This window comes from Hakea prostrata, chromosome 11 (assembly GCF_041222555.1).
Source record: "Hakea prostrata isolate BN-2017 chromosome 11, UWA_Hpros_2, whole genome shotgun sequence".
In the NCBI taxonomy this organism is placed as follows: domain Eukaryota; kingdom Viridiplantae; phylum Streptophyta; class Magnoliopsida; order Proteales; family Proteaceae; genus Hakea; species Hakea prostrata.
Window position 1 is genome coordinate 1366340 of NC_142610.1, and position 71725 is coordinate 1438064.

At 37.7% G+C, this 71725-nt stretch overlaps 4 protein-coding genes across 8 annotated transcripts; 3 read left to right on the forward strand and 1 right to left on the reverse strand.

Annotated features, from left to right (window-relative positions):
• The first annotated feature begins 7047 nt into the window (after positions 1 to 7047).
• Positions 7048 to 10027, forward strand: LOC148999518 (abscisic acid 8'-hydroxylase CYP707A2-like). Its single transcript, XM_089140496.1, has 7 exons — positions 7048 to 7350; positions 7452 to 7770; positions 7973 to 8359; positions 8472 to 8646; positions 8773 to 8879; positions 9017 to 9135; positions 9440 to 10027. Exons 1-7 carry the CDS (start codon positions 7157 to 7159, stop codon positions 9531 to 9533), a joined length of 1395 nt encoding a protein of 464 aa, XP_088996622.1. The 5' UTR covers positions 7048 to 7156; the 3' UTR covers positions 9534 to 10027.
• Positions 10028 to 14949: 4922 nt separating this feature from the next.
• Positions 14950 to 41707, forward strand: LOC148999519 (3-isopropylmalate dehydrogenase 2, chloroplastic-like). 2 transcript variants are annotated; one of them, XM_089139536.1, is made up of 12 exons: positions 14950 to 15117; positions 15754 to 16058; positions 16172 to 16301; positions 16384 to 16495; positions 29173 to 29248; positions 29344 to 29432; positions 35407 to 35493; positions 39192 to 39308; positions 39429 to 39536; positions 39672 to 39725; positions 39884 to 40036; positions 41179 to 41707. In XM_089139536.1, the coding sequence occupies exons 2-12, from the start codon at positions 15848 to 15850 to the stop codon at positions 41254 to 41256; spliced, it is 1215 nt and encodes a 404-aa protein (XP_088995662.1). In that variant the 5' UTR covers positions 14950 to 15117; positions 15754 to 15847; the 3' UTR covers positions 41257 to 41707. The 2 variants fall into 2 exon arrangements, with proteins under 2 accessions (XP_088995662.1, XP_088995661.1); XM_089139535.1 differs by having other exon boundaries at positions 14951 to 15117; positions 41176 to 41703.
• Positions 41708 to 48610: 6903 nt separating this feature from the next.
• LOC148999520 (glycine-rich protein A3-like) lies at positions 48611 to 51255 on the forward strand. Of its 3 annotated transcripts, none has more exons than XM_089140991.1 (3): positions 48611 to 48735; positions 49954 to 50275; positions 50730 to 51255. In XM_089140991.1, the coding sequence occupies exons 2-3, from the start codon at positions 49978 to 49980 to the stop codon at positions 50978 to 50980; spliced, it is 549 nt and encodes a 182-aa protein (XP_088997117.1). In that variant the 5' UTR covers positions 48611 to 48735; positions 49954 to 49977; the 3' UTR covers positions 50981 to 51255. The 3 variants fall into 3 exon arrangements, with proteins under 3 accessions (XP_088997117.1, XP_088997115.1, XP_088997116.1); XM_089140989.1 differs by having other exon boundaries at positions 48612 to 48735; positions 49930 to 50275; XM_089140990.1 differs by lacking the exon at positions 48611 to 48735 and adding an exon at positions 48755 to 48991 and having other exon boundaries at positions 49930 to 50275.
• A 3460-nt stretch (positions 51256 to 54715) lies between these two features.
• LOC148999521 (uncharacterized) lies at positions 54716 to 57430 on the reverse strand. 2 transcript variants are annotated; one of them, XM_089140853.1, is made up of 4 exons: positions 57271 to 57430; positions 57102 to 57157; positions 55267 to 55580; positions 54716 to 55113 (listed from the first exon to the last, which is right to left on the reverse strand). In XM_089140853.1, exons 3-4 carry the CDS (start codon positions 55562 to 55564, stop codon positions 54863 to 54865), a joined length of 549 nt encoding a protein of 182 aa, XP_088996979.1. In that variant the 5' UTR covers positions 55565 to 55580; positions 57102 to 57157; positions 57271 to 57430; the 3' UTR covers positions 54716 to 54862. The 2 variants fall into 2 exon arrangements, with proteins under 2 accessions (XP_088996979.1, XP_088996978.1); XM_089140852.1 differs by lacking the exon at positions 57102 to 57157 and having other exon boundaries at positions 57271 to 57428.
• Positions 57431 to 71725: the final 14295 nt, after the last annotated feature.

Consider the following 71725-nt stretch of genomic DNA (forward strand, 5'->3'; position numbering starts at 1 on the left):
TATATGTATGGTTTTCAAAATACATATTTATGGAAATTCAATTTCCTCCATATTGTAATACCACATGAATTGTAGAACTTAGCTTTCACTTTCTATATTACAAAAAAAGTACAATGTTGAAACCCAACTAACTCCAAAAAAGGTTTTGGACAAAATCAATTATATTTTAAGAATTTGGATCATACATGAACTATCGTTTTGTCCCTATGATCAAAAGTTGTTATTGCTTTACGTATATGTATAAAATGAATAATGTATTATACTAAAAGAAGAAAAGAAAAATTACAAATCATTTGACACATGATGATGGAGTATACATGCAGTTTGAATGCGTGAATGGCATGACATGCAGCCGTGGAGTAGCATATGGTTCATGTTGAAAAGAGTTTATGTTTCATGTGGAAAGAACCCAGCTTTCCTCGTGTTCATGGATGCATTTGTCAATCTTCTAGGGTTACTACTTTGGTATCATGATCATTCCAACCTAGTTTGGAATTTTACACTTATATGAATTTCTTTACAACCTAGTTTGTAACCATAAGCTTTCTTTTTATGTATTTGTTTAAACAAATTAAAGCAGAATCGAATCAATTATACTAGTACAATTGTCATCTTTTGATCCATATGAAAATATATTTGCATGGTTAAGAATCTCAATAACCATATCCAGCAAATCAATCAAATAGCTAACTTGCTGTTTTCCAATTAGCTAATGTGTCAAAGTGTTATCATTTATTTATATAATAATCCATCTGTTGGTTTTTTTGGATGATTTTAACTGTAACCCAATACAGAAAGTATACATAGAAGACAAATGCAAATTAAAAAGAAATAGACAGATGGGCATTTGGCTTAATAGTACAAGTTCTTACTTTATATGATAAGTACAAATTAGAACAAATAACAGCATTAAATTTGTTCTTAAATCATAGACAATTGTAGTGGAATTCCATTATCTTAGGATTGGTGAATAACTAATAGCCCAAAAGGTTGATATTGCCTTGTCACTTGTGGTTTTAAAGAAATTTTGGAAGGATTAATAAAAACTCCCATCAGTATCAGTGGGATTTTGAGTAGATCTTTTTTTGGTTAGAATATTATGAGAAAACCAGTTCCCACTTCTAAGAGACGTACAGAGTTTTAACTTTGGATAAAAAGCTAAGCACTATTGCTATAAATTAATATTATGTTTTAAGTACATTAATTTGGTTAAAAGTGTAGCATGGTGGACACTAGACAATCCAAGAAAAAGAATAATGAAATGTGCATGTCATAGTATGAGTGACAAGGTTAATTAGTAAGGTATAGATATAGTTTAGTGTAAATAATTGAGTATTATTAGTGATTAGTGGGAAGATTAGAAAGATATATGTTGACAAGAGTAAGTATTATTAGTGAGTTGGGTTGCAAAAACGTATTTATTTATTAGTAATTGGAAGTAAAAAGGAGATAAGTGTCAAATTCTTGTTCCGTTGATCTTTAATTTTGTAAGAAAAGAGGCTCGATGACTTGACAAGACAAGACAAGACAAGACATCATATATAGGTTTTTTATTCTTTTCCTTTCTCTTTAATGGAATAAGAAGTTCACTATAACAAGAAAAAAAAGTACAGGGAAGCTAGGGTTGAGGCCATACTATGGGGATCCATTGAATAGACTTAATAGTTGCCAACTTTAACTATGGATTCATGTCGTCTAGAGCACCCAAGAGAGTGGCCATCGATTAGCTAGCTACCAATGAGTGTCGCGTGTCTCTAATGAATTTAACCTAGCTCAATTAGTTTGGTCTATCGATCAAACCAAACTACGAATAATCCAATGATTAGAAACTCATAAGGGACGTGTGGCATTCATTGGTAGTTGGTTGATCAATGGTAGCTTTCTTCGGCGTTGTAGATGATTTGAACCCATTAAGTATATACATTATAGAAGAAAACTTCACAATAGTGACAACAAATACATTAGCAGTATAGCAACGTATATAAAAGTAAGATAACAAGTTCATATTACATATCTGCTTCAACTAAGGATCAAATGTCTAGACCAATCTGTCGATGATTCAGTTAGGCTGGACAACTTGATTAAGGTGTAGGCAATAAAGTTGGAACATATATCTTAGAATAAAATTGAAATAAACCCAAGAAAACGTTGGAGACAAATGTACAACTACGAAAAAGTACACAAGCAAAGCATACTCAAGGAATTTAGAGAAAAAGAAAATCTACTGGTTCTTGAAAAGCTCACTACTTCCAAACCTTACAAAGTGTTACCCTTTCTTTGCCTTGCTTTCTGAGGTGCATCCAAAACCTTAATTTTTATAGAATTGTAGGTTTACTCTATAGTATAATACGAGACATAAATCTCTTTCTTCAATATTCTATGATAGGAGCTAGGGAAGAGTTTTTTGGATAATTGTTTATCAAGAATTCAACAGAAACATTTTGAAGAAAAGACAAGAGTTTATAAAAAATGAAGAAAATGATATCGTAGAAATTAAGTGTGTTTCTATATCCCATGCAGAAGGTATGAATGCATTGGGCAGGTGGTGATAGTTAGCTTAAACTTGACTGTTGGCTTTTCTGAGTCATTAATGGCGAAAGAAGATGATAAATAGGCGAATGCCGAGCTGGGTTTGAGTTGACAACGTGTTGAGATGAGAGGCTGTCACGAAGCTCCTCTCTTAAAGAAGAAAAGGCAGAAGAGATATGGCCTTGGGCCACGTCCCATGCTATGATTCAGAACTCAGAAGAAACAGAACAAGAAGATGACGGTTAGGAGAAGATGAAATGATAGAAAAGAGAAAAACGAAACTCATCCATTTAATGCTAAAAGCTCCCCCCCATATGGCCATATCAGGCTCTATTTTGCTTCTTCCTCACTATTTTGTGTTTGTACGGCAACTTTTGTGCTTATCCTCTTGCTCATCCTCTTCCTTATCCTCTCATTCATATACTTAGGTGGCATCTCATGCTTTTCTTCTTTAACTTTCCCTCACTTCATGAATCATGTGTCCTCTTCTCCTGACACACTTTGTGACTTCCCAATGCACTTCATTAACTAGGTTTCCTTGGTTTATTTGACCTTCGTGAGGAATTTGAAGAGCTGGATTCTATGTTGAGCTGACTAGCTAGTGATTTTATTGCATTCCTTCCCTGCTGGGTTTTGGGTTTCTCTTCACTGATGTTGAGCTGTTTCTCTGAATGTAGTCCCATTATTATAGATATCATAAGTATCACTGGTCATTTTGAGCATTGCACATTTCTCTAGATATTGTGGAGTCACCAGTTAGGAAGACTCAGATCATTGTGTAGTTCCATTATTACAGATATCATAAGTATAATGGTCAGTTTTGAGTCATGCATTATTGCACATATTCCTAGATATTGTGGCAGATCACCTAGTTAGGTAGACTCACTTTCTTGTGTACACCATTGTTTAACCATCTTCCACCCACCTTGGCTTTGCCACTTAAATGAATCATCATTTTACCCAAAAAAAAACAAAGAAAAAATAATGAAGCAAATATCCACAACTACATTACGATTAAACACACACATAAGGTATACAAATTGCCTGACCATTGAGAATTGCATGCTGAGATTAGTTTGTTAGAGTAATGAGGATTATTAATTTGCAAAGGACATCATCATATCATATCCATAATTAACAATTCCATGCTACTTTGACGATGAAATGTATATATTCTGCCGTTAATGTTGTCAATGTGAAAAGTTCATCTTTGTTCGTAAATGATAGCAGCCAAGGCATATTATTAATCTTAGATAGGCATAATCTACGAAGAAAAACACTCTCGATCCAATGTTCATTGGCTCTCTAACATTAGCCGGCCATTATAAAGCTCTCAAGCAAGATATTTGTAGTCATGTCTTTATCATTCATTCACATTTTAAACTAGGTATACTATTGAATTAAAAAAAAAAAAAAATTCAAATTGTCTTCAAGACACCAATTTTTAGTTTATAGTAGCTAGTTGGTTCAGAAAGAAAGGAAAACTTATATACAGACAGATGGTTTGATTTTAAAATTTAGGAACCTGATTGACTCTTCCTAAATTTAGGTAGATATTTTGTAAATAAATTCTGAAAATTGGATAAAATACATGCAATTATTACTTATTGTTAGGATAATGAAAATAAGTTTTATCTATTAAGTGTGACAGCTTATATGTTTTGATTGAATCTTTCTTCATTTCTCAGTTCAGATTTAAATAAATAAAAATTGGATAAGATACATGCACTTATAACTCAATTTTAGGATGAAAATTAATTTTATACAATTAGTAATATAGGTTATTAGATTATACATAGTTATTATATATGACCAAAACCTAATATGTCTCTCCAAGATATCATTAATTATAAGAGAACATTTACTTAGAAATATCATTAGCATTAAAACGCGTATTGTGTTGCTAATTTTCTCCATACAGAGAGAGAGAGAGAGAGAGAGAGAGAGAGAGAGAGAGAGAGAGAGAGAGAGAGAGAGAGAGAGAGAGAGAGAGAGAGAGAGAAAGAGAGAGAGAGAGAGAGAGAGAGAGAGAGAGAGAGAGAGAGAGAGAGAGAGAGAGAGAGAGAGAGAGAGAGAGAGAGAGAGAGAGAGAGAGAGAGAGAGAGAGAGAGAGAGAGAGAGAGAGAGAGAGAGAGAGAGAGAGAGAGAGAGAGAGAGAGAGAGAGAGAGAGAGAGAGAGAGAGAAATTTGAATAGTAGAGAGTTTTGCGGCTAAGACCTTACAAGATGGCTACGAAAGCTTTTGGGGGCTTTGAGTTCATATTGTGTTTTCTCTCCAATTGCGAGAGAGAGAGAGAAAGAGCAATTTGAATAGTAGAGAGTTTTGCGGCTAAGACCTTACAAGATGGCTACGATAGCTTTTAGGGGCTTTGAGTTCATATTGTGTTTTCTCTCCAACCGCGAGAGAGAGAGAGAGAGAGAGAGAGAGAGAGAGAGAGAGAGAGAGAAAGAGCAATTTGAATAGTAGAGAGTTTTGCGACTAAGACCTTACAAGCTAGATGGCTACGAAAGCTTTTGGGGGCTTTGAGTTTCATATTATGTTTTCTCTCCAAGCACACATCATGGAGCCACCTTAAAGCCCACCAAAAGTCCTAAAGTCATTTACTTCCTTTTGTGTTTCTTTTTCTCACTAGAGGTTCTATTGTATTAATAAAAATCATAACTTTACATATCAAAAATCTTGAAATAAGGTGTCCCTTTCCTAATTCTACTTTTATTTTGGGTTGGGGGGGGGGGGGGGGTAAACCCAAATTTTACTTACTTCACCTAGCAAATCTATATCTAGATCGTAAACCCTAATTCTAAGTACATCACCTACCGAAATTTGTATCGAGGTCTTTCTTTAGCATCTAATCTTATGCTTTTCAGAATATGAGTTGGCCCTTGTTGCACTTGTGATACAAGTTGGTTCTTTGTCACTCATGTAGCGAAAAGATCTGCAATTTGGTTTGCCTCTCGATAGTAAAAATTTATCTTCTAGTCATACATCATCAAAAGCCTTTGCAAACCACTCCATCTTTGAGAGAATGCCCATAGGATTTTACAACTGTTGACCATTATCACCTTGTAGTGGTTGAATCACTTTCTACCCAACACTTTTTCAAGTTAAGTTACTTTATCCTTTCTCAAGACCAAAAAACAAAAGCCTCCCATTTTATCGAGATCATATTGTTGTTTTACTTCCCCATATCATCTTTACAGCTTACACGATAACAACATCAAACAATCAGCAAGGTTTTGTCTCAATTAGATGGGACTTCTACATAGATTCTTGTCTTCTAATCAACTATATTTGAGGGTACATTAGGTACAATACCTAACCTAAGCATATCATTTTCTCAACATTTCTCTTTAAGGTTTTCTTAGTTTTATGTGTGATTTTTCTACTTCTATCAGTCTAGATTAAATCGTTTCTCTATGTAGAGTTACTTAAAAGCTTCCAATGAAGTTACTCTCATCTTAATCGATTTTCTTATAATTCAGAATTTAACAGATCTACAATTAGCCCTAAAATACAAAATAACAAATTTTATATATATATATATATATATATATATTTTTTTCTTCTATATATTAATATTCTAAAGTAAAATTCCAATTGCAATTATAATGATTACAATTCAGTGAAGTCCAGGATTTTTGTTTTGTTAGAAAGTAAAAACATCATTTTTGACAATGCAGGGTTGGTAGAGTGGTAGAGATCCATGCTTCTCAGTTAACAAATGGGGGAAGCCCGATGAGATGGTTCCAATTGGATCCGCCGAAGCGTCATCAAGTCAAGAGATTTTATCCATATCTGTTGATCCAGAGGAAGAGGACGACTAGATTTACTTATTCTTGAAATCAAACTTGCAGCCAACAGTCAAACTGATGACTTCAACCTACCTAACCAAGGGACCAAGCGCTTGCTTGACGTAGGGCTTCCTCTTCTTGGGCTAGTTCTCCCTTACCGGCTACCAGCTCGAGAAGTTGTGAGTTCGACCCTTACAATAGTGTCTCCCATCTTGAAGATGTAATTAAGGTGCGCACAAGATTAATTAAGCTTATGAACCTCAGCTTCAAAAACAAAAACAAAAAAACATCATTTTGCTATAAGATGGACCCTAAATTGCACAGATTAATTAAACATTGAAGAGGGGGGGTTAAAGTTAATTCACAGTTTAACCCGGCCAGATGGTGATTTAATTTTATAATTTATTATTTTTATATTGAGATGAGAAGAAAAATTAAAGTAAAGCCAAGGGTGTGGTGCGTCAGCCCCCTTGCCCCCTCCCTCCTTCCTGGTGAGTAACCTTGGTCAGGGTCAAACGTCACCATTTCTCCTTTTCTTTACAACTGACACGTTCTCCCTCTCTCTCTCTCCTCTTTCTCTCTCCTCTCTCTCTCTTACTTTGAGCTGGAGAGAGATTCCCTGGGTGGGAATCGAGCTGTAAGCTGGACTGCTGCGGGAGCCGAGTTTTTTTTTGACTATAAATATATCTCCACTTCAACTTTGTTGCTCACACAATTTCATTCATATTCCAATCCTCTAACTAAATCTCTCTTCTCTCTCTCTCTCTCTCTCTCTCTCTCTCTCTGTTACTACTACTGCCACCACCACCAGCTAACTAATCTTCAAAACAAGAGCCATGGCTATTCTGTTCTGTTTCTTTGTTGTTCTTCCCTTATTGCTTCTTGTGTCTCTGTTCCGAATGATGCTATCCCACGGCCGTCGCCAGAAATTGCCGCTACCCCCCGGCACATTGGGTTGGCCATATGTTGGAGAAACCTTCCAACTCTATTCTCAAAACCCAAATGTCTTCTTTGCTTCAAAGCAGAAGAGGTCGGTCTGGTTTGATTCTTGTGTTTTTTTTTCGAAATTTCTCTGTTTTTTAGTTTCAAATTCGTAGGGAGCTTAATTTAATTGGGTTACTACGAACACAGGTATGGGTCTATATTCAAGAGCCACATTTTGGGTTGTCCTTGTGTGATGATTTCGAGCCCTGAAGCTGCGAAATTCGTGTTGTCGACGAGGGCTGATCTCTTTAAGCCTACATTTCCTGCAAGCAAAGAAAGGATGTTGGGCAGGCAAGCCATCTTCTTCCACCAGGGAGACTATCACTTGAAATTGAGGAAGCTTGTTCTCAGGGCATTCACGCCTGAAGCCATCAAGACCAAAATCTCCAACATCGAGACAACTGCTCTTGAATCTCTTCGATCATGGGAAGGACAGGCCATCAACACTTTCCAAGAGATGAAGACGGTGAGCTTCTTCATCTATCATACCTCCCCTGTTCTTCCCCTGCTTCTCTACTTTCTTCACAACCGCCCCCAAAGAAAACACAACAATTTAGGGGGAAGCAGTTCAATCTCAATGAAAACCCACTTCAGTTTGTCAATTGGATGGATAATTGGGATATGGGTTGTGGCTGATTATTAATCTGGTTCTTTTTTCTTGTTTGCAGTACTCATTCAATGTGGCCCTACAATCTATCTTCGGAAAGGATGAAATCCACTACAGAGAGAAGCTGAAGGCTTGCTATTATGTTCTCGAGAAGGGTTACAATTCAATGCCCATAAATCTTCCAGGAACTCTCTTCCACAAATCAATGAAGGCAAGGAAAGAACTTGCTCAGATCCTCGCTGAGATCCTCCACACCAGGAGACAGAGGAAGGAAGAAAGCAACGATTTGCTGGGTTCCTTCATGGGTGAGAAAGCAGGTCTCACCGACGAACAGATTGCCGACAATGTCATCGGTGTTATCTTCGCCGCTCGAGACACCACAGCTAGCGTACTGACGTGGATCGTTAAGTACCTTGGAGAGAACCCAAGCGTCTTACAAGCCGTCACTGTAAGGATGGATCTTGATTTTAATCCACAGCCCCACCATCAATTTCACTCTGAAAATAAATTAATCAATCAGATTTTGGAAAGATACTAATGGCTCTTTGGTGACCTTTCAGGACGAGCAAGAGGCGATAATTAAGTCTAAAGAGGAGAGTTGCCAAGACCAGATTTTAAATTGGGCAGATACCAAGAACATGCCAATAACTTCAAGAGTTATTCAGGAGACACTGAGGGTTGCTTCTATCCTTTCTTTCACTTTCAGAGAAGCTGTTGAAGATGTCGAATATGAAGGTTGGTTAATAATGGTTACCCAAAAGAAAAATTAGAATGAATTACAACCATATCTTCTTGATTGATATTTCAACCAAAATATATCTTGTTAATTTATTTTCTGTTTTATTTTTTAACTTCTTTCAGGTTACCTTATACCAAAAGGGTGGAAAGTTTTACCATTGTTCAGGAACATTCACCATAGTCCAGATAACTTTACAGAGCCTGAGAAATTTGATCCATCAAGATTTGAGGTAAACACTAGAGAGAGAAAGAGAGAGACAGCTAGAGCCAGACAATTTGGATTACTTCTGATCTTGACTTTTTCTGAACATTTTCATGTCTGCTTTTAAGTGGCCTAAAAAGTCGAATCTCTGTATGTAATCATCAGGTTGCTCCAAAACCCAACACATTCATGCCATTTGGAAATGGGATCCACTCCTGCCCTGGGAATGAACTAGCTAAGCTGGAGATGTTGATCCTCCTACATCATCTAACCACCAAGTACAGGTAACAAATTCATCAAAATTCCAACAAAAAAACTTCAGTTTTCTGCAAAATTTTGGACCCTCAGATCCAGATTCTTGGTTGGATCTGAATCTGACGATTCAAAATGTTTTACTAGATGGTCCTACACGCATTTAATGTATAGAAATGGAACAAGTCTCTTTATCTCATAAGTCTTTTCAGTGGACAGAAGAGAAACCCCAGTTACCAGAAATAGAAATATCTTATAAATTTACTTTTCTGTTTCATTCTTATTCATGGAAGAGTGAGTTTGTTCTAATCATTTTTCTATAATTGAAAATTACAGGTGGTCAGTGGTAGGTCCACAGAATGGAATTCAGTATGGCCCATTTGCTCTACCCCAGAATGGGTTGCCCATCAGATTATCTCTCAAGACCTGAACAGAGGAGTTCTGATCATGGCTGTCAGGAAAGACTTGAAGACTCTTCACAAGAAGATAAGAAAACCCAGCAGAGAGACTGAACTGGGTGTTGCCTTGCGATTATATTCTCAACACATATTATATATAAAATCAGGCCAGGCCCTTTCAAAGAGAGGGCTATGGCTTTTGAGGGACTTTCTTCATAAGGAAAGAGAGGAATTAGTCCTTCCAAAATTTTGGCAGAGAGACAGAGAGAGAATTAGTGAGAGAGGGAGACACATGGAAAGATGGAAGAAGAGAAATTTCTTGAGAAACACAGGAAGGGAAGCCCAAGCTGTACAAAAAGAGCCCTTTTCATTCCAAAGAAAGAAAGAAAATTAAAAACAGAAAACCTTCAAAGGTTACAATGTTTCATAGATATGATGCATTTGCAAAGCAAGTGGCGTTTGTATAATTGTATTGCACGTTTGGCAGTAGTGAAATGAAGTGATCCATATTATTTTCATTTAAAAATATTTGTCTGTTTTTCGTCTTCTTGTATATATATATATATTTTTTTCTTTATGGGGTATTACATATATCGCAAAAGAGTTAAACCCGTAACTTATTCACTAAGAGGTGTCAGTTATTATCAACTAAGCATTCCTGCAATGGCCCTTTACCTATTATCCAAAGGACACTCATTGGATTTCATCCTAGCCGCTAGATGAGAATATTATAGGTGCTGAGTCTTATAACCCATTGAAAAAACCCTTCCAAGAAAAGGATTTGTGATAACTATATAAGGGTTGCAATTTAATTGGGGGCTGAATTTAGGCTCAATTTGAACTAAGATGGGCTGAGCTGTGTTAGGCCCACTTCACCTTGGTCTATAGTCCATTAGATTCCCATTGTATGCAAGGCCCAGCCCATTGCTCCCTCATATCAGTCCACTCCCTTCCTATCTTTTTTCTCAAGCAAAACTCATTTGCATTCCTCATTTCATACACAACATGAAAGGGTAGACATGCCTGTTCCTTGTTTACATATGTTTGTTGTACATTAGGTATATGAAAGGCAATTACAACCAAGAACCCTAATGGGCTCACACACAATAGGAAAAATCTTGCTTTCAGAGCAAGGGTGCAAGGGAGGATAGTGAGATGGAAGGGGTTTATGAGCAATGGATGAGGGTGGTCTAGCTCAAGAGATCTTCAATGTCAATAGGGGTGGACTCAAGATTCAATACTGGGGAAAAAGGGCATAATGATATTTCTAATCACTGTCCTTACCATAAAATTTTTTTACCAATAAGGGGGCAAATCCTAACATTTTTTTTGTAGAGAATTTAAAAAAAAATTTGGTGGGTAGGTGGATGGGGGGTGCCGATGGCTGTTGATTGTTGGGACCATTTTGTCAAGTTTTTGCTCTCTCGATAGAATATGTCTTCTATGTTATCCAAAAGCTATTCTTGAAACCATTTATCTCATTGATTTTTTTATTAAAGAATAAAAAAAACGAATTATTTTAATAAAAACCTAGGCTACTATTTTTCATGTACCCATCAAATCAGATCTGACTTGGACCATCATTATGGAATGCTCCAAAGTCGCAACTAAGCCACAATGGATGCCTATGAGTTCCATGCAAGTAATGCTCAACTCACGATGACTGCCCAATAATATGAATACCACATCACCACCCTCGTTCCTAGCAACAGAACCATAACCACCCAATCTGTCACACCCCACCCAACTGGATTCGGACACACCCGAATACCTGTGAGGATGATAATACTACAAGATCAGGTTTATAGTCAATCCATAACGACATAATATACAATATAGCATAATCCAAGAGCAAAAAGGGAAATAAAGTATCAAAAGTTATTAAGGTTATCCTCAAATCATATCTCAAAGTTAGTTAAATCATAACTAGAGTTTAAAGAAGGAAGTTTGTTTAACAGAAGAAGTTTAAATGTTTTCGAAGAGGATTAAGAGTTTAAACAGCACCCATGCCTAATAAACAAATAAAGAACATAAGTGATAGCAACTACAGCCACTACTTTCTCCCATGATATCTCCGCAGTCTCAGAAAGGCTCAACTCCATAGGCACAGTCTGAGCAGGAACACGACTCTCCATATATCTCTGTGTCATCTCCCATTGATCCCTCATAGGGCTCAATCGGTGGCGGACCCTCCAAATAAAAGGAGTCCTCATAACTTGCAGTAGCATCTAAGAGAAAATACATTTAAAAGAATCAGTTCCACAGAACTCAGTAAGGCCAACATAATCACACATCACACAACCATCACATGCATTTATATACAATATAATTATAATGAATGATGATGATGCAAGTATGATCCTAGATTCTAATGAATGTAGTCTCTATGGTAGACACGCATTAAGTTACAACACCAGCCTCCTTTGGGTGGTCTCGTCACTCTCCCTCACGGCACACTCAAGCATGTCTTTTGGGTTCCATGCTACAATTGGGTCAGGTCACATCATTTCGTGGCTGGGGTTTAGGTCACCACTCTCACACCAACCATTGGTTTGAGAACTGGCACATGTCATGGATAAGTCTATCCCAAATGCAAAGTCAATTACATCTTGTGCTACATGTGATCCAGATACCTTCCCTCATGCCTAGTGCCATTTTGGTCCAAGTATCCTTCTCCCCTAGGAATGATATTCCTCATGCCACTCAAGCTATCTTTTGGACTACCATTCCTTGACCCTATGGTCATGCACATGTGTTGGTGTGGATGCCTTTCATGTCCCCTTGTAGTACTCAAGCCGTCTTTTGAACGCCCTATGAATCTGACCCTAACATATGCAACCTGACCACTACTTGATGATATTGGGCCTGCATGATGCTCACAGGACCCAACCACTACCATCACGGGTCATTCGACTTCAATACCCCTGCCAAAAGGGTAATAGCACTTAATTAAGTTTACTAGCCAAACACTTCTAGACACTTAGCCACAATGCACCTAGTGAATCTTATAGATGCATTGGCACCAAGGTTAATGGGTGAACCCACAACCCCGGGTTGGTATAGGTACATAAATAGGTAGCAATCTACCACCAAATTCCAACACATCACATTCGAAACATCATTTGAATGAATCAAAATAATAACATGAACATAGATTCCAATGAATGATAGCATAAACATAAACATCGAATTACCTTTCATTTGTGCAAAGTCTCATGTAGTCAATAAGAGAATAGACATTTGTAATAATGAAAAGTAGAATTAAATTAAACACATGTTGTATGATAATGTCTCCCTAGACGATTTAATAACAAGTAATAAAACTCAAATTAACTACAAGATATATGAAAAATGCAACCCTCACCTGTCGATGATATTAGAGACCTCAAAATGTCCAAGAAATCCACTAATTCAAGAGTGCAAACCACCCACACTTAACCTAGAAAATATAAGAGTTAATTTAGGTATTAATCGAGAATCATTTGGGCATTAAATGAGTCAATTTACACACTTGGACAAGGGGAAGCAAGAAAAGCCTGCCAGGGCCGGTCTACCGCCCCCTAGGGCTGTGATCAAAATGCTTCAAATCAAAATCTGTTTGAAACCAATTCAAATGGGGGATTTTGGGATTTCAATGGGACAACAATATTGTCCCCAAAACACTTCCCAATCATCCCAATTAGTTCCAAATAAAAGAGCCCAAATTTGGTTTTCTAAGAGTCGCCCGTGGGCATCTCAGAGAGGTTTGATCGATCTCAAATGGGTGAAATTAGACCAACCAACACTCAAAAAGACTAGGAGATAGAAAAGAAAGCTTCACCTAACACTCAACAACAAACATTTACTCTCCTACCAACATTCTCCAACATAAGTGCTAACCACCAACTTGATAACTCAAGAACATGGAGATCTTAGCACCATTGTGGATAATACATGTGACATAAAGAAAGACCCAAAACATCCCCCCCCCCCCCCCCCCCCCGGGGGAAAAAAAGGGGTGTGGGGGGGCCCCCCCCCCCCCCACTTGCCACACATTTCGATGTATCCTTAATAGATCAATCTTCAAACTTAACCCCAATGGTATTAATCGAGAATCATTTGGGCATAAATGAGTCAATTTACACACTTGGACAAGGGGCAAAGATCCCCCCCAACGCTTCTGGTGATCAAAATGCTTCAAATTATATGTGAAGATCTTTGGGATTTCGATCCCCAATGCTTTTCCCTACATCGCTTCAAAGTAAATTATGGATGGTCTTCCTAGATATGCCCTATCTCGCAAGACTATCGCCCTGCGAAACCACGCTTAGTTCGCTGAGCTATAGAACATCTTTGGCCAAACTCAAACACAAACAACTAGAAGAGAAAGAACAAACAAATTAATGAGATAATAAAAGCTCATCTACATCCCAAAGAAAAGGAACTAGCTACTGATTGTCCAAAGTTCATAAGAAAATAAAGGTAAAACATAGGGAGAGAGAGAGAGAGAGAGAGAGTAAGTGTGGCCTCTTCTTCAGCAATGAGAGATGAGACCTCTCGGCTTTCTTTTATCTCCCCCAAGACCCCCTCTACCCGCTTGACCTTCCCCCGGAAAAAAAAATGCTAATATTAGCGTAGCTAGTGGGTGCGCCATCGGTAAGGTGTCAATATGGTACTGTACAGACGGTACTGCATTTCAAATTGTCATACCAAAACGTTCCGTGTTGAATTTATTCGATACAGTATGAAAACGATATTTTAAAAATGGTTCGGTATGGTTTCAGTATAAAATTTGTACGAAAAAAACGGCACGGTTCAATATAGGGTACGATATGATTTCGGTATAGAACACCCATTCTTCTAATTTGTAATATTGCCACAATAAACCAAAGTATTGATTTCATGAATGTACTTAAACAAGTAATGCTTGTGTTAATATATGGTTTATCACAGTAATTGGGCATTGGAAAACAATTTTAGATGTGTTGGGAAATGCCATATGTAGTACAGATTTTGTATTCTATGTTGCAGACGGACGTCCGTCTAAGCTAGACGATCGTTCGTCTAGTCACAAAGAGCCAAATGAAAATCCATCTGCTATAGCAAGCCAGACAGACATCCGTCTACAACACATAATACAGAATCTTGGGACTGTGTTATATATGTTTATAAAATTACAAAAAAAACCTTCAATACGGTACAAAAATGGTATTCGGTATGATGTTAATATATGGTAAATCGGTATGGTATATGATATATACCAACGGTACAGAGTTTCAAACCGAAATCGTACTGTGCTGAATTTCAGAATTTGTACATACCATACCGAATTTGAAATGATGCGGTTTTAAGCGGCGCGGTTAAACGGTTTTGGTACCTGTATTGATACCTTTAGCCATCGGTGGCTTCAACAATGAAACAAACGGTATCGAGCGCGAAGAAAAAAAAAAAAAAAAAAAAAAAAAAAAAAAGGAAAAAAAAAGAGGAAAGGAAAGGAGGAGTAGGAGAAAAACGAATTGGAGAAAACCCAAACCCGCTTTAGATTCGCATCTTCTCCCTCTTCTTCTTTCTCATTTCAAGCCCGCTCTTAAACCAGGAAGTGTAAACTGTTATCAAAAGAGAATCGTGGAAACGAAGGTCGGTTTAATCTTCTTCATTCCTTGTTCGTTTTCCCAATAGCGTGTCTAACCGTTCCTTTGTCTTCTATCTTTATCAAAAGAAACAGATTTTTGAGTTTTTCTGACTAATGCCAACAGTCGACCTGAACTAAAACCCTGCGAATGAATGGGTTTATTGGAACATAGGCAGTGCGTTTTTATCGATGGAAAGGCCAACAAAACAACTGACTGTAATTTGTTCAGGCCGTGGGTTCCAATACGAAATCTGGGTTTGTCCCATTTATTGGATGGTGAAAGAAAAATAACAGATTCCAAGAGTTTTAAGAGATTTCGCCATTCTTTACAATTTTCTTCATTCAAAGTAAGAACCAGAAAAGACGGCTAAAAAACGAATTTGTTGATGAGAAACAAGCTTTCAGCTCTGGGTTTTTCTGACTAACGTCAGCGATTGACCTGAGCAGCTGAAATTTCTTCCACTTTTGGAGTTATTATCATTTTCTTCTTTTGTTTTTCTCTGCCTCTGTTTTTATTTTCTTTGGGAAAATGGGAACCAAATCGGGTTTGGGTTTTACTTGGATCCTGTGATTCACTTTAAGGTGAAAAGAGGAATATAATTCTAATTCTAACCCTTGGATTGGTATACTCCACATTGCAGACGCTCTCAACTCACTGGGTTAACCTTGCCCTTCCGCGCTGCCGCCGCTCGCTCGCTCGCTCGCTCGCTCTCCGGTTGTTTGGCTCTCCCAGCAATGGCTTGTGTGGAACGAAATGTGACGCTCTTGAAAGCAACTGCTTTTCCCTCCAGAAGAATTCATACAACACGGCGTGCGTGTAGCATTCGCTGTGCAGCTTCTTCAGTTACCAAGCAATACAAGATCACCTTGCTTCCCGGTGATGGCATTGGTCCTGAGATCATGGCCGTTGCCAAGGACATTCTTAGCCTTGCAGGCTCTCAAGAAGGCACCAGAATGAGAACCCTTCTTCCTTCTCTCAATTCATTTATCTACACCACTCGGTGTTTTGTGGTTTGGTGTATTACTGTTGTTAGACATTTCAGGGGTTTTGCTTTTCAGGAATTGAATTTCAGTTCAAAGAGATGCCTATTGGAGGAACTGCACTGGACTTGCTTGGAGTTCCTTTGCCGGAGGAAACCCTTTCGATAGCCAAGAAATCGGATGCCGTTCTCCTTGCATCAATTGGGGGGTTATTGTCTTTCTCAGCTATTTGTGCTTTTTAGTTGTTCGTGGTTTTGTCTACTTGCATTCGTTGATATCCATCATCGCAGGTACAAATGGGACAAAAATGAGAAGCACTTAAAACCGGAAACGGGGTTACTTCAGCTTCGAGCGGGTCTTGGAGCATTTGCCAATTTGAGGCCGGCGTCTGTATTCCCACAAGTAATTTTGCTACTTTACTATTCCAAAAAGTTTCTCATTTCTTTTGAATTTCATCGATTCTACTTTTTATAATGTATTGTGTTAATGCAATGGTAATTCAAAACTTCAGCGAAATTTGTTGCTTCTGTATCAACTAACATGTTCTTAAATGGGGGCCAATGATGAAATAGAAATGGTCTAGTTAACCTTACTCTATTTAGTTGACAAAGGTTTAGCTGAATTTCTCTGAATTTGAAATTTGTATATAAATAATGACACAGGTATAACCATAAGAGGAAAAAAAAATTGTTGGCTTCAAGCCCTTAGTTAGCTACTATCTTGGATGATTTAACTAGGGACATTCCAGATGAGGTGTATGCTTTTTGGTAATGTATTATTTTGGTGGGTGAGAACAAGCAAGAATTGATACTAAATTGGAGTTATGGAGGTCAATCTTGGAATCAAAAGTTCTTAAGATAAGTAGAACAAAGACAATGTATATGATGGAGTACTTCATTACACGTGGATGGATATATGAAATGATGGAAATCGAGAAAGAGAGATTCTGTTGGGTTATTGTTTCAGGTATCTAGGCTTTATATGCATATGAGTGATATGGAGGATGATGTTTAACTGAGAATTAAAATATGATGGATTAAGTGGAGATGTTTGTCTAGGGTCTTGATTGATCTATCCCTTTAAAGCTTAAAGTTTTGTAGGACAATCGTTTGACAGGATATGATGTACAGGCAGAATGTTGAGCACTTAAGAAGCATCCTGTAGATATAAGTAAAACTCTGAAGATGTTCGAAATTGATGCATGGCAAAGCTAAGAAGGATAAAAGTAAGGAATGAACATATTTTAATGGATTTGGGAGTAGCTCTTATAGATGAGAACCTATGAGAGTCGTTTAAGATGACATGTCCATGTTCTGTGGTAGCCTTATGACTTGATTGAGATTATTGAAGCTAAGGGTGCACTTGGTTGTGTAAAGTTGTTGGGTGCTTGTTTTGATTCTGGACATAATTTTCTTTTTTTTTTTCGTCCAACCTGGACATAATTTTCATAGAGAGACATTTGTGCCAACATAATTCCAAAAGAGTAAAAGTTTACTTACCCTAATCCTGTGACCTGAATCTTCATGAAAAACTGTTTTGCCACCCTGATTGCAGTGGATTCACTGCTATTTAAACTTTGTTTTGTACGTACACCTTGTAGGGTCATAAAGTGTGTATTCATTACTCAGCTTTTCTTTTTTTTCCAACTTGATAATCATTTTTTCTTTGCTAACCACTAATCCATATAATATTTACCCCATAGAAAGGGAGGTCCCTAACTAACACAACATATAATAACTAGTAATTTGAATGAGGCGGCAGCTTAGAGGGATGTACAAGTACAAACTGAATGGAATAATAGCATCATGCCATAGTGATGTAAACCAAGTAGGATGGGATGTATGATGTTTTTGATCTTTCCAGTCTTGGGTACTTTTAGGGTTTTGGGCTTGGGTTGGATGGTTTTGATAGGCCATGGGAATCTCCAATTGGTTAAATTTTGGTGGGCTAATGGATCAAGGAAGATTAGGGATCTTTCCAAAATCTAAATGGGTGAGAAGGAAATAGTTCCAGGGGTGGTCAAATTGGGAATTCTTGGATTGATATTTTCCCAAATCTCTTTCTTTTCTTCTTCTTCGTCTTCTTTTTTTTTTTGGGAGGGGGGGGGGTTCTTCTTTTCTGATTTGCTGCAAGAAAGAAAGAGGCCGAGAGGTAGGGGGACGGTTATTGTGCTATTGAAGGAGCTGGGGGTTGGGAGATAGGTCCAAAGTGTCGTGGGGGGAGTGGGGAAGGGGTTTATAGGCCTGCGCTGGGTAGGGGAGGGAATCTAGGGAGTTTGCGATAGCAGGGGGTGGCAATTCTGGGTTGTGCAAGAGTAGAAAAGGGGGTGGGGAAGCTGCGATGGGGTTGGGAAGGGGCTGGGCTTACCTGGGAGAGATCTGGAGCTGTTATTTGCTGGTTGAAGGCTAAAGAAGCTTGCTGGAATCGCAGAACAGAACTTAGAAGCTTGAAGAATGAAGACTTAGACAACCGCAGGGTCCCCTCAAAAACCCTGCCAATACTTCCTTGGCTGCAATAGTCTCAATAATTTTATTCATCAAAACTGATTTCTTCTGTAGGCATGAGAAAATATAGCCTTTACAAGACTCCAAATAAAACCAACTTTGAAGGGACCTAACATAGACTTAGATTCAGACTCCTAACTAGACTAGACAATTCCTACTGAAATAAGAAACTAATTGGGATTCTGTAATCAGATTAGAAACCCAACTAAAACACACAACTGAATAAAGAAAAAAGACCCAAAGAGACAAAGTTACCCTCAAGAGGGTGGGTCACTAGGCCCTCTTGTGGCTTCTGCTGGAGCCCCTTTTGTTGTTCACATAACATAGTAACTAAGCAGCAACACTATTTTAAAGTATTCACTCAAAAAAAGGGGTAAAATTTCAGGGACACCCTAAGATAATTGGTGAAAAGCACAGATCCCCCAAAACTATGCCAAATTAGCAATGACCCTGCAAATTGTCTCTTTTAAGTTTGCATAATAATACACTCTGCTAACAAATTCCATCAAAGTCATGGTTAGAGAATTTCATAATTCCTATATTGCCCTTAATCTCTTGTGACTTTACAATGTTACCCATAGTAAAATAGAATCCTAAATTTCATCTTCTTTCTTCCTCCATGAGTTCCTTCTTCTTCCTCCATTCATCATTCTATATTATAAGATATAGAATAATACAACTAAGGGTATATTCGTCATTTTTCTCTAACTAATTAACAGTTCTAATGGAAAAGGGGGCGACTGCCAGTTTGGTGTAGTTTTGGGATTGTCTATGCTTTTTCCCCAATTATCTTGGGGTATCTCAGAAATTTTCCCCAAAAAATTTGAATAAAGTAAAGTACCAACCTCTTTGTAATATACATTTTCAATAAGATGGAGTTATGATTTCAATACCAAGCAAAATACCTAGGAAAAAGCAGCAGTCATTCAGGATGCAACCACTCCTTTTGGAGGTGTTTACATTTTGCATAGATCACATCATCACAATGCTTTACATATTTCTTGATATTTAGTGTTTACAACTCATTTCAGAGCTAGACTAGTCCTTAACCCAACTAAATGTGATTGGCTACAGAATTCTTTACCACTACTCAATGCTTCTTATAGTCAGAATATTGAACATTGCTGTTGACCCCCCTTTTTTAGTTTTTTTTTTTTTTTTTTTTTGGGGGGGGGGGGGGAGGGGATGAGCTTTGTAAGAGAAGGGAGCCTACATGATTAGAAAGACTAAAATGAAGCAATCTATTTTATGTCAATGAGTAAATGATCTGAGCTGACTTAGGATGTTTATAGGGAATGGGCTACTGGGAATTTCTAGTTCTGCTAGCATGAATTTGAGCCTAGAATCTTGTATCTGGAGCAGCTAAACCTTAAAAGTAACATTATATAGGGTACAGTAAATAGTTCTGTATGGTCATTAAACATGACACCGTTGTTCCAAGTTGGAAGTTTCCAGTGATTTAACTCATGGGATTTGCGTCTAAGTATCAGGGACTCTGCTATTTTCAATTTTATTTCTTTTGATAGCTCAATCAATTGGAAATCAGTGACCCCTAGAAGAATATTTGCAATAGGATGAAAAATGGCTACTTAATTTGCACGTGTTCTGGATCGTATAATTACATTCTCTCTCTATTTTGCTTGTTTAGAGGAGCATTTGTTTCACATCCCTCAGGCAAATCTGGAAAACATGAAATTCCCCAACACTACGAATAGGTTACAACAACAGAAACTTCGAATCCTTCAGTAGACTCAATGGTTTTCTGCTCTCTCTAGTAAAGTTAATAGGTTTTAACTCACATTTTGGTTCGATCCAAGCTTACTCATTAATCTAACATGGGATTCCAATAATTTTAGTAAAATTTGAATTGGAAACTGTAACCAGACCAGAAGAAAGAGAGAAAAAGAGAAGAAGCTCATCAAAACCAAATGCCCTAGGGCCAGCAAACGAAGTGGAATTTGGTATTGCCTGGAAAGAAACCACTAAAAGAAATTAAGTCATATGAGGAACCCTAAATCTGAGAGAGATGCCGTACCTTGTTTATGCTGGCTTAAGGGAGGAATTAGGTGTACTTGATTATACCCAGGATCAACTAAAATTGCAACCACATGGTTGAAAAATTCAGGCTTGTACTTCCATAGAGACACTTTCTGTTGAATTAATAACCAAACTCATGCTAAAAGGGCCAAGGGCAGACCTAAAAAAAATGACTATAGAAAAAGTGAGGAGAAAGATGTCCATATTAGGTCTTGTATCATCTGTGACTTCAAACAGAGTGGACTGGAGGGTAGGGACCATGTAGCTAACAAATTTAGTTGGGTAAGGCTGAGGAGTTGTTGTTGCAATGGTTCTATCACTTTGAATCTATGACCTTCAAATTGTGATACAAGATTGAAACCCTAGGCAGCTGATAAGCATGCCTTTATCATTATTTATTTGATTTAATTTTTCATATTTATTTAATTAAAAGAGAGCTAATTGAGTACTTTTTCTGTATTTTTCAGGAATAAGGTGATTTTGGTTATTAGAGATAATATGGAGTAAAGTTGGCAAATATATTAGATATTGGTGGATTTTAAATCATGGGATTCAATCTTGCTACCCAAGATAGCATCTCTTAGCCAAATTGGAAACAGGTGGAGGTCTAAGGAACAAAATTGGTAATAAATCTGAAAATTGTGTAAACAAATCCACCTTCAGTATTTTGAGCATATCTCTCTCGTATGAGCTCGGATTGCGGTGATTCAAGATGCTATGGAACGATATTAAAAATATCTACAACTTTCTAGTTTTGAGTTTTTTCCAAAATCTGAACGAATAAAGGTCGAATTGACTGGTAAAGAGGAGGGAATTCATTGTGTGTGGGATACATAAAAGAGAAGCCAGCCACAGAAAATAGGAGAAGATGGCGAACACGGATCTTGGCTCTCATCTCTCTTATTGCTCAAGAAGAAGACCACATCTCTCTCTATGTTTCATCTTTACTTGTCTTATGAACGTTGTGATAACGAGTAGCTAGTTCCTTTTCTTTGGGATGTAGATGAACCATGCTTATTTCATTAATTTGATTGTTCTATATCTTCTAGTTGATTGTGTTTGTTTTTTGGGATGTAGATGAACCATGTTTATTTCATTAATTTGATTGTTCTATATCTTCTAGTTGATTGTGTTTGAGTCTGGCCAAAGATGTTCTATAGCTTAGCAAATTAAGGATGGTCTTCCTAGATATGCCCCATCTTCGTAAGACTATCGTCCTTCGCGAAAGCTTGGCATGCTTAGTTTGTTGAGCTATAGAACATCTTTGGCTAGACTCAAACACAATCAACTAGAAGGTACAAAACAATCAAATTAATGAAATAAGCATGGTTCATCTACATCCCAAAGAAAATGAACTAGCTACTCATTATCACAACGTTCATAAGACAAGTAAAGATGAAACATAGAGAGAGATGTGATCTTCTTCTTGAGCAATGAGAGAGATGAGAGCCAAGATCCGTGTTCGCCATCTTCTCCTGTTTTCTGTGGCTGACTTATCTTTTATGTATCCCACACACAATGAATTCCCTCTCTTTACCAGTCAATTCGACCTTTATTCGTTCATATTTTGGAAAAACTCAAAACTAGAAAGTTGTAGATATTTTCGATATCGTTCCATAGCATCTTGAATCACCGCAATCCGAGCTCATACGAGAGAGATATGCTCAAAATACTGAAGGTGGGTTTGTTTACACAATTTTCAGATTTATTACCAATTTTGTTCCTTAGACCTCCACCTGTTTCCAATTTGGCTAAGAGATGCTATCTTGGGTAGGAAGATTGAATCCCATGATTTAAAATCCACCAATATCTAATATATTTGCCAACTTTACTCCATATTATCTCTAATAACCAAAATCACCTTATTCCTGAAAAATACACAAAAATACTCAATTACCTCTCTTTTAATTAAATAAGTATGGGAAAATAAATCAAATAAATAATGATAAATGCATGCTTATCAAATACCCCCACACTTAAGTGTTTGCTAGTCCTCGAGCAAAATGAAACAATAAAAGCAATATTGGAAATAAATAAATAAAAACCTAACTCACTTTCGTAGGAATCACGGTTGCACTTAGCATGTGCAACAAGCCTTTAAACCCCTAGGTTACCCTAGTGGACGAGTTGTGTCTCGTGAGTGTTTGCAGAGAATATACACACAAAATTCTTAAGTGTTCTTCTAATTATTCTGGCAATAGTAAGAGTAAAAATATAGATTCTAGGACAAAGGCACTCCATTAAAGATTGAAGGGAATATAGGCAACCCCACACTTAAGCTCTTTACACCCTCTCTTGAGTCTAGCTCTAGGCAAACAATTCAATCGAGAAGTCTCCTCTTATCTTCAACCTACCAGTTCACCCTTAGATAAGACTAATCTAGGTACCAAATAATACCAATAATTCAAGATTTAAGCAATATTGACCTTCTTAGACATTTTACCTTTATAAACACATTAATTCACTTATTTCTTTAATGCTCACAGTTCTAGTCCGTGCAATGTCTTGCCTCTTAAGCTTTCTAGATGGCCTATGTAACGAGTGTTGGGTCAGCCGGCTCTCAAGCCAGATGGCCTTAAGGGACTAGGTGTAGATACACCTCGAACTTAGTTACTCACGCCAACCAGGCAACAGGCCAAGATTGGACCAAAGACACTCCAACTGTTTGACGCGAGGCACAATGTTGGTGACATCGAGACGTGGTTACTAAGAAAGGGGTCTAAACTTTAAACTTCAACATATTTTTTTCTTTTCTTCTTCTTCTTCTTTTTCTTTTCACATTATACTTCAATTCAATTCACATTTAAACAGTCTAAAATTGGTCTCAACTTGTCACCATAAGCACAAGGTAATATAAGACCACTGGATGGTCAGATCTTTCAGACTACCTGGAGTTCTTATTTTTTGATTCAACCTCAGTCTCAAAATGTAAAACTCATTACTATTCTCTTAAGAGGGTGCTCATCACATCAGATGGAATTTCCAAAACCCTTAAACTCTCATTTTGCATCCAAGCAATGAATTAAAACATTTATCTTACCAAAGCTAGAAAAAAAATTGGGCACTTTTTATCTATGTGACTATGCTGTACCAATTATCAACAAGTCTTACTCGAGTTGACACCCCCCCCCACACTTAAATTATGCAAATGACCTCAATGCATGCAAGATATATAAAAAAAAAACATGATAGAAGCAAATAGAGGAAAGAGTGTACCCGATGTTTGAAATGGTGATAGAGCACGCAACAATAAAACTTAATAACAAACAAAGAAAAGAAAAGAAAAGAAAAAGAACAAGAAAATAGCTGTAGCAAAAAGAGAGAGTTTAGGACATACTAGAAGCGCAATCCACGTGATCTTTTGAACAAAAATTACACATGTGGGATCAGAGGGATGGGGATTTTTAAAAATTAACCTAAACAACCCAATCAATGCAAATATTACAATTGAAATGTCTTAAATACAATTATATCTAAGAAATAAAAGATAACAACCTAAACTAATTATCAAATCGCTACTCTTGCAATTTACCTACAAAACAAAAGAAAAAGAGATTAATTAAATAATCAAAGAAAAAAAATAGAAATTAAAAACTCTAACATTACTCTAAAAATTATGTCTAATTGAAAAAAATCAATCTTAGCAACCGTGCTTTGGTTCCCTGGCAACGGCGCCAAAATTTGTTCGTGTCCCTAACCAATCAAAAATAAAATCCTATACTAATCTAGCTCGCAGAAAGTACGAGGTCGAGCTATGGGGAACTAAAAAGCTAAGTTACTAAGATTGAATTCAACAAAATTAAATTTAAATTAAATCTATTAATAAATGCAAAAACTTCTATGAATATGTGAAGATTTTGGGATTCGAATCCCCAATGATTTTCACTAACCGATATAAACTTTACACTTCAAAGCAAATTAAGGATGGTCTTCTTAGATATGCCCTATCTTCACAAGACTATCATCCTTTGCCAAAGCTTGGCACGCTTAGTTTGCTGAGCTATAGAACATTTTTGGCCAGACTCAAACACAATCAACTAGAAGATATAGAACAATCAAATTAATGAAATAAACATGGTTCATCTACATCCCAAAGAAAAGGAACTAGCTACTAATTATCACAAAGTTCATAAGGCAAATAAAGATGAAACATAGAGAGAGAGAGAGAGAGAGAGAGAGACATGGTCTTCTTCTTGAGCAATGCGAGAGATGAGAGCTAAGATCCGTGTTCGCCGTCTTCTCCTGTTCTTTGTGGCTGGCTTCTCTTTAATGTATCCCGCACACAATGAATTCCCTCTATTTACCCTTCAATTCAACCTTTATTCGTTCGTTTTGGAAAAACTCAAAACTAGAAAGTTGTAGATATTTTCGATATCGTTTCATAGCATCTTGAATCACCACAATCCGAGCTCATACAAGAGAGATATGCCCAAAATACTGAAGTGGCAATATGCATTCTTTTGTCAACTTTAGGTTTTATTGAGAGTTGAGACAGGAGTATAATAGAAAATGGCTTGTCCTGAACATGAGCTGAAAATTAAAGTTGTCATATGGGTCAACCCTACCATGTAAAGGAGAACATGGTGACCCAAACATAGCATGGCATGACTCAAGAAGATATGGATTATGTCTGGTTCAACATGAAATGATATAAAATGTGTTATGTTGTGACCCGAAGTCTTGTACCTTACTTTGAAGATGGACCCACACCAACATTTTTTGGTGGGCGACCTGAATGAGATTGTGATGGAAGTAAAGGGCTACAATCCTCCTTGATGGATCAAGCTATTCACCCAATTAAAATCTATAAGTATGTACCCTATGTTTGCCTCTAAGGTCATTGAGGGATTTGGGATTTCCGCACCTTAGGGTTTTGAGTGAGAGTTCTTATAATGCTTTTGGCAAATGGTTGAGAGATTTCCATTCTTTTCTTCTTCTATATAGTGGAAAGTTCTTCTTTGTGTTCGACCACATTAATCCTTTGTGTTCTTTTTGTTTTGTTTTTGCTCCTATTCATGATTTGTTGTTGTTCATTCTAACAAAATGATCAATCAAGGATAAAGTTTATTAATAAAGTGTTTGTAGGGATTATTTTGGCTGCTGGGTTTATGGACAAAATAATCCTTTCTTTTGTTTCATTTTTATGTCTACCTAAAAATGACCTTAACCCACAACCCATCCAACCGGAACATGGGTCTTATAGCTTATGTTAGCCCGAACCTATGTAGGTTTCTACGTCTCCCTAGTGTGAAGCCGGGACAAAAAAACAAAAAAAAAAAAAAACTAAATCTTCTCGAAATCGCACCCAAGTTTTGATCTAGTCTCTGTTCTTCTTTTTCCTTTAAATACATTGTTAGGGCCCTAGGATGATGCCGTGGAGGAGAGAGAGAGAGAGAGAAAGGGGAGATGAGGAGAGATAAAGAAGGGAGATTGAGAGAGAAGGGGGATATAGAGAGTTTTGGGCAGAACGAGGGAGGAGATGGGGAGGAGAGAGAGAGAGAGAGAGAGAGAGAGAGAGAGAGAGAGTATTAGGGTTAGTTGAGGAGTGATAAATAGAAGGGAAATTGATGAGAGAAGGGGGGAATATTTTATGAGAGTTCTTGGGCAGCCGTAGGCTGAGGAACACCTTTGGGTGTGGGGGTGACTAGCACCATTAAAACTAGCTCTATCTTGGTAATTTCTTGCATTTTAGTATTGATTTTCTAAGGTATTAGAAGGGTCTTATCATACATATCCTGCTTTTTGTTTTTCTTCTTTGTTCTTCCTTCCCACTCTTGATTATGTTCATTTTTTTTCAACCCTTTGGGCTTCTTTTTTGCTCTGTTGTCTAGCTGCCTACTTTCTTTATTTCTTTAATTTCACTAGCTCATCCTTCCTCTTTTGTTCATGCTAACTACAATGCTTCTTGGGTTAGGTGAGGTAGGCATCAATGCAGACTAGAGAATAGTTTTTGGGTGTTTGTGTATGTTAGGACCCTAGGATGAGGCTAGGTGGAGTAGAGAGAGAGAGAGAATTAGGGTTAGTTGAGGGTTATAAATAGAGGGACAAGTGAGTGGGGAGGGTATCGAATATTTTATGAGAGCTTTCTTAGGCAGCCGTAGGCTAAGGGACACCGCTGTGAGGTGTGGGGGTGACTAGCACCATAGAAACCAGAGTCTATCTTGTTAATTCTTGCAACTTTGTATTAATTTTCTAAGATTTTATACGGATCTTATCAACTGGCATCAGAGCATTCACGATCCAGGGAGGTGATGGCATTGCCTTCGTTTTTTGGTGAAGGAGGAGTTCTGAGATGGATTCTAGAGGTTATTCTCTTCTGCTGGGAGAACTAGATCGAGGAAGAGCAGTGATTGGGGGTGGCGATCCAACGTCTGGAAGAAGAGGCACTCGACTGGATTTATCGCAAGAATTGGACGGCATTTACTTGGACGGGATTCAAAGAAGCCCTAAGGTGTGAGTTTAGCGACGGGAGACAACCGAGATCAAATTTGGAGATAGACACCAACTAGGTTGGATCAGAGTATAGTATCAATGTGAATGAATCGCCAAATCGGGCTGTAAAGAAGGTTGAAAAGAAGTATCGAACGGAGGATGAAGTACTACCGGCTACGGAAGTCACGCCTCACCAAACGAGGAGCAGAAAGACGAAGATAGGACTGAGTGAGGATACCTACTGGATCAGAGTGGAGGAGCAAAATTCTGCGGTAACTTCGAGATGCGGTGAAGTGAAGAAGCATAGAAGAAGGCCAGGTTTAGTCGGCGGCAAGAATTTCTGTTGTAGGAAAGGGAGAAAGACGTTGGTTGAGGATTTTTAGGGTTGGTTTGAACCAACTCAAACCGGTTTATGGGTTCGGTTCGCTCATTAAGAGTCCAAGTACTTCTAAATTGGGCCCAACTTGGGTACACTTATCCTCCCACATAGGGCCCAAACAAACCAAATTTAAAGATTGGGCCACTTGGTTCCCAAAGAAACCTCCTTGGGCCCAACCTATTTCATTAACCCCAAGCCCATCTCATTTCATTAACCCAAATTTCTTAACCCATTCAAACGAATTATCTTGGGCCCATTCCACTTTTATGACCCAAAGCCCACTTCTTCTAATTATTAATTTGGGCCCAATTAAGGCTCACCCCAAGACTTAGTTCGAACCAATGAACCAGCAGTCCGACCGAGCCAAGAAGGGGACACGCCATCGTCTTCAATCTCTCGAAACTGAGATGGAAAGAGACGCCGCGAGAATGGGGCAGCAGATGGAGATCCGGACTTGCAACACCCTAAGGCGGAGATGCAGCGCTCGCTTCCTATGAGTTTGTGGGGGTGTGACCTATTTTTGGAAGAGGTTCTGGAGACGTTACGAAATTTAGTACACCATCTTCAAAACAAACTCTGCGTGGGACTGCCAATTGAAAATCATTCAAAGAAGAAAATTTATGAGTTGCAAAAGCAGAGCATTTCCTCAAATGATTTGCTCAGGAATAGGATATCAGATTTGTGTAAGTGCCATATTGTTGCTAGAGAATGCTCGTCAGGGGATCAATCGGCGAAGTCTTTTGGCTGATCGTGGTGATATTCTTGCTGCTCTAGATAACGATGGGAAATCGGGAAGAAAAAAAAAATGTGGCAAGCATGTGAAGAGCTAAACTTCTTCAAAATTTCCATCACCTTGAGGACAAGGTGATTTTTGAGGGGCCGGTAGTTTAGGACCCTAGGATGAGGCCAGGTGGAGGAGAGAGAGAGAGAGAGAATTAGGGTTAGTTGAGGGTTATAAATAGAGGGACAAGTGAGTGGGGAGGGTATCAAATATTTTATAAGAGCTTTCTTAGGCAGCCGTAGGTTGAGGGACGCCGTTGTGAGGTGTGGGGGTGATTGGCACCATAGAAACCAAAGTCTATCTAGTTAATTCTTGCAACTTTGTATTAATTTTCTAAGATATTATAAGGATCTTATCAGTGTATTACTCCATGGTGTATGTTCTGCTGGTTCAAGAATTGAGTTTATCATTGATGAAGCACCTCTTATATTGCTTAAAAAATGCATTTTTTTTTTGGATGAATATAGAAATATATTAAAAAACAACATGCCAAGAATACAAGAGGAGAAAAAAGGGGATAGGGGAAATAAGCCTCTCAAGTGGGAGGCCTAAAAGAAGAGGTGAGATTCCAAGAACTAACAATTAGCCTATTCCTCTCTCAAATGCAAATTTTATTTTGGCTTCAAACTGTTTTAGTTGGGAATCGGAAAAAATACAGTACAGACTTGTTTTTCCTCACTAGGAACAGGAAAGAAAGACCTTTGAAATTGGCTTACCGTTTAGAGATTATCTATTTACTATTTTCCCTCTCCATCTCTATATTACTGAAATCATGACTTTATTTAGAGCAAATGAAAGTATTTAGTATTAAGAATCAAGACTGATTGATACTTTCTATTGCACTGTGTCCCCACCCTGCCCTATCCTTATGTTACTGCCATCTCTATCACTTATGATATTACATGCCTTTGAGATTGGGTACTAATCTTTTCAATTAACATCACAGTTGGTTGACTCTTCAACTTTGAAGAGAGATGTTGCTGAAGGGGTTGACCTTATGGTTGTGAGAGAGCTAACTGGCGGTTGAGTTTCTATATCTCACATCAGTACTTCTGTAAGTTGATCTTTTCAGTTGCTTAATTAATAATTGTGATTTCCCTTTTAATTGTGACACCAGGGATTTATTTTGGAATGCCAAGGGGGTTTGGTACGAATGAGAAAGGTGAGGAGATTGGTTTTAACACTGAGGTGTATGCTACTTCTGAGGTATGATAAAGCCTGACACATTTTCAGTCATTCATTTAAGTGGAACGCTGAAACCTTTGTATTTGTGTATAATTTGGATTTGTATGTTGAAGGGTTTATGTTAGGTCAAAACATACTAGCTTAAGGGTGTCTTTTTTTTGTTGTTGTTGTTGTTGTTGAATGAAAAATCTATTACCAAAGCCCTGTAGAGGGAAAGAGGGGATACTGAGGAGAGGATGAGGGGCCTAAGGAAGGGCAACCATGAGAGTCAAGGCGAGAAACATATAGACTTTAGGTAACAGCAATTAGTGATTCAGATCCATCACATAAGTGGGCTACTTTTCCTTAGGAGTCTATTTGGTGAACCTTTTTTATATATTTTTTTATTTTTTTAAAATTTTTGGTCAGCAGTTATGCTCAGCCAACTTAATTACCTAAAACAGGGTAATCAAGTTGGTTCGCTTTAGGTCAATTAGTTTGGTTTATTTTAAGTTGTGCTCACTTAAAAAGTCGCAAGATTTAATTAGCACCTAGTTAGGGCTCCCACAGATCTGTTAGGAGGCTGAGTCATATTTTTATTTTCTTTCTTCAATTAGGAGTTGTAATTGGCTGATTATAGCCCTATTAACACTCCATCTGTTGGAAGAGTAAAGCAGACTGAAAAAACTGAAAAAATCTTGTTTTGCAAACTTCCTAGCTGCTGCCTCCTTCTCCAGGTGAGCGTGCTCTTGGTTAGAGTTTCAAGTCCAAGCTGTTGCTTGCTTAGTGTTTTGTGTCTAAGCTGTTGATTGTTTGATGTTCTAAAGTCTAAGCTGATGTTGTGATTGTTCAGAGCAATTGACTGCTTGTTGCTTAGAAGTTTGGGAGATTCTACTCAGGCTCCCCTTCAACAAGGTTGAAAACCCATCTCTACACCAGGGTGTTCTTCTAGTTTCAGGCTGATTCAAGCTGCTGCAATTGAATAACTGCAACTAAAGTGAGTTAAATTTGATCCTATAATTAAACCCTAACCCTAAGGAATCGTTTAAGTCCCCCAGCCTTATCCCTCCATTAGTAGACCATCATATTCCCATGGAATGACCCCTACCCTGCTGTTTATCTGAACCAGCAAGTTCCCCCATGGAAAGTGAGTTAAATCCTAACCCTAACCAATTCTATATTGGTCCCCCAGCCTTATCTCTCCATTATTAGACCCATCATTTTCCATGGAATGACCACTACCCTGCTGTTTATCTGATCCAGCAAGTCCCCCATCAGCCTCCATCAAACGCCAGAAAATTCCCCTTTTGTTGAATTCTGATTTTCCCCAATGTGAGAATTTAAAACCCAAATTCCAGAATCATTAACTATCAGTTTGATCTGTAATGTCAGCAAAGGATTCTCCCTACGGTGTGCAGCACCCGATCCCCCCTGGCTGTGTCACTATTGCATCAAAACACTAATTTCTGTTCAAAACCCTAAAAACTGCCAACTCAAAATTTCAGCCATTCTAATCACTGCCCGGAAAAGAAACACACATATGCTTGTACATTTGGTTTATACTATTCTTAGAAAATATGATCTTATCCGTAAGTAATTAAATTGTGCTCAATTTGGAGAACTTGTCCTCTAAAATGTTTGACCTTTCAAATGATCTTGTTTTAGCATTAGTATGTTTTTTCTCTGGTAGAATAAAACCAGCTTCCCAACCAAACCAAGATTGGTTAAATGTTATTTATATTTTGGAATGCTGTTCTGTTCAAACTTTATGTGCATGATGTCAAAATCACTCTAAATGAAACAAATGACTATTTTGCTGCTCTTATTGTTTTTATTAATGTTGTTCCATATGAAGATATTTGGGATCTTTCAAGTTGAGCAAAAACCTAAATGATAGATAGTTGAAAATTTCACATAACATTGAAAATCTAGTCTTGTTCTTGAAATAGTGGGTTGACTTCTTATCCTTTTAGAATATTATTTTTATTGGATTCAAACATGGGGTTCTTGCTTATTATGAATAATCTTGAGTAAATGAAATACAAAATATAAAGAGTAATTACGTGTGCCCCCTCAGAACTTTATGATAATTACATGCATGCCCAATGTACATGCACCTCTTTCTAATGGGTGATTAGTTACAAATTAGGTCCAAAAACATTAACATCATTAGAGAGCTGTTAGTTTTGTTGGGCAAATGACCCTTACCCGTTGGATAATCTGCTACTATTTCCTTAAAAAAAGCACCTAACTCAGAACTTCTTTTGAAATACCAAATTACCCTTTTCTTCTACTCTCCCCTCCTGTTCTTCCCTACTTCATTTTCATCCCTAACCTAACCCTGAAGACCTTCAAATTAAAAGAATTGTGAATTCATTTTAGGTCTTTTTGGATTTTCTGTGGATGTTTCCAAGCTTGACGCCTTGACCTATAAGTTTTGTCTCACCAGAAAGCCAATTGTGATGGGACCACATGTGTTTTCAAAATCTTGAGCTCTGTGGTAGCGGGCATGTCAACGAGGTCAAGACTGTCATACAGTGGAACCAACTCCATATCCGTAGTATACACACTGAAAGGTATCTGAATATCTGTTCTTTTGTTTGGTCTCTCCGATTGAAGATCAAACAAACCTTCATTCCCATGAAAATCTTGTCATGTAGCTCTGCAGGAGCCCCCATCATACCTCACCATAAATAACCCGTACACTTCACCTGCTTCTCTCACTTACCCACACAATTCCTTCCATTCTTCACTCTCTTGTTTCCATTGCTACAAATCCATTGCAAGATCAAAGTATGGAATCTCAGTCTCTTTTTAACAACAACCAACATCCTTCTCGCACTCTGATTTGTTAGCCATCCCTGTAACATAAATGGGAGGCAACAATTGCTAGTTCCTTTTTATATAGAAGAAGAGAGAAGCTGGTGGAGAAGATTTTGGTCAAAAAAAGCTAACCCTATGTTTTCTTGAATTTCCAAACATAGAGCTCAGCTGCTCAGGATAGCTATTTTCATCCCCCAACACCCCAAACAGATAAATTTTAGTTCCCATTGGATTTTTATGGATGTATCCGAGCTTGACCTATAACTTTTGAAGCTTTCACTCTACCTTTGTCTTTTCCAAGGATTTGCTACCACAACTCCGTAATGGATTTTGTTTTTGGTGATTTAACAATCACTTTTTGGTGATCAATTGCTCTAAAAGCATGGCTGAAGAGTAGCGCACATGATAGAGGATAATGACACTAATAACTCACCATGTGAGTGAGAGACATTAGAACAACAAAATCCAGCATCACTTGATGCAATCCAGTACTGGTTTGGCCTATTCCCCTTTGGAACCAACTTAAGGTTGATATTTATAGGTATTGGGCTGTTGTTTGATATGTTTGTGTGGTCATGGGCTTATTCTGTTGGCCCAAAAATTTAGTATCTACCCAAGTACGAAAATAAGTTAGGTTATTGGTTTCATTGGTCTAATTATGTAAATTCTGCCCAACTTAAATTATAAGGGCAGAATAGGGTTTTTCTTATGTTTTTAAAGAGTCTAAGTAAGTTTGTTTCTATTTTCCTAGTTTATGTCTGTTTCTGAGTCCTAATTTACTACGACTTCTTATTTAAGGCTGTAAATAGCACCCCATTGATTAGAATAGATGGTAGTTGATTAATAGATTATTTTCCATTCAAGCCTTGATTGCTTTTGTGTGTGTTGCTGCTGCAAGTATTGGTTTATGCCAACTTTGGTCAGAGAAGGCCCGGGAGTTGAGTATTCTGTTTAGGTTCGCGCTGAACTCAAGCCAAATCCTGCCATGGCTGAATAGACAACTTTCAATTAGCCATTCCATCCTTCTATAGTTCTACTAGGCTCCTTGTCCAGTTATCTGGTAGCTTCCACTCCATTTCCCTTTTAATATAACTTTTTCTTTTTTTTTTCCTTGAATTTTCTTGAATTTTTGAACTTTCCAGGAGACCCAAATTCAAGGTCAATCTATGCCTATCTAGCTGTGAGATCTTTCCTACACTTTAGATATGTCATCCCCCAACCGTAGTGACCTTAGTTCCTTATTTTACCCCATTCTGACGATCCAATTTCATGAACTAGTGGTCTTCTTCATAGAAAGGATTATTAGATTACTATAGGTATCATCAGCCCCTTCCTGAAATTTTAATGTCTTTATACAAACACAAGGATATGCATGAAGAGGGGAGGGATTTCCTCAGTGATTTGGTGGCTTGGAAGGTTTCCATGTGTTTCACATTCACCTTCGACATGTGGAATATTTTATTCCTAAACCGAAAATCCTTTATCAGGGAGGGGTTTCACAAAGACCCTCTCTACAATAGGATCGATGATTGGTTGGAGAAAAACATGAAAATAAAAACTAATATCAGGCTTGGAAACTGTTGGTGAGCAGGGATTGAACCAATCAGCAGATTCAATTGAAGGGGGTTTGAGGGGATTTTTTGCTCCAAATATTAGCCAAAGCTGATGGCTGGTTGCACAGTTATGATCTTCACAATTGCAGCTGCAACCTGGACTGCAGGAGCTGTGGCTGCCTTCCATTAATGCTATGCAACCACAGAAAACCTTGGAATAAATTGGAGGATTGAATCTAGTCATCAAAGGGTAGTGTCACAGTAGATTATTGCAGTCACATAGTAGTAAAAGTACTGGAGATTGATTGAGAGTAAGGTGACAAAGAAGAAGAAAGATAGAAGAGAGGGGGAATGGGTTTTTGGCTGAGATTCTTGCATAAAAGCAATAATCTCATCATCATTAAGTCTTGTTCTCTGGAGCTGATTACAATGTTTATATAGCCTAATTTCCGAGTTTGCCAAAAATATAGAAACTAGACTTACTAGGTTCCTCAACTAGGATTATGAACTTAAGTAGGAAACTAAATAAAAGTCTAATTAAGTAAAAATCCTATTCCTATTCTAGAAATGACTCAAATATTGAACCTCTAAGTCCCCACACAAGCTGTCATTTGGGCCTACCAAATCTGAGTAAGTAAATGAAAAGATTTTCCAACCCAAGTTGCATCAAATAATTGAATAATATCTCAATTAAGAATCCTATCTAAAAAAGCGTAGTAGTTCTCTGTGCTGGTAATTGAATCTTCAAACTGGAGTCATCCAGCTGGCTATGGGACCCACCAGATCTACGAAAAAGTATCTCCAAAAGTGTGCAGATATAGGCTGACACTGTTCATGAAACAATTATTTGTTGTTTTTATTTTCGCCTACCTCAGTAGTTTTTTGCAGTAAAATTTTAAAATGTGAAGCAACTGGTATTGTGGAGTTAAAATTCCAAAGTAACCAAATGTTCTCTATATCTGCACTTGGCTTTTCTGTACTTACTCTTTTATCCTAGAACACCCTACCTTTCGCTTCTGCCTCGAGAGATGGCATAAGGAGTTAGTGGCAGGCTGAATCCTTTCGAAAGAATTGGATTGAGCAAGATTTCTTAAGATATAACTAACCCTTTTTTAGAAGAATTTGAGATGGCAGGTTACCATAATTTCCTAACCCACCGCCCCACTCCCCTCCACTCCACAGGAATTTCAATTGTGTTTATATTCATTACTGTAGGAATTGGGTTCAAGCTTCCCCCAGCCCCTTCTCATCATACCATGGAGTGCGTCCCCTTCTCATCATACCATGGAGTGTTCACTCCCCCCCCCCCCCCCCCCCCCCCAAAAAAAAAAAAAAAAAAAAAAAAAAGAAGAGAAGAAAGGACCTCCCTTTGTATCTGGTACTGCTGGCACTGGATTTCCTGTGTTTCATTTGAAAGAGCATGTCTTTCATCTCAATTTTTATTTATGCATGTATTTTATTTATTTATTTTAAAATTTTTTTTGGGAGATATGCAAGTGGGAGTGAGATCCTCTCACAATTTCATAATGTTCTCAATTTCAAGCTCAACACTCTTGTTATGATGCACCTATTTGCTATTCCCCCTCTTTCTCTCTCTCAGCTGTCTAATTGGTTAAGCTCTATTGGATAATGTAATTCAGATAGATCGGATTGCCCGTGTTGGGTTTGAGACTGCTCGTAGGAGGCGGGGAAAACTATGTTCCGTTGACAAAGCAAATGTTTTGGAGGTACCTTATTTCATGCTAATTGGCAGATTTTAAGTCAAATATCTGGTATCTGAATTGCTGTTGAAATTCTGATATTGTTACATATAGGACATGAATAACAAAAGGCTAAAAATCTGTTCTGTTGAATCATATTATATGGTGTACTTTTACGGCTGATTTGGTATTAACTTAATTTTTAATTTTTGGATTAATTGTGTGAAATAGGCAATAAATAGATTTTTGGTCTAGAAACTAAAGTTCTTTTGATTGCATCAATTTGAAATATTTCATAATTAGAAATCCATTTGGTCATTGAATGATTGAGAACATAAAGAATGAAGTTGGTGAAGAGGTACACTGCATCACCCATCTTCTTCCTCTTGTCCAATCTCAGGTTCATAATTTTTAAGGGATGAAATAGAAAATGAAAATTTTAGAAAGAAAATCTAGATGGTAACCATGTCCCTCTTCTCTGTTTTAAAGCCCTACCTTTTATTCCAGTCTGTCAACAAAATTTATATCCACATTTTCCCACAAAAAGAATGCCCAAACCTTTGACATTGTTGCTGCCAACATTCCTAAGCAAATCCAGAATAAACTTCTCTCATTTCATTGCCAAAATCCTTTTGACCTTTTGACTGGTGGTTCTTGGTCTGAACATTTGTGATCCATTTTGTCATTGTGACAAAATCTTGTGAATTATTAAAGGACCAGGACACCCAAGTATCTTTTTCCCCTGGCTGAAGGCAACTTTTGGGCGGCATTGGTGGTCAGATTTGAGCCCCCAGCCTTGCAGCACTTAGATTTTAAGGCTTGGTTGCTGGCACTGCCTGGCACTAAATTTCCTTTTCTCTTGTATGCCACTTTTCATAAAGCATCAGGCCTTTTTCAGCGCCTCTCTCTTTGTGTCGGGAGTAAGTAAACCACACTAGCGTTTAAAAGTGTCAAGAACGAATAATATAATGTATTTATTATAGATGTTTGCCCACCGCATCTTCTGTTGGGGCAGTTTTTGTCTTGTTCTTCTATTGAAAAGGCGAATGGATGGATGGTTGCCCTCTTGCCCAGGTGGGTGGGTTAGGTGTATCCCATAGGTTGGTGCTTTTCTGAGTGTGAAAAGAATCAAGAGAAGTAAAAGAACAGAAACAGAAAACCATGTCACCATCACTGTTCTGCCCATTATTGCCAATCATTTCCCCTCTCTAAATCAAAGTCCTGCTCATCTCCCTTTCTTTTAGCGTATTGTTATCACAAGTGCTTTACACTGTTTACCTAGAATCAGGTCATTCAAACATGTGCTTATTTAAGAGTCCCGAAAAATAGAACCTCTGCAATTTCAATTTTGAAACGAAAGAACTTCTGATATATTTCAGTGTTTATCTTTCATTTGATTTCGATTTCAGTGAAATAATTTTAAAAATCAGACAAGCAATTTCTGAATCACAATAACCCCATAAAAATGAAATAGAAATCAAACCAAAACAGCGTTTGTCTGTAGATTGAAGATGTAAAGTAAAGTAATTCAGCTTCTTAATATTCGATCACTACACCATATTTCTAGTTTCTTAATCATATTTTTATGGGAAAATAATTTATATTTTGTTTCTAAGCCATCTGTCCCCAATCCCCCACCCATCCCCCACACCAGCCCCCTTTTTCTTTTCTTTTTTCCGCTTTCAGTTTTTCAGGAAAGCAGAAAGGCATCTATCATGTGATCCTTGTAATTGTTATGAGTAAGAGTTTTATCTTTCAAGAGTGAATTATAATTTTCCTGTCTCTTCATGTTGCACATTGTTGCAATCCAAGAGGCTCCAAAAGTGGTCTAGATGTAGTTCAATGCAATTCTCACCAACATCTCTGGAGACATTTTGTTTGATGAGACTTCAGTGCTTACTGGAAGTATCACCATGCATCCCTCAGCTAGCCTTAGTAAAAATCAGTATTGGAAAATCATGCACTTCTGTTGGTTAGTTTTTGTTGATCCCAAATGCTTAGGCTCATAGAACTTGAATAGTCTTTTTTTTTTTTTTTTTTGGGTCAACAAGAGAAAAACTTGAAAGAGTCAGATGACTTAGAAAATAGAAACAGAGGCTGAAGATGAACGGGATGTAGACTCTCTTCCTGTATGCAGCTGTCTGCAGTCTTGCCAAATACACTATTGCTGGTAGATGAGAGAGAGGGAGGGAGCACAGCCAGGTTCTACTTATACTAAGAGAAGTAAAGTAATTACAAGTAGGCCCCTATAATTGATGTGTCCAATCACCAATGAGCTTGAAAGCTCTCATTACAACATTTCCCTTTCTATTGGTGCAGATGTCAGATAATGCCAAGTTGCACAAGATAGAATGAAAAACCATACTACTAAGCCTGTTGGTGAAAACATCAGCCAACTAATAACCAGACTCAACATGTGGAATACAGATGAGTCCTTGGTCAAGCTTGTCATTAATGAAATGATGATCTATTTCCACATCCTTTGTCCTATCATATGCTGAAGTGGGGGTGGTGGGCAATACAATGCTGCATAGAGAGCATTGTGGGAGAACTAGAGCTGACAGAAGATAAGAGAAGAAAGAATTACAAGAGGCCCCATAATTGATGTGTCCAATCACCAATGAGCTTGAAAGCCTCATTACAACATTTCCTTTCTATTGGTGCAGATGTCAGATAATGCCAAGTTGCACAAGATAGAATGAAAACCATACTACTAAGCCTGTTGGTGAAAACATCAGCCAACTAATAACCAGACTCAACATGTGGAATACAGATGAGTCCTTGGTCAAGCTTGTCATTAATGAAATGATGATCTATTTCCACATCCTTTGTCCTATCATATGCTGAAGTGGGGGTGGTGGGCAATACTAATGCTGCATTAGAGAGCATTGTGGGAGAACTAGAGCTGACATGAAGATCTTGTAGAAGACCCTGGAACCATAATGGCTCGCATATCCCTTGTGCCATGACTCACCTCCTCTACACTGAAGCAAGCAACCACAACTTGTTTCTTGCTGCACCAGGTTGCAAGATTTCCTATGACAAAGGAGCAGTAGCAAGATCAAGTGCTGATGTCCGGAAATTGGAAGCCACAAATTGACGATGGAGGCCCCATCAAACTAATAGTATGGTAAAGATATAAGCCCAACAGCAATTTTGTAGTCAGTTCATGCGATCCCAAAGGGATGCAGTAACCTAGTCAAAATACCCAACTTGGTTTAGTATCAAGCACCCAAGTGCACCTGGCAATAATAAAGGTTAATATTTAATAGTGGAATCCTAGTAAATCAGAATGTCCAAGGGGTAGATTTCATTTATATATAATTGTTGACGTTCAAGTGTGTGTTAGCTTGTAATAGGGTGCAACTAGGTAAATATGCCAATTCTTTAAGTCTATCAAGGGTCCAAGGGAGAACGTCGATTTGGTCATTAAAGAACAAATGGATATGAAAGGAATTACAAATTATTAACAAGGGTTAGACATGGTAATGAGAGACTGAAAAGCAGAAAAGACTGGTGATAAAACAATGGGGGCAATCATGGGAAACCAAATTAGAAGAAAAAGGCAATGTTGTGGATGGTTTTAGATGTTAAGGAAAATCTATATGTTGCAGAGAACACGCCAGGTATAAACTCAATTAAAGCGGTGCCTTGCATTTAACATTATATATTAAGAAGAATGAAGCAAATGTGCTAAATAAACAATGTTCATTGGAACTGGGCAGGCATCAATGCTGTGGAGGAAAAGAGTGACAGCAATTGGCTTGGAATACCCTGATGTTGAGCTTTCACACATGTATGTTGACAATGCAGCAATGCAACTTATTCGTGATCCAAAGCAGGTATTTCTTTGCCATCTGCACCATTTAAGCTTGGAGGTTTATATTGGAACACTTATGCTCTTGGAATTTGATGTAAGATGATACTTCTTGGCTGGGTAACTGTTGCTATTAAAATTGCAGTTTGATACAATTGTCACCAACAACATCTTCGGAGACATTTTGTCTGATGAGGCTTCAATGCTTACAGGAAGTATTGGCATGCTTCCCTCGGCTAGCCTTGCTGAATCGGTATTGGACATTATGCACTTATTTGAGATGTTAGATGTAGGATCTTTTTAGGAGTGTCCTTTTTATACCTTACAATTTCATCATCCAAACCAAAGACCATGGCTTCTGTATATTACTGCTGATTTCCTTTTGCAGGGTCCTGGACTTTTTGAACCCATACATGGCTCTGCTCCTGATATTGCTGGGCAGGTAATATTTTCCGTGCTTTGCTAGTTACTTTGTGAGGGAGGATAGCTTTATATTCTAGTTTCCTGTATATCCGTTGCACTCGTTGGTTGAGAACATGTAGAGCAGTTTTTGAATGGGAAGTGAAACACGATTATTTAGTCTATTCAGTTTCCATGCAGGATAAGGCAAACCCATTAGCAATGGTGCTCAGTGCTGCAATGCTTTTGAGGCATGGCCTTGGAGAGAAAAATGCTGCAGAGAGAATAGAGAATGCAGTGTTAGAGACTCTGAATAGAGGATTTCGAACTGGTGACATATTCTCTTCTGGAAAGGTATCCTCTATTTTAGTTTCTTTGCCTAGCAGAGTAGTTTCAAATTATATGTGTAGCCTTTGTGATGATCTGAATACTTGCCTTCTGTTTATACAGTTATTATATCACCCATTTTCTTGGTATACTGTTGGTAAGGTAGCAAAATAAATCCAGAACTCTGGAAATGGGGAGAATCATCTAATATTATTAGGAGGAAAGATTTTCAGACTTGATTTGTAAGACGATACTGTGCCTTGTTGTTCAGTGCCCTTCAAAAGACATTTTTTTCTTGGGTTTTATTAGTTCTGATTTTATTCCTATATGTGGCCATTATTTCAGTGATGGAATCAGATCTGGTAAAATCACTCAATTTGGAAAGTATTTGGCTGAGCCCACTTCCAGGTGGGTTCACCCATTATTCATGTTTGATCTTCTTTCTTTGTCGATTTTTCCAGTCAAGTATCTGTAAATCAAGGAAACAGGCCTCCTGTAGGTGAGATCCCAAGGTTTTGTATTTAGAAACTCCAAAATATCACATATTTAGGACAGTCTCTGTTCCCTCTTCCCAATTTTAATCTATAGGGTATAACTGAAGGTTAACCCCCTGCGGAGTTTGTACTCTTTAACCTTTGGTCTAGCCTTTCAAATGCAGTTGAGAATGAACCATATGCTTGCTGTCACATTGACATGAGGTAGGCCATTCAGATGTTAACGTTTGTCTATGCTGTTGAATTATGCATTTTAGCTGATCTTTGTGTAAAGATCACATTGTGGGTGAGCCTTGGCACAACAGTTAATTGTGTTAATGCAACCATCGGGTTGCGGGCTTGAAACATGAAAACAGATGAAGCAGGGGTAGGGTCATGTACATCTGCCCCTCCAACATTGCATTAGTGGGAGCCTTGTGCACTGGGATGCCCTTTATCACATTGTAAATGACATCTTGATTTCTGTACATGGTGCATGGTTTGCTGATAATTTTTGCTGACTGTTATCTGGAATATGAAAAGCCATATATCATCTAAGTTGCACTTTGCTTGCAAAATATATCCTGTTATTCGGGCATGAATTATTTTACCATCCTGATGATGCAATAAGAAAATTATTTATTTATTTGTTAATTAATAAATTTTTTGATTTTCCAAAACTTTTGTCCTCAGAAGTTGGTGGGTTGCAAGGAGATGGGTGAAGAGGTGCTCAGGTCGGTCGATTCTGAAAGACCAATTGCCGTTATGAGTTGAAACATATGATCGTCATTGCCTTAAATTAACAGCCATGGGTCTTATTCATTACTCATCTTGCTCGTCAACAACCTTGGAGCTCGGCAGGAAGATATGTCCTTTAACTTCCAAGTATCACATGAGCTTTTGTGTGTGTGTGCACGTGCGTGTGTGCGTGAGCTCCCAGGGCGGGGCTGGGGTATACCCTACTATTTTCTCCTGTTATCAGCAAAGTTTATAACGGTCACCTAATTTTGTTGTTGTATCTCAACTACACTATCACTAGGAGTGAAGGATGAGCTTGATCATTCCTTTCCGAACCCTTGCAATTTTTATGATAAGAGTAAGTTGGTAATAAAGTTAGTCTCTTCTAGTACCCCAGCTTTGCATAAATAGGTATAATGGAGCATGAATGATAAAAAACCACTCATAGAATAAATTGGACATATTATTAATATATTAAGTAGATAAACTTTTTTTTTGATAAGTCGGCAAAGTTGGGAATTGCTTATTGATTGAACCTGATCTGATCTTCAACCAGAAGAACTATTTGTTTTCTTGTGGTCTTTTAACTTCTTCTAGTGTCTTTTTGTATGTCCACCAAGCATGCTAGAACATTTAGGTTAAGCTATAGATATGGTTACATATTTCTGTACCTTTTTTAAATGATTTAGACTCACAGAAATGTCTTTGCAAGCCATAGCTAACAGCCATTCTGGGGGTAGAGGCGGTAGAATTTTCACACCAAGCAATTTGATTGTAATAAGTTGTTCTTATCTATTTGGTAAGACTCTTCTGCAGTTCTTTACCCAACTCAACTGATAAAGCCAAGAAGATAAAGCTATTTACCCCAAATTCAACCATGCCACATTAACTTCATAATTCATCCAAAGGAATTGAGAGTGAAGTGGCCTCCTTACATCATTAACAAGACTGTAACCATAACATCATAGTTGTTGGTATGTTATCCTCCAACCACAACTAACATTCCTGTACTGTAATGGTTGCTATGCCATTTACTTTCTGGGTTGGTGGCTTGGAGGGGTTAGAACTTAATTTGCCTATGATAATGAAATGTTTGCTTTTTGTCTTCAAGCAAACTCAAATATATAGATATTGTTACAACCATCTTTTATGATGAAAACATGCTACAATGCAGAAACACTTCACACTAGACATGAACATGGTACAGCATCATCTTCTATAAGCACTCTCTTGAGAGTGAACAACATCATGGGATTCATCCCCAGAAGTTTACATATTTCAGTGCAAACTGCAATTAGAAAGAATTTGAATCTAGGAGAAATGAAAGTTCCCCATTTGTGTCTATTTTCGTAAGAATCCCTGAACTGAATCTTGCCATGAGAGCACAAGCAACAGCAATACCAACACCCCAGCAAGGCCCCAAGAAGAACTTCCAAATTTAACCACAGACGAAGAGTCCAAGGAAGGAAAAATGGGTGCGTGAGCCACCCGTCTTCTCGGCGATGAAGAAGAAGAAGAAGCTGCTTTGATAGAGATGATGAGCCCTCCAAGAACCAGGGGAAGAAGGATGCCCGAATTACACCACCACCAGCACCACCTTGTTTCATAGTAACGCAAGTCATTCTTTGGCTGCTTCACATGATACAGAGGTGAGATTACTATGGCTAGAACTACTGCTAGAGCCATTGCAACTGCCCTGTGAGATGAGTAATCACTGAGCGTTGTTGCCATGACATGTATGGTGTAAGTGAGTAATGGAGAGATTCCAGTGAAGATTTATACAGACCATAGAACAAAGATCAAAAGCCAATTAATGTGGGAACCCTGTGAGTGTGAGTGGGGATAATAAGTAAAGCAAAGCTAGAGCCGTCCATAAAGTGAGAAAAGGCAAAAAAAGAAGCGTTGCCTGTTTACTTTCCCTTCCAAAAGCACTTGTGGAAGAGGAGGTAAAGCAGAAGTTGATGATCCTTTGGAAGTAAGGTATCTTCATTCCTCAACCCACCACCTCCCACACCTATTGTGGACCCATTGGTTCTTTAATTGCGCCAGACATAACGTTGGATTGGATAAGATTTTGGGCAAATTTTTGTCTGATGCTGCGCAGGTAGTTTTCTCACAGCTGTCTCTGGAGAGTTAACAACATCAGGAAGAAACGAAAAAAAAGGAAAGGAAGTAGATTGAAGATGGACCACGCATAAACATAACTATCAAAGGTTGGGACAAGGAAAAAAGAAATCCTCTGTTGTGCACAGCGGTGTATTTTTGTCCTAAATGATTGGCTGAGATTAAAAGCTTAATTTTAAATTTTAAAAATCCTCAATAGTCTTGTATTCACTTTGTTTTCTTAGCCTATCATTTGGTATATATGTGCACAGCAGAGACTTGTGCACAACAGAAGATGTTTTCCCGCTGGAACAATGGGCTTTGGGCACGTGTTGGTTTATTTGAGCTCTTTTCATTCTAGGTTTTCGAATTGATTTGGGATAAAATCCTTTAACTAAATCAATCCATTAAAAGACTCTTTCTGTGTTTTTTTTTTTTTTGCCAAACAAAGAAACTACATTCAGTCGTTCCAAAGAAATAAGTCGGGGGATATCCTTCCAACAAGAACAGATATGGAACGTACAATACATCTAGGTGATGTAACCACCAGACTTTTGACATGCCCAAACATCGGGCGCCTTAGCTAACAAAATCAGCCAAACGATTAGAAAATCTATTTGTGTGAAGGTGTCAAACAAAACAGAAGAATCCTTAAGAAGTTGAATTAATTTAAGACACATCCAGTCTAGACTAGTAGAAACCTCATTCAAACCTAGAATTGCTGCCGTACAATCTGAGAAGAGCTTAATATTTTTAATTCCAATGGTGCTAGCAATTTTGAAGAATATCATAGATCGCTTCCAACTCAAAATGAGCAGTCGATGAATCCGATCCAAATTTCATATGGGAAGCTATAAAAATCTCCGTTCGGGCTCCAGATAATCCCTGATCTACCACTTTTAGATGACAGCCTCCCATGAACCATTAGTGAAGATATGAAAACAATGGCATAGGAACTGTTGAAGAGTAGTTCAAAGGGAAGGCAAGTGATATAGAATGTGTGGAACTGGAAAATTCATCGAAGGATGTTGTCATCGGACTCACAAACCCTGAAAAGCAACCATGCATATCATTTGAAAGGGAGTACAAAAATTTTTGAAACCGATGTAAACATGGATCGATTGCCTTCAGACATATAAAGATTCCTAGCCTTCCATATTAACCAAGTCACTAAACTCCAAATGGTATGTACCCAAAGTAAATTTCTAGAAATCTTTATAAGATTTTGAGTCAATAAAATGCCACCAATCAATGATGTCATGACCTTGAAAAACATCAGAATCATGTCTAAGAGGAGAAGCTCTCGAATACTGTCTAGCAAAGGAACATTTAAATAAGGTATGAACAATAGATTCATGAGAGCTTTTACAAAGAAGACATAGAGAGTTAGACTAACACCTTTTTGAAATAAATTCAAATTCGTCAAGAGAGCATTATGACCAGCTTTCCATAGGAAATTTTTTACCTTGGGTAAAGTTTTGAATTTCCAAATATTTGACCAAAAAGCTAAAACTGCAGATGAAGCTCCTAAAGAGACTTGGCTATCAATATAATTCAATTCCATGTAATAAGTTGATTTAACTGAAAATTTTACTTTTAAAGTGTTTTTCCACACCCAACAATTACTATTATCTCTGATAAAATAGGAATCTTGATAATAGCTGCTATTTCATAGGCTGAAAACCGAGATCTTAATTTTGAAAAGTTCCATGACTGAGAAGGCCAATGAATTAATTCATTAATCCAAACAGGACTACCCAACGAAGGAATATGAAAGATACAATGCATAGGTAGACGGATTTTTCTTGGGAGCAGTGGCTATTTGGCATTGCTTCAAACAACGAACGGCTTGATTTTAAAATTGAAGCTTGAATTTAATATTGACCGTTGTTTTTTTGCATGTGCAACACATGCTCTTTAAGTGGCATTGACTCGGTTTGCTCTGGCTTTAAGTCGGACTGCAGAATTGGTTCATTTTGAACCAAATGAACCATAATCATATGAAACGGTATGGTGTTGTTTTGTGCACCTGCAAAATTGCATCATGTCGTTTCACTTCTATGTCACAGTTATGAAATGGCATGGTGCCTTTTTCACGCACCTGCAAAACAGCACCATGATGTTTCACTTCTTTAGTCATAATGATGAAACGGCATGATGCCTTTTCACGCACCTGGTGCCATCCTTGTTTCACTTCGTAGTCACAATGATGAAACGGCATGATGCCTTTTCACGCACCTGCAAAATGGCACCATGCCGTTTCAATTTTTTCATTTTGGTTCACACGGTTCGAAACAAACCGTTTACGTTTCGAGTTTAAGCCAATAAACCGGTATTGCTCCTAACTTAAAATCTGAATTTTTGCACATGCACGAAATCCATGGCCAGAATTTAACACCCAACTTAAATCTTGGCCATTTGTTGCTTGAAGTAGTGCCATGTATGCCTGCTCCCAAGCAAAATCCTAGCTAGACTAGGGACCCAAGGATCATGAAATACCTTGGTATGGTGACCATTACCAAGCCCTCTAATCAAGCCTTTTTGTCCACCCCCATGAGCTAGTGAGTTACCATCGCTGGTGGTTGCATCAAGAAAATCACCATTAGGTTACCAAGAATGGAAATAGTGGAATTACGAATGCTTGGAGAGGTCCCTTTACTAAAAAGCACTGAAGATTGAGCAGAATTCATATGTTGTTCAGAGATTCAAATATTTCTGAAGAACAAAGTTAATGTGATGTGAATCAAAATGAAGAACCAGAGTAAATATCATACAACCATCTGCCACAAAAAAAAAAAAAAAAAAAAAAAAAAAAAAATAATGATCAATTTCAACACCACTTCGAAAAATCTTAATTCCTGGCAACCTAGGGATGACAAGATTTAAAGTCAATCTTCGGATAAAGCCCTATGACACAAAATAAAAATATAGGGGCTTAAAGACACCCCTGCCATTAAAAGACTTGGATTATGTTTTGATTGGTTTTTAAATGTGGCTTAATCGAATCAGTTTTATCGTAGGAAATAGAGTTTTTTTGTTGGGCGTCTAATTCTTGACTACTCACTTAAGTGGGCTAAATTGCATGGCGCCCACCTTGATCAAGTTGGAAAATTGCAAGTTACATACCTTAGCGGTCAAAGCTTCTACCGTTAAAGTTTGTTGTTCAACTGACTCATATACTCTTCTACGTGTAAAAAGACCTAATTACTTTCTTACTCAAAGAGAACTAACTCCTAGGTCTCCCTTCAGCAATCTTCTTCCCATACTTTGTCGGAAGCCAACCATCACTGCCCTTCCCCTGCCGGCGAACACATTGAGGCTGCAACACAAGAGCAGCGTATAACATTGCTTGATTCTTCTGCATCAACCATGATTGAAGTCCATGTTAGGGAAGAAATTAACAACTTTGCTTGTGGCTTCATCAGCTGACGAATTGATTTGTCTCTTCTTATATTGCAACTTTCAGCGTCAATTCTGTAATCAATCCTCCAGCGATAGAAAGTGAAATTGTTGTCGTTGAGTGGTCCGGATTTCTTTATGGAAAAACATTTCCAGATGCTTAGGCTGCGTTTGTTTGCTAGAATAAAGGTGGGGTGGGAAAATTCTTGAAAAGAATGCAGATTTCTTATTTTTCCCTTAAATCCCAAAATGGTAAATTGTTTGGTTGTTTGGGGTGGGAAAGTGAGAGATAAGTTCAAGGAAACTTGTCTGCTGATGTGGCAGTTCAATTTTTCCACCCCAATGTCACGGCCTTAGTTATTGACTAAGCCAACCGTGCCGGCACTTAGCACTTTCTTGCACTAAGTCAGCCTAAAACCCAGCTAGAGAGAGTAGAAGAAAGCTTAGAGCTCAAAGAGAACCTTGAGAGAACTTGTATTGCTCACTTGTTTTATGCTTTGTACAAATGAATCCCTCCCCTATTTATAGGTGAGGTAGGATACAATGAATGGTTGTGATTTGTACAAGTGTCTAGAATCTAATGGTTAGGAATATTCTAGTGGGTCTAGATATTTCTAGGGATATTTCTAGAGACAAGATTCTTTATAGATGTAGATTCCTCTAGAATCTCCCTCCCTTCTAGAATGTGGGCTAAGTGTAGCCCATTAGTGTTATTTCTAAGTTGGGCCAGCCCATGTGTGGCCCATGAATATTATACCATTGGGCCTATGATAAATTGGGCTGTGTCACCAAGCTATTTTAAAACCCCACATATTTAGTGGGATTTTGTGAAAAAGTTGGAAAAAGTAAAAAGTGGGACCCACTATTATCACTTTTCTACAAAACTCTTTCTTTTCCTTTCCTTCTCCCTCACCCCACTACATATGGGATCCATATGTTTTTTTTTTTTCCACCACTTTTTTCCACCCCACCTTTGCAAACAAACGCAGCCTTATTGATATGAATTTTAAGTTGATCGTGTTGCTCGAAACCAAAAACCTACTCATAAATCGATCTCTTCCGTCGTGTTTCCGTTTGGATAAGAGCTGAACCATATCCCATGAGCTTCTAACATGTTTCCGTATGGTGTTTGATTTATGATTTGATTGCTGCATGCATTTTTTGTAGAGTGACAATAGATAATGAGAGGGAAAATATGTATTTTATTGGACGATTCAGATTTAGTTTAACAAATCTGATAGTAGATATTTAGAGTAGTTCATCTAACCTATTCACACGTCCGTTCAACTTTACAAAGACGTAAAAGTGAGTGATGATGTCAATATGTTTTGCAATCCCAGTGGCCCAGCTGCCCAGGAAATAAAAACATGCATGCACATTGTTTCTCTTCCCTAGTTTTTTTTTTTTTTTTTTGGGTAATCTTCTCTTCCCTAGTTACACAATAGATATTTTGTGTCCATTAGAATAAGGTATTTCGAAGCGGTAAACCTGCATGTTGAATAAAGAAATAATTTAAATTTCGGATGGATGGATTGGTACGTGTTTACCACGGCGAGGTGAAAAAAAAAATCTTTGTAAGGCTAATGGTAATCCGTATTATCTATATTCCAAATGGTCAACCCATGCGAAGCTTCAAAGAAAAGGACAAGCGTTTAAAGTTCACAAGAACACCGATATATTTATGAGGTAAGCAACCAACCGCTTTGGAGCCGCGATTTGCTTGAAGCTTAAGATTCCGAGTTCGACCGACGACGACGCGCTGACGAGGGTCCTCACTCCTCATTAAATATGATATCGCAAAATGCTGCGTTGAAATTACGCGTTAGTTACGCGGGTAGGCGGTGGTGGGCCCACCCAATTACCTTAAAGTCTAAACATAACGTATATACACAAATCTTGGCAATCAAACTCCTCACCTTTTTTTTTTTCTTTCTGTTATCGTCTTTTTACGATTTCACTGCACACAACTCATCCGCTTCTCCGCATAGGTGTCTCCGCTTCTGCAACAATTCGGTGAGTTTTCTTCTTTTCTTTTTCAATTATCGATCGATTTCAGGTTTCTCTGTTGGTTAAATTTTTACTCTTCTTTGTCATCTCTTTTTTTATGGATCTTTTGAATTGAATGACTCTCTACTTGCATGTAAATATCTGTCGATTTCTGGAAATTGTGAACATCGTCTGTGACGGCGATTATGTTCTGCTAGCAATTTATTCGCCTGAGGGCAAATAGTTCTCTGTTTCGTGTTTATTGTTCTTAAAGATTTTTAAGGTTTGCTCTCTCCATCCCCGCCTCCAAATAGATTGGTTTCTTAAGCCAACTTGCAATTGATCCCCCGTTGAATCTTGGTTTATTTCTCCATGTTTTATCTCGTTTATGTGGTTCTGCTGAATCTGTCAATAATAAATTATATGAATTTTCTTTTCTTTAGAATTCTGTTTGAGCCTGTGATGTTGTTAAAGGATGCATGCTTATTTGGTGACAGCTTGTTGATAGGTGGGGAAGCATGTAGAAATTTCTTGTTTTTTTTATAGTCCATGTATTGTCATAGTTTAGGTCTTCCGAATACTCCAAAATGCAATTATTTTATTTGAGAAAATAGCCTACTAATTGATTCTTTAAGGATGAAGAGGAATCATGGGTTTCGAATCACAAATTTGCCTACTGTGCCTCTGGATTCATCAGAATCTATGTAATGCTCAATCTGCAATTGGATGAGCATGGCCATATTAAAACCTGTCAGCAGAAACACCATATAATGCTCTAAAATTTCTTTAATCAAGCATCAATTTCCTAAGATAAACATCTTATCCAAGATATTTTTATGCATTTTTTTTGGTGGGTAATAAGTTTATCCAAGATTTATTAGATACCCTTTGCACGGTTGAGGTAAAATTGGTCTCTGCTTCTTTATGTGCTGTATTGTCTCCTTGGTGATTTTGCTTGCCAATGTAATTCATAGTGTATCTGGAGAATACTTACTCTTGTACTTGAACAGAAAATAAGGTAAAGTGTCTTGATGGTTGGGTTATTAATTTTCTCAGTGCCAATATCAGTGTTAGGGTGACAAGAGTAGAAAAATAAGTAGACAGTTTTTCATTCATTGGAGATAGAATTATTTTTCTCTGAATTATATTTTAGCTCTGCTATGCTACAACTGGATCTTGCTTTTTAGCCCAAACTTATATGTTGCAAATTGTCTCTAACAGGTCATTGGCTATTGGTTCTTGTAGCATCTGTGACAAGTCAAGGAAAACATGGGTGGTGGGAAGGACAAGCAAGATGAAGACAAGGGGCTCTTTTCAAGCCTAGCTCATGGTTTTTCTGGATATGGACATTACCCCCCACAATCTGGGGGATACCCTCCCCAAGGTTACCCACCGCAGGGATACCCTCCTCAAGGTTACCCACCGCAGGCTTACCCACCACAGGGTTACCCACCACAAGGTTACCCACCAGCAGGATATCCTCCACAAGGCTACCCATCAGCAGGATATCCTCCTCCTGGTGCATACCCACCAGCAGGATATCCTCCATCTGCTCCACATTATCCAGGTACGTAGTAGAAAAATCGCAAACAGTCGGTATTCTTTCACAATAGTAAATGCCTGAAATGTAGCATTGTATTTTGTAGAGAGTTTGTTAGTGACTTTGAAGAGCATTGTTTTTTTTTTTTTTTTTTTTTTTTTTTAATTTCTTTTCTCCCCTCTTAATATGCCCTTCTCTATCCTGTTCTATGGGGAAAGGGAGGTGCGAACCATCTATAAGCCAAGTTCTTATGGTAGCAATGGGCTTCCATGCATCACATGCTACCACAATTTTAGTGGTTCTCTTGTTACCGGTGCTTGATTATTTATTTTGGTTCTCAGAATCTTGGGCAGTCCAGTAAATCTCATATCTTACTAGTCTAGGATCTCAATAAGCCTTTGGTACTGTGGTAGTCACTTGGATTGTTGATAAATAATGAACCAGAATAACTCAAATTATTCCTCTTTTCTTCCATTGGCAGGCCATGGATCTGGACCTGGAATGGGGACATTGCTAGCTGGGGGTGCTGCCGCTGCTGCTGCTGCTTATGGAGCACACAGTTTGTCGCACGGTGCTCATCATTATGGTCATGGAGGCTATGGTCATGGAGGCTTTCTCGGCGGGCATGGGCATGGAAAATTCAAGCACGGAAAGTTCAAGCATGGAAAGCATGGGAGGTTCGGCCATGGGAAGCATGGAATGTTTGGTGGGAAGTTCAAGAAGTGGAAGTAAATCTTGTTTTTCACAAGCCCAACTTGACCATTATTCTGGAATAATGATTGCACTTTATGCATTCTATCTCCATCCGGTCCTCTTGTATGAGGGTTTGGTTACTGACATTTATCTATATATATAGATCCTTGCTGCTTACTGTGGTGTTGATATTTTTTTGTTTTTTGGGTCTGGGGTGGTAGAAGTTGTATATGAAATTGCGTTCACAGAAAACATCTTTGTTTTGTTACCTGCTCAACTATGACCAATTCTATGAACTGGATACATTTTGAAAATACCAATTGTTCTTCCTGGTTGGACACATAATGAAAAATTAGTTGCAATTTAGATAGATGCCTTTGATCTCTGTTAATTGGATATTTTAGTGGAATGCTGTTTGCATCTCAAGATGGTGGCAGGGGACTGCAAATTGTAAATTATTGTTCATGAGATTAATCTTGAACGGCCCCAGGGCACAGAGAGCTGAAGTTCATTTGTGAATGAACGCCTGGGTCGTCATGGACACCTTGAACGGTGCCCTGGGGCTGTGATGATAAAGAAACCCCATACATAGTGTTTCAGCAATGGTTTTTGAGCTCACCCAAGTTTAGGCTCTTTTTGGTATCAATTATCATTGTCAATTATGAGAAATTTTCATTATTTTAAATTGTTTGGCATCTATTCTAAATTTTATTTTTATTTAAAATAATAGAAAAAGCTCCAAAATTCATAATGAACTTTTTGTCCATTATGGATTATGATGAGAATTTCATTATCTTCGTTTGTGTAAGTTTACTTGAAGTTTTATAAATAAGATGAGGGTAAAATAGTCAATACACATTTTTTTTTATAACAACTATACTTTTTCCTTCTTTTCTCACTTGTTTTCTATCATTTTTTAACAATTTTTTATCTTGACACCAAACTTATTTTCATTTCATAATTTATTTTTGATAAAATTCACCAAACCATTTTTCATTCTTGACCAATAATGAATTTTTGTATTTATTTATTTTAAATAGGCATAATAGAGAATGAAAATTGATACCAAAAAGAGCCTTAACTAGGTTCACTTACATGTACATGGCAGGGAAACTAAAAGAAAAATTGATTAGTTGTCTTGGGTAAGTAATAGATTCAGGTCATAGGAAGTCTTTCTCTCAAGTGGACGGGACGTAGATAGTTTTGTTGAATCACAATAAATTCTTTTATTTTTCTTTGGTAGAAAGAACAGGGTCACGTAGGACCAAGGAACGAAATTTCACTAAATTTCAGTGATATTATGGGGGTGTTTCGGCCAGATTTTGGCCCCATTTTGGGAGTATTTTTGGTTATTTTGGACCCAAACTATCCTAATTTAATTTAAATTATTTTCTATAAATTCTTCCATTCAAATTCTCCTTCTTAGCCACATTTAACATATTACCTTACGAGGCCTAAATCATTGGGATATAATTGGAAAGATAATTGGTTGAACTTGAATATACCATTACAGAATTTGATATGTTGTCTTTTGAGGCTTAAATCACTGGGATATAATTGATAAGATTGTTGATTAACTTTGAAGATTTTGTTACAAAATATCTTCTTAATTTGAATTATTTTCAGGAATTATTTTATGTAGATTCTTCTCCTTAACCACATTTGATACATTGCCTTTTGAAGCTTGAATGATTGCAATAGAATTGGTAAAATTATCCATTGATATTGAAGATTCTGCTATAGAATTGTGAGAAAATTTTACAAAATATCGAGATTTTGATAATATATCGCAAAATTCAGCAACATATCAGCCAACAAAAAAAGAAAATAAAGAGTAAACTAATTTGGCTCAGCCAACATATTAGCCTGAAGAAGTTCTTTTAATTCGGGAGATGGCTTTTGTAGGATTTTCAGGATTTCCATTTTATCATAGAACATCCTTGAACACCAATCAGCTACTTGGTTTCCTTCTTGTCTAATGTGGGTGAAACGAACATGCCCATTTGATATTGAATCTTTGATAGATGTTATTAATAATGTTTCCAAACTTTGTTTGGATCTTTGAATAAGGATGAAAAAACACGATAGCCTGGCGAGAGTTGGATTCCATTTCAATAGGCCACGCCCCCATATTGAGAATAATGTTGAATCCTTCCTTCAATGCCCAGAGTTCAGCTTCTAGAACTTCATTGCATTGCACTTTTTTGTGAATCTGCCTCAAAAAGCTCTACTATGGTTTCTAATAACTCCTCCTACTTGAGCAATTTGACATTGTTTGATAATAGATACGTCAGTATTGCATTTAAACCAACCCTTTTGTGGTTTAGACCAATTACATTTCTTTGTAATACTTCGTGGTTTACACCAATTACACGTAGTATTGTAATACTTGAATCACAAGCTGATATCTAATATGAAAAAAATGAGGATAAAAATAAGCTTATCTCTTGTCAACCAACTGTACCAGTATTCAAAAATAACACCAATATTTCTACTCGAACCTTGCATTACATGTGGAACTTTACTCGTATATAAAAGTATGATTTCTGTACATGGCATAAACATTTAACTGATCCAATGGCATAAACATGAAACTCATATGGTTTTTACCAGCTGGTTCACCTGGTTAGCATGGAATGATATGTTGTTAGACAGATCCGAACTCCCTTTGACATCAAGAATTGGACCCCAATTGAAGTTGCAATCAGAGCAGCAAAAGCTCATTGGAGTACTTAAGCGAGTTAGTCTATGCCATTGTTGAACCAACACCATATCCAGAGGAAGCCCACAACATATTGGTTTGTGGTTTTGTATGGAGACCACAAATGGAGATTGAATCGGATTGTGGCGAGTTGGAACGGATATTTGATGCAGCAAATGAAAGCTCCAGCGCTCGATTTGGAACCCATTATTGCAGATACTCAACATCCCAAGACCTATTTTGAAGAAAGTAGTTTTTGTTGTATTTCTAGAATTAGCAATGACATTGCTCATGTCTTAACCCCAAAGGCACAATCAGATGTGGGCTCAATTGCTTGACTAAATTTCACTCTTTGGTCGGTTGAGCTTTGCTCCTCTTCGGTTTAGCCCCTAATGAAATTGATCTTTTCTATCTTTATGGGTTTGACCCAGACGACAAAGTTCCCTCCTGAAGATGTAATCGAGGTATGCACAAACTGATATGAATAAACCTAATAAAAAATTAAAAAAATCTGTGGATAAGTGGACCTAAACCCCCTGGTTCACACTTCACTTTCAATCCAAAAAAGAAATAATCCCAGTAGCAACATGAAGCTTTGAATGTGGACAAAAAGGTACCTGATAAAGAGATTGGATTATCGGATAGGGAAGAATCTATCCTTCTGGTTAGGCCATTGTGGCAATGGAATCTACATTATTAACAAAACTGACAACCCACTTTCCCCTTTTTTGTCTTTCGGTAAAAAGACAATCATTTAAAGCCTAAGGATGAGTAAAGCACTACATTCGATGAATTAGTGGGTCTCCTTAACAGTGACATCTTTAAGCTAATTTATTTATTCACTCCGAAGGTTAAACCAGAAAAACAAATAGTGAATCAAAATCAGAGAGTTGTTCATCCTCTCATCAGTTGCAGAGTTCTTCAATGCATGTTTTCTATGCACCACACTCAGGCCCCTGACTTGGCATCTGGATTCCAGGCACCTTCCCAATGGTGTCTAGACAATATTATCGTTGAGAACAGTGATGCAGTTCTTTTTGTTTTTGTTTTTGTTTTTTGGTAGAGTAATGCAGTTGAGAACACTATGTATATTAAATATCCAGCAAATATAGCCTTCAAAGAGGACTTAGGCATTCATGGGAAATGTACTTTAAAATCCAGAATCAGAAAATGCAGGACAGAAAGGGACCACCAAGGCCGTTTCTTGCTATTAACAAGATTTACTTCCACTTCTTGAACTTTCCTCCATGCTTGAACTTCCCACCATGGCCACCAAAGTGCCCATGCTTCCCATGTTTAAACTTGCCATGTTTGCCATGCTTGCCATGCTGACCATGACCATACTGGCCTCCATGTGATCCATGTGATCCATAAGCCATATGACCAGAACCATGTGGCATATGTTGAACTCCGTAAGCAGCAGCGGCAGCAGCAGCACCACCTGCAAGTAATGCTCCCATTCCTCCATGCCCTATCATCAAAAGCAGAGTAACATGTGAATCAATTTCATCTTTTAAATTCACTTGAAAAGCTCTATAGTCTGTAAGAACACTTCTCATGGTTCTGTATAAAGCACTTGAAATTGTTGTACTAGAAACGAACTACCAGCATTTGAGTTTCATACCTGAATGATGTGCACCCGGTGCGCCAGGATAACCAGCGGGAGGGTAAGCACCAGGAGCGGGATACCCTGCTGGTGGATAACCTTGTGGAGGATATCCCTGAGGGTTTCCCTGTGGAGGATACCCTTGAGGAGGGTAAGGACCCTGTGGAGGATAACCTTGAGGAGGGTAACCCTGTGGAGGATAACCTTGAGGAGGGTAACCCTGTTGGGGGTAACCCCCAGGTTGTGGGGGGTAATGTCCACCAAGATGTCCAAACCCTTTGTCAGATTCGTCATGCTTGTCCTTTCCACCTCCCATGTCTGTTGCCTTAAGACTGATGCCAAAGAAAACAATTGACAGTGAAATTGTTAGAGACAATCCCCGGAGTGCAAACTTTATTCAAGCAACATACACTTACTAGCCATAAAATCCTAACAAGCATGCTACATATGTATGTATGTAATTGGTACATCCTTCTACCAAAAACAAGTAATTGGTGCTTCCTATGTGCCAAATAAAAAACAAAAATGACGAATCCTGAGCTTAGCTACTCCCTCTGGACACCCATTGTTTTCCCAATGAGATGAAGCACGAAAATTTTTCCCGACAAAATGAATCTGAGAGCAGGCCAATGGCTATAAACATGTGACATGTAAATAAAATCAAGCACCTGCGATTTTCTTCTGTAATTGACAAAAAAAACAGGGTAGGAAACTGCACAAGTGCAACTACTGCTTTATTTTTTTTATTTTTTATCTATTTTTAACATGATTTTCCTGGTAGTCCTTATTCCTCAAATGGGTGCCCTCATTCATTTCCCACGATCATCACCAGAGAAAAACTATAAACAGACCTTTATTTTTCTGAAACCAGAGTATAATGCAGTTTATTTTTTGAGACACCTCGAACTGAAAGTGTGAACAAAGTGCATACTATGCATGGTATAACCAGAACAGTGCTTCCACCAGATACTATGGCTATGTATGTCTGAACTTGGGAACTAATAAAAGAAAAAAGTAAGCCTAATTGTTATGGCTTTCAAACATATCCACCACCAGAATGTGTGTTGCTGTCATTTTAGATGATTGTCATCCTAAAGACACTACTAATATATCATTTTTCAAAGGACCACTTCCCATTTTGCTAATGCCTCCAGCCTTCAGATGAATCAGTACAATTCTAACTTTTTTCTTTAATTGTCTTCTATCATCCTTGGATACAATAGTTGAAATTGGTCTCAACTTTCTATTACCAAAAGATTTTCTCCACAGCCTCACAGAGTAATCACTTACGAAAATTGAAAGTTCTTCCAATACAAACTGCTAACTGGAACTAGAATTCTCCAGCTACCTATATCAACTATCTCATCTGAATTACTAACATGATAAGTTCATTATCTCAGCAATGAGTCCTAAAATTATATATGTTTGCCATGTCAGAATTCCTATCTGATGCCCTACCAAATTTTAGTATCAATTTCTCAGGGGGAAAAAAAACTCTCATCGGCATTGTTTGGACAATTTTTTGAATATAACTGCAAAGCTTCTATCAGTTACCTATCACCGACCGAACAACGATCAAGCGAAATACATCAGGAGTCTGCAACGAAAAGTACAGTTTACACGTAATGAAATTCTAGATGGCGCCACGAGTCGGTGAAAATTTCTATCTACCTGATTGATTATCCCAAAGGAAGGCTGATCTAATTTTCACCAAAAAGGCGATCTAGAAAATGAAAACTAGGGATCATTGAGAAGGATTAGAGTTATAAGCGAAGAAATGAGTGATGCCATTGTCAATCACTACCTAAACGTCAAAATTGAAATCTAAATAACGATAAACAACTGCAACTCACAGAGCAAGAATGAATTAAAAGTTAAATTTCTTCTTTCCTCCTCGAATATTTTGGATCTGGGAAGAGGCAATTGATCATCTTAAGAGAAGTTTACTACATATACCATGATTCTAAAGTAGCCATTCGCAATGAAAAGAAAAGAAGAAGAAGAAGAAGATAGCGAATTCACCTGCTTGCCTGAAAGGAGAAGTGGTCGCCGGGCGTAACAATTACAACGTAAAATCCCTCCTGGGAAATTCAACCTAAATCTGGAAGACAGGGAGAGAAGAGCGAGAGAGGAGATCGGTTAATAGTCGAAAAGAATTGTAAATATAGGTTGGTTCTCTGAATTGAGATTTTTTGTTTTTGTGTGAAACGAATCGAGACTTGGGAAGCACGCACGCACGCACGTACCGCACGACTTAGTCGCCCGCGTTGTCGACCTCGAGTTTCAATTTTTCAAACGCGTCGCTGACTTTTTCAACGCGTTATGGTTTCTAGCTTTCTTTCCTGTTTTGGAATATTTTGTTTTCCAAGTCGTTCTGACGATTTCTATCTATATTCGATCTTATCGTATCTTTCCCGCGAGATTCTGGTTGGTTGGTCAAGATTCAACGTTCCACGTTTGATGAGAGGATTTGGTTGTCTCGTATATAGAGGAAGCCCATGTCATCGTTTTTATCCTCGCTCGTTCTATTTCTGTTTTATTCTTTTATTTCTTTAAAAAATAAAAAATTTTCATTTCCCTCTAATGGAATATTTGACTACTCGAAGTAGTTATTTATAAAATAAAGAGCAAATTGCACTGGCACCCCAAAATGGAGGACTTAAAGCATTGATACCCCACTTTATGTTTAAAAAACATTGACACCCCAATTCAATAAACACATTAGTCCATTCTGTTAGTGAAACTGTTAAGGGTAACACCGGACCCCGAGGTTGATCTATGTCATTTTTAGTCCAAATAAATGGACACTTTGCATCTGCCTCCCCTGAGGTATCCAATAAGATTAATTAAGGACAAATTATAATTTTATGACCAAAACACCCTCCTACCTATCTCCACCACGTCCTACTCCGTGATCAATTCGAAAAATCCGAAACCCTGGTCCGAATTCTAATCCAAACCTTGATTGAAGAACTCGACAACCCAACACTTCTCACCGTTTGCTCTTCATTTCCATCTCTGCTATAAACCGTCGCTCTAGAGGAAATGAAGAAGGTTTTCACCTCCGCTAAAACCCGCGTAGATAATCACCTAAATCTCCGCCCCACTTACCTAAAATCACGAGAGTGCTTATTTGGAAGCAGACGATATTATAGTTTGGACGATACACAATACCAAGGGGTTACTACCTTGAAATTGTAGGACAATATTGGAAACTGGTCTTCCTCGAAACGATGGTAGCGAGTTTCACTATTCACCGATACCCTTCGGTCGGATTTTTCAGAGAGAATGAAGCTGTGAGCGATCCAAGCCCCACAAATCGAGCTGCAATCTTGAAATGGGCCCCGTAATTTTAGGTAATTATCTACGATCTCTCTCTTCTTCTCCTCTTGAAGGACAATTCTATTTCAGTTCATTTGTGAAACCTAAGAAATCTCCGATTAAAGTTTAGTAAAAATAGCGAGATAAATTTGGAAAGAATTCACCAATTATCCAAATTTTAAAAATGGGTCAATCAAAGCTAATTGCCCTACCACCAAACTCCTCCAACATCGTTCTTCAGTCTCATCTATCTAATTCTCTTTACTCCATCTCAATAGCTAAAGCCACATTAACTCTCTTCTTCACTCCAGGTTTTAGCTTTCATTTGTTCCAGTCCGACCCTTCTTCATTCTTTCGCTGATTTGGTGAGAGATGAAGCAATCGGTATTGCAACAGTCGCCGGAATAATAGCTTCAAAGGAAATTAAGAAGGGTTGGGTTGTCCAGTAAAAATGTTATGCTCCTTAGTATTGAACCTAGCTTGGATTAGGATTTGGACCGAAGGGTCTCGAAGGAACTTTTCTAATTGATCGCCGGAGTAGAACAACGTGGAAGAATAGGCATGAGGGTATTTTGGTCATAAAAATTATAATTTGTCCTTAATTAATCTTATTAGATACCACAGGGGAGGCAGATGCAAAGTGTCCATTTATTTGGACTAAAAATGACATAGATCAAATCTCAGGGGGTCCAGATGAAAATTACCCTTAATTTTTTTGTAATTTCAAAAATGACCTTACTAAAATCTGAAAGAAAAAATAAAAAGGGAAAAAAAAAAAGAAAAATCAATCGCTCTTCACAATCGATCTTCATTGTAGGCGGAAGAACCTATTCGAACTTCTGGTTCATTCGAAGGAAAAGGATTGAAAACTAAAAATAAATCCCTGTTGTCACCCAGAATCAACCAGATGATAAACTAAACTTGTCATAGCCAATGCTCCTTACAAATAATCTGCAAACACTTCAGAAGAAAACATTATAGTTTCTTATCAAGCATTAACAAAAGGAAAATAGAAATGAGACCCACCGTATATTCCGCAGATGACATTGTGGCCTCTAGGAGCTTGGCCACCAGAAAGTACGACACCGACTTTCAGAGTTCGATTCGATTGCGAATCCGCTGAATCACTAGGAACCAACATTGAAGAGGGTTGTCCAAAGAGATTTGGAAACAATTTCACGATTTCATCTGCAAACATCAAACACACACTTCCGAAGTTGAGAGACCTATTTTCAAAACACAAAAGGATTGAGGAATTTGTAAGAATCAACAAACAGAAATAACTTCATAGTTGACATTTGATTGAGTTCAAATTGAACTTGTCTATTATTGTTACGATACTCAAACGTCTTCTTTGTGTTTACTTCAATTACTTGATAACAATGTTAAAACCTTATGACGAATAGTAACATGGAGATCTAGTGAGGGGAGATTCCAATTCTTTAACATATTATCAGTATACTCTGTTGAAGAAGCACAAGCAGCACATCAAGGTTTTAATGAATGAGGGAAACAGCAATAGATTTTCTATGTTGAGGCTACAACTCATAACCAGCACAATTAAAGTCTTTTGGATCATCTAGTGTCTTCACTCTTCAAATGTGCATAGGGAGAAACGAAAACCAATCCTGTGCAACGACAAAACGGCTATCGTCAAACGCAGCGAGAAAACGGTTGAACGAGAGAAATAACCCTAAACTCCCGATTGTATGCAAGGAGAAAATGGTTGAATGGAGGGAGAAAACCTTCAACGTGCACACAAGGAGAAATGAGAAGTGAAACGGTTGAACGATTAGGAGAAATGAGAAATGAAAAGTGAGAAATGAGAAGTGAAACGGTTGAACTCCCAATTGTGCATAAAGTTAGTCTCTTTTTTTTTCAATAAATGAGAATAGATTTCTTGAATAATAAGTCAAGGGTATAATAGTCTTTGCAAAAATATGATTAACCAAGTAATAACCCTTCTAACAGAATAGGACCAATGTGTTTTTTAAACATAAAGTGGGGTGTCAGTGCTTTAAGGCCTCCATTTTGGGGTGCCAGTGCAATTTGCTATAAAATAAATGTTTTGTTTTTTTTCTCCCTTTTGTCATCATCTATTTCATCACAAAAACTTGTAGATCATAGCTCAAGGGATGGGGAAAATAAATGGGCCGCCCGAGGAGTCCGGATCAGCGATCCCAAAGTACTTCCCGACAGCTTACCACCACAAAATACAGGGGGCCAGGGGTGGTGATGGGAGTTTTTTTTTTTTTCTTTTTTTTTTTTTTTTTTCCGATGTGGGGCCCATCGTTTTTGTGGTGGAAAAACCGTCGGGAGCACGTCGGGAGTGATGATCTGGACTCCCGCCAGAGGGGGTGTGGTGAAAAAGACTTTATAATAAATGGTTGGATATGTAATATAAAATATAAAACAAAAGAAGTGTTGTGGAGAATAAAGGTCCTGAGTGACCCCCTCGAGAGAGATACACACCCCTCTCGGGATGATGTATCTCTCCCTCCATAAAGGTCCCGAGTGACCCCCCTTGGGAGAGATACACACCGCTCTCAGGCTTATGTATCTCTCCCTCCATTAAGGTCCCGAGTGACCCCCCTCGGGAGAGAAACACACCCCTCTTGGGCTGGTGTATCTCTTCCTTGGCAAGCCACGATTGAAGCAGGTCTCAGAAGACCCTCTTGACTAAGTCAAAGAGAGTTAGTTACGGATAACGACTCAGCTTATCCATTCGAAGAGTTGGGGAGATGAGTCGACAGATAACGACTCTATCTGGTGCGACAAAGAAGGAGCCGTTATTCTAAGGATACTCCACTCACTCTCCAACCGTCGATCCGAAACTCAAGGAAGTGCCGCCTCCATGTAACCTCTATATAAACCCACCTCCTACATGGAGAAAGGTACGAGAACTTCATCTGATCAATTACTCATTACGTTCTTGAGAACTCTCTCAAAAACTCTTATTGTTGCCTAGGCTGACTTGGGCGTCGGAGGCGGTTCCCCGGCCAAAACTTGGCCGGACAGTTCTTGCTTTCTTTGTGTGCAAGCATCCCATTTATTCCAACTTGGCTGGAGAGCTCTTAAGGTGGTCATCTCAATATCCGGCCCTCGAAGAAGTTCTAGACGCAACAAGAAGTATACACTCTTTTGATTTGGATTTTTTTTTTTTTTTTTTTTTTTGATAAGAACTGAAAAACTTAATTAAAAGCAATAACAACCTATAGGTTGTGATTCCAACCTATTAGTTGAACAGTTTGTTGCATACATAGCCTATGCAGGGCGGAGCCAGGATTCAATATTAGAGGGGCCAAATAATGAAAGTCCAAATTAGGGAAACACTAATGCTTTTTCAACACACATATTGTGTGGGGCCTTATAAGACCCATTGGGGGTCCCATCTATGAATTATTTTATTATATTAAGGATTAGGATCCACATATATTTTGTAGGGCCCACACATATTTGACAAAAATAAGTAAATTATTGATAATGGTATCTTTTTTAAATAAGATATAGGTAAATTAAAGCATCAATACAAAAATAAATACACATGACTTCAACCCTAAAAAATTAGATGCAAACCAATTTTTTTTTTTTTAAAATAAGCGATGCAAACCAATGGTAGTTAGTTACCTTACTAACTATTGCCATTTTATTCACAATATAAAATCAAATAACAAAAAATTTCAGAAGAAATAAAAAAAAAAAAACAAAAAATATAAAATCAAATAAAGAATAACAAACAAATGAGAAAAAAAGAACCAACTGGGGTTTGGTCCAAGTGGTAAGCAGCTTGGTTTGCTTAAGCGCAAGGTTCCGGTATTGATTATAAATAGGAAGAAAGAATTCTACCCAAAAAAATAGAAAGAAATAAACAGAAGAGAATAAATAGGAAGAAAAAAAGAGAGAGGAGAGAATAAATAGGGATGGAAGAGTTGGTTTCTAATTAGAATTATATTTTGAATATCTAATAAGATTTTTTTTTTTCAAAAATTTCCTTTAACCCACGTTTATAGAAAGATAAGAGAATAAATAGGAAGAAAAGATGCGAGAGAGAAGAGAGGGAGAATAAATAGGGATTGAGGAGTTAGTTTTTCATTAGGGATGACATTTATACTCATTATTTTACCTTTAAAATTTGTTTTCAATATTGAAGGGGGGGCAAATAGTGATATTTCACATGTGAGAAGAGAAAAAAGTGGAAAAATGAAAGAAATTAACATAAAAATAAAAATATTAAAGGAATGAAAATAAATTTTGAAAAATCCGGTTGGGGGCCTGTCCCTTAGTGGCTCCGCCACTCTTATCATAGCTAGCTTAACTTATACTTCATGGAGCCTGGGGTATTCAAAGTTAGAAAATTTAACAATTTTTGTTACAGCACTTACTGTTACTAGACTATTAATACTACTAAGAGGCCAAGGTTTAGTGGGTACACGCAAATAGTTTAACAACTCAGGTACATTGCACCATATTTCATTGATCTCAAAATTCATTAATGAAGCCTTTTCAACTCCCTTACGGATTGCCATCAAAATTGCCTCTAATTCATTTGCATTGTCCATTTTTCCATTACTATAATACTGAAGATGAACATTACTGTATATCCCCATGTTCCATCCTGCACTCCCTAGCCATTCATTATGTATCCTTGCACAAAGTAAAATCAGTATTATCCATACATATTTTAGGCTTAATCATGTTACAGTTTGCATGGAGTAATGGACTTGGAAGTGGATTTATGGGTTCAATGTTTAACATTGATAATTTACAATCATGAACCCACTTTGATATTCCTTGTAAATCATTTAGTGGATTTGGTTGGGTTTTTCTAAACAAAGTAAAATTTCTTTACTGCCATATAAAGTAACACGTGATAGCAAACACAAAGAAAAACCACTTTTTCATCTGTTGATCCATTTGGGTAGTTGAGTGCAGAGCTTGGCAAAGATGGAGTATGGATAGATATGTCCAATGCTCTGTCCTTAGTCTGAGAGGCCCTGCTACATGAATCCTCTTTGTCCACCTGCAAGAAATGAACACATGCCAAGCTGTTTCATTTTCTTGATTACAAAGAAGACATACCGTTGGCTGTGGAATCCATTGAGATAAGGTCTCTCGAAGAGGGAGACCCGCATTCAAAAGTCTCCAGAAAAAATTTTTTTTGAATTGGGGTGAATTGGGATCTTCCACAAATATTGCCACCATGTCGAAAAATCGTTCCTTGATGTTGGAAATCTTTCTCTTATTAACGCCCGTCCGGCCAATTTTGTGGTGAAGCTGCCATTAGACGAGAGTAAAGAGAACCAAGAGTCAAATTGATTGGTGATTAATATTGGAATAGAGATGTAAGATTGAAAAGTGTCAGGGCTTTCAGATAGTTCCCTATTAAGAGCTTGGAAGTCTTCGACCACTGTGGCTACGGTAACATTTCTTGGCCAAATAGAAAAGTCAATGTGTTGTACCAACTACCTTTGCAAGGACTGGTTCCATGGGTCAAACCAAAATGATGTGTTTTGCCCATTCCCTATTTTCCGACCAACCATGTCCTTTAGAGTCGGTAGGATACTGGCAATGCCATTCCAACTCAACGATCCTTTCTTCCTCATAACTCTTGGATTGAAGGGAGTTGACTTGTTGAAATATCGAGACCGTAACACCTTCACCCAAAGAGCCTCTAGATTTGTGAGCAATCTCCATCCTTGTTTCAGAAGTAGTGCCTTGTTGTAATCCTCCATTTTTTAAACCCAAGTCCTCCAAGGCTCTTTGGTGAGCAGCACTTATCTCATGAAATCAGTGTTAGTGATTTGGTCTTGTCGACTCCACCCCTCCAAAACTTACCACAGATTGAATCCATTTTCCTGCAAATACCCTTAGGAATTCGGAAACACTGCATTTGATACAATGCTACAAATTGAAGGACTGATTGCATCAATATACCCCTCCCTACAAACGATAAGTTTGATGCTTTCCATGCTACTAATTTATGCTTCATTCGATCCAATATGAAAGTGAAATGTTGACATTTCTTCCTCCCATGATATAGTTTGGTATCAAGATAGGTGGTCTCCTTCTCGATAATTGGGACTCTCATCACTTCTTTAATTTGGTGTCTTTTTGCAGGATGTACATTGCGACTGAAAAAGATCCCACTTTTTTCAAAATTAATTACCTGCCCTGTCAGATTTGAAAAAAATTCTAGCACTGCCTTTAATGCCATTATGTCTTCCATCTCAGCCCTGCAGAAGAGAAGGGTATCATCTGCAAAAAAAAACAAGTGAGAAATTTCTGGTGCATCTCTCCCCAATTGGATTCCTTGGAAGAGGTTGAGGGCCCTACATGCATTTAGGAGTCTTGAAAAAACTTCCATCACTAGCAGAAAAAGATACGGACTACGTGGGCAACCCTGTCTCAAGCGCCGGGACCTAGAGAACCATTGATAAGGGGCGCCATTAATTTTAATAGAGGAGGCCGAAGATATAAGAGAGTATATAAGATGACACCAATGATTATCAAAGCCGGGGAACTGAAAGAGTTTAACAATGATACCCCATTTAGCCCTGTCATAGGCTTTAGACAAGTCAAATTTTAGTGCTAAAAAACCTCTCTTACCTCTTGTCTTCCTCATAAAATGAAAGATTTCCTAGGCTATGAAGATGTTGTCTATTAGCTACAAAGGCGCCTTGAAACGGAGAGATGATTGATGGTAAAAAGGGTTTAAGGCGTTTTGCCAAAATTTTAGCAATAATTTTGTAGCTAACATTGCAAAGACTTATTGGTCGATAATCCGAGGCAAAGCATGCGTTTTCTTTTTGGGTATAAAACACAAGAGGGTATGGTTAACCCCATGTGGTAAAATCCTAGTCCGAAAGACAAAGGTTACAAAATTAACAACATCCTGACCAATCAAATCCCAATGTTTTTGGTAGATGAGGGCATTAAAGCCATCAAACCCAGGTGCTTTGTGAGATCCAATCGAGAAAACATCACCTTTGACCTCTTCGTGGTCAAGGTAATCAAATAACCTAGAAATTGTGGTTACCAGGGGGGAAAAGGCTCTCAATGAGGTCTGTGTCTATCGGAGTAGAGGAAGTATACAAATTCTTCATAAAATTAGCAAAGACTTCCTCTATCTCCCTAGAATTTGAGAAACGATGACCCTTGTGATCAATGAAGGTAATTTTCCAACAGTGTTGATTATCTTAGTGGACATATCAAAAAAAAAAACTTTGTATTCTTGTCGCCATCCTTAATATAGGAACACCTAGACTTTTGGAACCAAAAGGCCTCTTCAGCATCGAGAGCCCATGACAGAGAGGATTGTTTAAAGGAGATTAGGGATTGGTCCGGGGCTCGTGCTTGACTTAAGGCCTCAATCTTAGACGTGAGTCTAAGAAAAAGATTATTCACATTCCCAAAAACATTTTTATTCCACTATTGAAGGAATCGAGACAGATTCGCTAACTTACCTGGAAGAGAAGTATCACCAGCTAACAGCCATGCATGAGTCGCATCCGAAAAAAAGCTGGGATGGAAGAGCCATGCATTTTGAAAATGAAAGAGTTTCTTACCTTCACGATGCAGTGTGGTAGTCCTAATTGAAATGGGGTTGTGATCTGACCCAACCGCAGGGAGTTTAGATACCACAGTGTTGGGAAACATACTGATCCAGGATGGAGATGCAAAGATTCTATCCAGCTTCTCTTTGACAAGACATGGAGGTTTTTGTTTTTTTGACCAGGTAAAATAGGTTCCAGGTGCTGACAACACGAGAAGGTTAGAATCCTTTAGGAGGGCTGGTAAGCAAGGCAAGGCAAGGCAAGTGAAGGCTTAACTGCGAACCAAATTTGTCATTAGCATGCAGAGTTTCATTGAAGTCTTCCATGATCAGGAAGGGTTTTGAGACAGAGCGAGTCAGGGATCGTAGTTGTTCCCAAAATGGTTTACGCTCCAAATAAGAGGGTGGGGCATAGATAAAGAAGATAAGAGTTGGGGTGATAGGTACCATAGGTGGGTCCCATCGAAGCAAGATAAAAGATTCTTCAATGCTAATCAATTTTACATCCTTAGTTCCCCGACACAAAGCCCATAGACCTCCCCCCCCCCCCTTTAACCCTTTAGTCCCAGAACTGTTCACAAAACCAATGGAATGATAACCATGGAAATAATTCTTTCGCTTGGTCATTAAACTTTCATGGTTTAGACATTTGGTTTCACATAAAAATAACAAGTCAGGCTTTTGGGTTTTCAAGAGTTTGGCCAAACATTGTTGTGTAAATTTACCATTTAACCCTCTGACATTCCAAGCTAAAATCTTCATGGAACCAAAACTGAAATAAACACTCTAGCAAACACATAAAAAAATCTATTATGGTTGAGAGCAGCACACCACCAGCGTAGACAAACAAAGCTCAAGAAAAGGGGGTGGGAGAGGGAGGATACACACAGAAGTAAGAAAAGAAAAGGGCAATGACTAAAGCAAGACCAAAGGAGAATAAAGTGATTGACCAACTTCATTCAAGCATATGAAAATGCAGATTCAAACAGATGCACTAAAAGCATAAAGGAACTCCTAACCACAACAACCACAAAGTAACATAGCTAAGCAAAGAATCTATTTCTACTAGTATGTCTAGTTTTGGCACGTAGCTTTTTAACCCAACTAATCAAAATGGCAAGAATAGAAATGAATAAGACAATACACCAGTCAAAGAAGTCCAAATATTTGTGGTAGGGGAAGACCCTGGGGACACCAGTTGTTGGTTCCACTGTTGGGTTCTGAAAGATCACCTGAGGAGGAACATTATTAAACGGTTTTAGCAGTACGTTAGCGTTGAGGATGAAGCGCGCTTCCATTGAGCCCCATGTAGCCCAAAACAGTGAGACAGGATCTGAAGATTCTCGAAGAAGAGAGTCGAGAAACAGATTGTAGCGGTCGAGGAGGGCTGCTTGAGACTATTCTGGGAGAGTTCTTCACCGTTTGCGAATGTTCAGGTCAACTAGTGTTGGTTCCTCTTTATCTTCCCCCTACTTCATCCCATTGCCTTAGGTTTGGGTTTGAGCATCCACCATCTTCTTCACATTAGAGTTCTCTATTCCTGTCATTCCTATCATTGCGACAGGATAGTCACAATTGGTAGTCAAAGAGACCGATTGAGTGTGCAAATTTTGGATCGTGGTCCTTTCTAACTTCTCCATGCGTTCCACAGTTTGCATAATTTTCTACAAAATGTTTCCTTCATCAATCTTTTTTGGTGACACAGGATTATCATTCAACAACACAATGAAACCCGTTGGGGCATCCACATCCACCGTCATATTTGCATTAACCGGAATCTCATTGAGTGCAGCTTTACCAACCTCAATGGATTCGTTGGATTCATTAAGAAAGTGAGGTAGCACTTCTTCAGTTGCTGGCAGTGTTTCAAAAAGAAGGTCCAGATCAATCTCCTCTTCACAGAACAACTTTTGTTTCCCTTTATCACTCGCATTGACATTTGTCTTGTTTATCCCTGCCCCTATTTCCGGTCCTTGCACCTTCGCAACACAGGTCATTGCTGTTGGAACGTCAGTAACATTCTCTTGTATAACAACTCCCTTCCCAGCTTTGGGATGTATTTCATCAGCTTGTTTTTGTTTGAATCCAGTGGCCTTGTTTACCACTTTTCCCCTTGTTGTGCCGACCTCCATAATGATTGGTATCACATTTTGCCTTGTCACTATGCATAACCTCTTTACCTAGCAAGCCATTGCCTTCCAATTTCATGTGGTTACTCGTGTTCAAAGAAGCAAAGAACTCCAAGCTTTTACTGGACAAGGTCTTCCCCCACCCGATTTAAAATGAGTAGTGAGAAGATTTTTATAAACATTCTTCCCTTTGACATTCTGAAGAAATTTCAATGTCTAGCTGTATAAGTGATAAGGCCACAGTTCTCACATATTATTTGAAGTTCATACAGAAGGTCCACAAAAACTTCTTCGTCCCCATTGCGCAAGACAGCATGACGCATCACAAGAGACTTGATATTCAGCATGACCTTCATAGTGTCCTGGACACTCTTTAGATTAGTAAATTATTATGTTTATGCTTTTCAAGATTTTTTGTTTATATATATATATATATATATATATATATATATATATATATATATATATATATATATATATATATATATATATATATATATATATATATATATATATATATATATATATATATATATATATATATATATATATATATATATATATATTGTTAAATGTTTTAAATTATATGTTGGGTTTGGGTGTCTTGCATTCTATGGGTCTATATAATTATAGTTTTGGTTATATTTGTAATTAAAATAGGGTGTGGGTCAATTATTAGTACTTGGTTAAAATTGTAATTATATTGGGATTAGGGTTTTATATTTTCTTGTAAATAATCTCTGTAATTAAAACAGAGTTTGGGTCAATTATTTTCTCGTGTGTGGTTTACTTGTGTTTTTCTCCATTCATGGTTGTGTATCTATATCCCTAATAAGTGGTTGGTAGTGCATCCGTATCCAAGTGGTATCAGAGCAAGGTTTGGTAAAAACAGGATTTGGGTCAATTATTTCCTCGTGTGTGGTTTGCTTGTGTTCTTCTTCATTCATGGTTGTGCATCCGTATCCCTAACAAGTGGTATCAGAGCAAGGTTTGGTAGATAGTCATAAGAAATGTGCGAAGATCCAAGAAATAGATGATCGGTGTATAGAGAACATGAAAGGCTTGACGGATTGATCGAAGGTACGACTCTAGATTTAGAATCGTGATTTTTTTTTTAATGCTTTGTTAGATCGGACTGAATCAATGAAAAGAAAAAAATATTGACAATTTATTTGATTGTGAGGAGAGACGGTGGTGATGGTCGGATTTTTTTCTTCGTATGTAATGTAATGATTGCATTGCAAAAGTTGAAAAAAAGAATAAGTGAAAAGTTGAAATCTGAGTGGAGGGGAACGTGAAACTAAAAAGGTAAATGAACAAAAACTGTGAGAAAAAACAAATTCGATTGGAAAAAAGACAAAAAAAGGAAAGATTCTTTTTGTTTTTAATTATCAGATCGTTGTCATACAAGTTGTTTCCATAGGATTTTGTATAAATATGTTTTGTACATGATTAGGTGTTCTTACGGTTTTTGGGCATTTCAGACTCAATGGAAGTGACAGATTGAGGAGATTTTTCTCCATTGGTATTGATTTTGTGGGTTCATACGTAGATCAACAGACAGGTCTTTTAAGTTGATAACAAGTATAAATAGCAAAAATCAGATGGCAGTGAAGAGTTCTAACTTTTGCATAGAACTTTTTAATGATCATAACGATTTCACATTGTAGTAACAACGGGTGAAGAACATCTTTATGCAGGAAGGGACTATCAAGACTCTCAAGAAAAATCAGAATTTGTTTTTTATTTCTTTTAATTATCCATGCCATGTCAAAGCATGGTGGAATGAATGTACAATACTTTTTAAGAGGGTACATGCCAAAGCATGGAATGAATGTACAATACTTTTTAAGAGGGTAAATGCCAAAGCATGAAATGAATGTACAATACTTTTTAAGAGGGTTTAAATATATGAGGGTGGTCACTTCTAGGGGCAACCCACTAAGGGACCGAGGGGACATTTTTCCAATTATTTTCTCTTGTCACATGTGAAATGTCACTATTCCCCCCCCTCATTATTGAAAACAAATTTTTTTTCGGATACAAATGAGCTTTATTAAGCCGGGGGATAGGGATATTAATATGCCTCAGCAAGAGTTGAACCCACGACCTCTTCACTAAGAGGTGTTGGTTCACCATTAGAATAGTTCTGTGTTAGCAAAAATAAAATTTAAAGGTAAAATAATGGATTTAAATGTCATCCCTAGTTAAAAACTAACTCCTCAATCCTTATTTATTCTCCCCTTTCTTCTCTCTGACATCTTTTCTTCCTATTTATTCACTTTTCTTTCTATAAATGTGGGTTAAAGGAAAATTTTGAAAAAAAATCTTATTAGAAATTCAAAATGTCATTCCTAATTAGAAACTAACTCCTCAATCCCTATTTATTCTCTCATATCTCTCCTCTCTCCTCTCTCCTCTTTTATTTCTATTTATTCTCTTCCATTTCTTTCTTCCTATTTATTCTTTTTCCCTTTCTATAAGCGTGGGTTAAGGAAAATTTGGGAAAACATCTTCTCCACAATTAGGTACTCTTTCTCTTTCTGAATCTATTTATTTATTTATTTATCAATTTTTTTGTTATTCTATATTTGATTTTATATTCTTTGTTTCTTTATTTCTTCTGTAATTTTTGTCATTTGATTTTATATTGTAAATAAAATGTCTACAATTAATAAAGTAACTAACTACCATTGGTTTGCATCTGACTTTTTAAGGTTGGAAGTCAGTATTTTTTTTCTTCTTTTCTTTCTGTATTAATGCTTTAATTTACCTATATCTTGTTGAAAAAAATATATCATTATCAATAATTTACCTATTTTTGTCAAATATGTGTGGGCCCCACAAAATATATGTGGGCATATTCCTTAATATAATAAAATAATTCATAGGTGGGACCCCCATTATGAGTCTCATAAGGGCCAACACAATATGTGTGACAAAAAAGCATTAGTGCTTCCCCAATCTAGACTTCCATTCTTTGGCCTCCCAATATTGAATCCTGGGTCCGCCCCTAGTCACTTCTCTATTAGGGGAGAACAATTTGTTCTATGATGCTTTCCCACTATACAATAGTAGCGAGACCTACCTATAAATATTAATAAATAAATCATGAATGAGACTCTTAGTGAGTCATACATAATAGTGGAAGGAAAGTATAAAAAAGTAAATTGTTCTCTCCAAATGGGAGAGGTGATTTGAACAAAAGATGGAAGATGTTAAATTTCAATGGTTAATAGACACATTTTATTTATATCCAATGGTTGGATGTTAATGCGCACATTATCTATCCAAGTGATGGAACAAGTTGTCATGTAGAATTTGTAACTACATTTTAATTGTATTAACTTCCCAAGTAGTAGCTAAATATAATTACACTCTTTGATTTCAACATTTGATCCATGTCAAATATGGATCATATTAATAAAATAGTGATAAAGGTGTTGTAGATCCCTACTTCCAACTTTTCCAAGTG

Coding starts and splice junctions, on each gene's coding strand:
- LOC148999521 (XM_089140853.1), bottom strand. CDS start 55,564: ATGGGAGGTGGAAAGGACAAGCATGACGAATCTGACAAAGGGTTTGGA. Junction 55,114..55,266: donor ACCGGGTGCACATCATTCAG/GTATGAAACTCA, acceptor TTTTGATGATAG/GGCATGGAGGAATGGGAGCA.
- LOC148999518 (XM_089140496.1), top strand. CDS start 7,157: ATGGCTATTCTGTTCTGTTTCTTTGTTGTTCTTCCCTTATTGCTTCTT. Junction 7,771..7,972: donor CTTTCCAAGAGATGAAGACG/GTGAGCTTCTTC, acceptor TCTTGTTTGCAG/TACTCATTCAATGTGGCCCT. Junction 9,136..9,439: donor CATCTAACCACCAAGTACAG/GTAACAAATTCA, acceptor TGAAAATTACAG/GTGGTCAGTGGTAGGTCCAC.
- LOC148999520 (XM_089140991.1), top strand. CDS start 49,978: ATGGGTGGTGGGAAGGACAAGCAAGATGAAGACAAGGGGCTCTTTTCA. Junction 50,276..50,729: donor ATCTGCTCCACATTATCCAG/GTACGTAGTAGA, acceptor TTCCATTGGCAG/GCCATGGATCTGGACCTGGA.
- LOC148999519 (XM_089139535.1), top strand. CDS start 15,848: ATGGCTTGTGTGGAACGAAATGTGACGCTCTTGAAAGCAACTGCTTTT. Junction 16,059..16,171: donor CCTTGCAGGCTCTCAAGAAG/GCACCAGAATGA, acceptor TTTGCTTTTCAG/GAATTGAATTTCAGTTCAAA. Junction 39,726..39,883: donor CTCCTGATATTGCTGGGCAG/GTAATATTTTCC, acceptor GTTTCCATGCAG/GATAAGGCAAACCCATTAGC.